Source organism: Podarcis filfolensis, assembly GCF_964270895.1.
Source record: "Podarcis filfolensis genome assembly, chromosome: 1".
NCBI classification, from domain to species: Eukaryota; Metazoa; Chordata; class Lepidosauria; order Squamata; family Lacertidae; genus Podarcis; species Podarcis filfolensis.
The window spans coordinates 114,910,350-114,981,982 of NC_139604.1; the positions used below are offsets into that span (position 1 = coordinate 114,910,350).

General features: G+C 44.3%; 3 protein-coding genes across 9 annotated transcripts in view; 2 read left to right on the forward strand and 1 right to left on the reverse strand.

The window, feature by feature from the left end:
* The first annotated feature begins 10,666 nt into the window (after nucleotides 1-10,666).
* On the forward strand, nucleotides 10,667-14,280 carry FAM181A (family with sequence similarity 181 member A). 2 transcript variants are annotated; one of them, XM_083619527.1, is made up of 2 exons: nucleotides 10,667-10,802; nucleotides 12,750-14,280. In XM_083619527.1, the coding sequence occupies exon 2, from the start codon at nucleotides 12,936-12,938 to the stop codon at nucleotides 13,842-13,844; it is 909 nt and encodes a 302-aa protein (XP_083475653.1). In that variant the 5' UTR covers nucleotides 10,667-10,802; nucleotides 12,750-12,935; the 3' UTR covers nucleotides 13,845-14,280. The 2 variants fall into 2 exon arrangements, with proteins under 2 accessions (XP_083475653.1, XP_083475654.1); XM_083619528.1 differs by lacking the exon at nucleotides 10,667-10,802 and adding an exon at nucleotides 10,816-11,437.
* A 3,611-nt stretch (nucleotides 14,281-17,891) lies between these two features.
* ASB2 (ankyrin repeat and SOCS box containing 2) lies at nucleotides 17,892-47,598 on the reverse strand. 2 transcript variants are annotated; one of them, XM_083614579.1, is made up of 10 exons: nucleotides 47,256-47,598; nucleotides 41,266-41,523; nucleotides 37,979-38,059; nucleotides 37,064-37,230; nucleotides 36,207-36,362; nucleotides 34,393-34,638; nucleotides 29,588-29,759; nucleotides 25,355-25,916; nucleotides 21,383-21,536; nucleotides 17,892-21,086 (listed from the first exon to the last, which is right to left on the reverse strand). In XM_083614579.1, exons 2-10 carry the CDS (start codon nucleotides 41,484-41,486, stop codon nucleotides 20,950-20,952), a joined length of 1,896 nt encoding a protein of 631 aa, XP_083470705.1. In that variant the 5' UTR covers nucleotides 41,487-41,523; nucleotides 47,256-47,598; the 3' UTR covers nucleotides 17,892-20,949. The 2 variants fall into 2 exon arrangements, with proteins under 2 accessions (XP_083470705.1, XP_083470706.1); XM_083614580.1 differs by lacking the exon at nucleotides 37,979-38,059 and having other exon boundaries at nucleotides 47,256-47,517.
* Nucleotides 47,599-61,346: 13,748 nt separating this feature from the next.
* CCDC197 (coiled-coil domain containing 197) overlaps nucleotides 61,347-71,633 on the forward strand; it is a 19,878-nt gene continuing 9,591 nt past the window's right edge. The window contains exons 1-2 of one of the 5 annotated variants that reach the window (XM_083618029.1): nucleotides 69,644-69,719; nucleotides 70,085-70,163. In XM_083618029.1, the coding sequence (XP_083474155.1) occupies nucleotides 69,659-69,719; nucleotides 70,085-70,163 (140 nt within the window). In that variant the 5' untranslated portion in view covers nucleotides 69,644-69,658. Of the gene's footprint in view, nucleotides 61,785-69,580; nucleotides 69,818-70,084; nucleotides 70,164-71,633 lie in introns of those variants that run through there. The other 4 variants (XM_083618032.1, XM_083618030.1, XM_083618031.1 and 1 more) reach the window with 4 other exon arrangements.

Sequence of the window (71,633 nt, forward strand, 5' to 3'; positions counted from 1 at the left end):
TTCATTCATTCATTTACTGCCTACTGCCCATCAACAAAAGTTTCCAAGGTCATCCAGAGCACAGTAACATTTTTAATGATTATGAATATAAAACCAGCCACGGTAGTTGTTCTAGACTAATGAATCTGAGCTGTGATCCTGTGCATCTGTGATTTATTTGCTTTGGGACAAGTCTTTGGACCATCATTAAACAGAGGCATCGTTAAACATGATGAATTGTGCTAATGATGCTACTTGCACGTGCAAAAGTTCCAAGGCAGACACACTGCTTCATTTCCAATCAGTGCGTGTCCTATAACTTCCTGCTGAAATCATGTAGCTTTTCAGATTACAAATGTTCCCAAGATTGGTGGGATTTTCTTGCTTTTGTTGTGTTACAGTGCAAGAGCATCCCTCCAGGTGTCTGGGACAGGGACATTGGGGAAACATCACAGAACTAATAAAGCAGAATGAAGTGTGGATAGCCCAGTATAAATGTACCACTAATGCACTATTATTGTATCAGTGACAAATTGCAGAACAGCCCTGCAAACAAATTTCTTCATGTCTTCATTGAAAATAAGTGAAGGTATGCTTACTCGATCAAGTCACTAGAGGGAGTCATATATATATTTAGCTGGTCCTCAACAGCTAAACTTTGCTACTATGGATATGCCATCTCCCGTTACAGACAATTGCTCTAGTTTATATGTAATAACTCTGTGGTGCACCCACATCTGAAATATGGTGTGATGTCTTGGTTGCCCCATTTTTCTTCTTTTAATATATCTGATATTCAGTGAAGTATGATTGTGCTTTGGTAAACTGGTTTGCTGTCATTATTTCATTCTGCAACTCTGTTATTTTTATTTCTTTTTCAGTGTCGGTATGTTTTTGTATGCAACAAGCATTTTTTGGGGGGGGGGGGTAATTTAATGCAGACCTGAAGATAATAAGGTATATAAAAAGAATAATTAATATTATAAGAGGTTTGCTCATGAGAAAGCTAATATGGAGAACCTCTACTGCAACCCGCTGTATCTCTCCCCATACCAGAACTTGGGATTATCAATTTAGGAGGAAAAAAAGTTTTTTCACACAAGAACAAGAGAAAAATAACATGATGACAGCCACCAGCTTAGATGTAATGGAGAAGAGTTCTAATTCTAATCAACAGTTATTAGCTTTATTAGCTATATTAGGTAGGACCTGAAACATGCCTGGTGGAATGCTCCTGTTCAGTGTTCTAGCTAACTAGTCAGGCCCCCATGGATCTGTTGCTGAGACCGAAAGTTCCCACAGCTATCTAAGTCCTCTCCTCTCCTCTTTTTCTAAGCAATGCCTGCGTGAAGCCAACCTCTGCTCTGCCCTTTTCATGCATCTTCCGGTTCTGGGAGACAAGGGGGAAGGGGAGTTTGTCACTGTACAAAAGCACCTTGTCCAGATGCTGAATATTTGCAAAATGTCCAAAGCAAAGGCTGATTCCCGCCGCTGTAAGTTGCATGTTAACTGGGTTCATCAGGTCCTGGATGGACGGAGACTGTTGAGGGCTGTCCATTGGAGCAAGTTGACTTCTATAGTCACATCTGATATTCTCTGACTTACAAATTATTGCTTTAAAGGTGCTTTATTTTTTAAACAATTCATTGCATTCATGGCATTGCATTCCTATTCTATGCTTGCATATGGTTATATCATATTAAGGGAAAGCAATTAAACTTCTTTTTGCGATCAGGTAAATGCTTGCTGAATTTAGTATTGAGTTTTGGTATTGTAGTCTCATTTTGCTGGGGTTGCATTAAATCCATACAAGTGTGACCAGCTGGTTGTGTATAATCAGAATCAAGAACAGGACAAGATTTTCCTGCATACTACTGTTAAAGTACAGGAATTCCTAGCCCACAAATGCCAGCTTTCTACAGAAAGACCTTGCCCCACCAGGCTCCCAGTTCAGCTCCCAGAATCTCTATAGCAGACCTTCGGCTTCTTTCTCACATTGTGTGCCAAGGCAGACATCGCAATACCTTCATGTAAGCAATGCTCTCCCACGTAACTAGGATAAAATAAACTTCAACGTGTCTGCATTCAGCTTAGGGCCAATGCCGAACAGAACCAAAGATTTAACATCTGTACCACTGGCAAGTTCTGGGCACAGAGCTGGAGGTGAAGTCCCGAGGGACAGTGCCCAGAAGGGAGGACAATGGTATATGTAGTATGGATGAAAACTGTAACCGGTGTCACTTCACGGAAACTGTGTTGCATTGATTTGACAGTGTTCTCACATTTGCTCCTACGTAGGAAAGGGAAAAAAACCCCAGGGAAATTCAGAGGCCTTGGGAAAGAGGCACAATGATCTTTGCTATTTAAAGCCCACTAGTGCAATGTATGTCATTCTGATGGATGAAGGAAAGGCCTGCCCATTGCATGCACTTGGCACACAGATCGCTCACTGCACCATCCTGTGTATGCATCTTGTTTAAAAATATTTATATTCTCCCTTTGCAGCTTTAGGATCAATAACATGGCTTACAGGAATAAAAACAATATACTTAAAGCTGTTAAAAACAGCTGTTAAAAACCTTGGAGGCAACAGGGAAAAAAGCAAATGTGATGGAGCCCTGAATAGGACACTGGATCATTAATAGCAAGGATCAAATTATGGGGGCGAGGAAACCACCTCCTATCTTCTGTGATTACCCCTATAGCTGCTGTTTATAGAAGGCATTTCAGGTGGGAGCATAGAATCATAGCATGGTAGAGTTGGAAAAGGCAACAGGGGTCATCTAGCTCAACCCCCTGAAATGCAGGAATCTTTCACCCACTATAGGGCTTGAACCCAGAACCCTGGGATTAAGAGTCTCATGTTCTACTGTATGTTCTAGCTAAGACTGGGGGTGGGGCTGCAGAGTTGAAGAACTGGGTTTGAGGGTTCTTGCTCACTTCTTTGCAGTCTTGAGTTGCTCCTGAACTAACTACATCTTAGGACCAAACTAGAATAGACACCACTCACTCATTGCATGAATGATATTTCAATAGTAAAGCCCAGGCACAGGGAGATCAATTTCAGGTGCCTGGCAGGCAACAAGGGGGTTTAACACATTGCTCTCTGCTGTAGCCCCAGTCAAGGGGCCTTTGTCTGCTACTTGCATTACCTGGGTTCACCATCCATTGGTTCAAAAGGTTTTGGTGAAAATGTCCAGGAAAAAGCAGAGAATTAACCCAGGAAAAGTATTTAAACAGTTGACAGGAGAATCCACTTCTCTTGTTGCGGATTAATATCTATCCATACAACCACAAGCCTTACTTCCATTGGCCAAGGTATTGCATCTAGATGCAATGTTTTTGATGTCTTTAGCTCAGGTATGCAATATTTAATATACAGATAAAAAAGCTTGTAATGGGAAAGGAAGCTAGGACTGTGGGCTGGGTGGGTTGTTTTAATTCTTTGTCCCTCATGGTCCTAGTTCAAACCAGGGTGCAATCGGCTGGCCATTTGCAATGGGAAGGCAGTACCTATTGGCGTCATTACCTGAAAGTCAACTAACAGATGCCAGATTAGTAAACAGGAGAAGGGACAGAAAAAGAGTACAGTCAAACCTTGGTTTTTGAACATCTTGGCTGCCAAATGTTTCGAAAGCCGAACGCCGAAAAACCGGAAGTGAATGCTTCAATTTTTGAATGTGCGTCAGAAGTCGAATGGCTTCTGAGGCGCGTTTCTTAATTTTCCCCATTGAACCTGCTGACAGTCCTTTGATCCTCGGTTTTTGAATATTTCGGAAGTCGAACGGACTTCCAGAACAGATTACGTTCAAAAACCGAGGTTCCACTGTAGCAAGGTTGCAGAGAGCAATGGCCCAATTTTTTTATAAAGCAGACATTGCGGAATTGTAAGGGGAGAACATAGGAAATCTGCCTTATATTGTGTTAGACCATTGATCCATCTAGATCAGCAGTGGCTACACAGCATCTCTCCAGAGTTTCAGACAAAGGTCTCTCCCAGCCCTTCCTGGAGATGATGGGGATTGAACTTGTGACCTTCTACATGCAGGGCAGATGCTCTACCACTGAGTTTTGGTCCTCCCCCAGGACCTGGCTTGCTGTCTCACCCACTTTAACAGTGTCCAACTCTCTGTGTGTTTTAACAGCCCAAACGTTGTTTCTCATGCAGAATGTTAGGTGGGAGATTTAGTGGCTTAAGATTGCAAAGCTAAAAAAGGGGAACAAGCTTCAACCTCAGATCAGAGACTCTCTCCATTCTACACACACACACACACACACACACACACACACCTCCATGCTTTCAAGAAGAAAAAGAGTTGGTTACAGCCACGATTATGGGATTTGGTTAGCTCTCATTATGTAAGCGCAGTGTTGGCCGCCGTGCATTTCCTCCAATGATTTAGCCATAAATTTTCTGTCCATTAGTGAAACCAGTTTCTTTCTTAAAGAAACAGCTGTGTCCTGCCTGCAGCCTGCAAAAGAATGGCGTTAGTCACATGCCGTCCAACGCAAAGCACAATTGAAAAGTTCGCTGTATGAGACTGACAGCGGCTATTCATATCAAATCATTCCACCATCTGCCTGAATGGCAGGCTTCTGGGTAGAAGCAACTCCTCCCCTCCCTCTGCATGCCGTCCTCATGGGCCTCAAAATTTAGCTCATAATGTAAATCTCCAGAGTAGAAGAGACAGAGAGGCAAAGAGGAGACGTGCAAGACTGTGAACTCAGCTCTGCACCCAGCCCCAGAAAAGCAATGGAGCTGATTGCACTAAATATATGTAACTATATGTGTGTCTATGTATAATCTATCTATTCATCCATCCATCTATGTAACTGTCTGTTAGTTTCTCCATCCATCCAGTTTTATGGACACAAGCTTACTTTGGATCAACTGAGTGCTCTAGTGTCAATTTAGCTTCCCACTCACTCATAAGGATGGGAGAGAAGTTGGTCGAGTTTGCATTTTACACTTCCCAAATCTATGCACAAAAATGCACATATTACATATTACTAAAAATGCATCTGATGAAAATGCATACATGAGGCAAAATTGGGTACAAAAATGCACTTATTAGAAAAAGTGCGTGAGAAGACACATACAATTTTTGTGCAAACTTTTAAGCGGGGAAAGCAAATGGATGGGATTACCTGAAATTAGGACTGGAGAAATGAGAAGCTGAGAAAAAGCAAATATTGACATCCCACCTCATGAACACCCCTTCACCCTTGAGAGGCCTTCTGCCTGGTTCCCTGTAGTTTCACTTCTGCAGTGAAGGAACTGCCAGAAGGCCCTTGGTGCTGGACCTCCGTGTCTGGGCTGAGCAATAGGGGTGGAGACACTCCTTCAGGTATACAGGGCTGAAGCTGGGAAAGGAAGAGGCAAGCTTTGGAGCAACTGCCCCTTCAGTAGCTGGCAGATGGATATATTAAGCACACAGCCCTGATGCTACTCTCATGTTGTGGCATTCTTACTGTTTTCTCTCTTTACAGCTTTAGACAGTCATTGGAGACATGTCTCTTTTCCGTGGGCTTTTGAACTCTTATTGTTAGGGCACTTAACCCACTCCAGGACCTTACAGTGAAGATCAGGTAACAAATATAATAAATACTACTATTAGTAGTTGTAGTAGTAGTAGTAGTAGTAATAATACCAATCTTCCTTAGACAGAGATACTGTGGTTTCCAGGTCTCATAATTTGGGGGTTTGAGTGTCCTTGATGGGGTTGCACTTCCTCTGAAAGTACAAGCATGCTGTTTATGAGTGCTCTTGGAACCACCTTTGTCCATCAAGGCCCAGGTGACTTCCGTGGCAAAGGGTGCTTATCATCTGCTTTAGCTGGTGAGTCAACTGCACCCTTTCCTGAACAGGAAGAAGATTCTGCACTTTTGGATTGGTGCATGAGAACTGGACAAAGGAAGACAGGATGCTCAAGCTGGGCTCTTACCTCTCAAAAGTGGAATGTTCTGCAGTGCAGGTCTCTAACTTCAAACCTCAGCTAGCTGGTACCAATCAGCCTGGTTTGAATTTCAAGCAGGATATGATAATGTGTCTCTGCGAGCCCCAAAAATTAAATGTTATTTATCCATCCTTGAAGAAAAAAGAGGGTATCAAAGAAGCTTACATATAGCTTGCAGGCAGCTTATAGGGTCCTGACCCTGCTAAGCTTCAGCAGCCAAACTGCATGCCACATGGCTTTAGAGTCTTGACCATCCTTTGAGATGTCCTCTTTTAACTTATGATGCTTAGTTTCTGTTTCTTTTTGATATAATTTACCTACTGTGAGCCACATGATTAATATGAGGCTAGTAAGAAAGTGGTGTAGTTCAGTGATCAGGGGACAGATCCCCATGAAAACTGGGAAAGGCATTTGCCCCACTTCACCCCTGCAGATTGATTTGGGGTACAGATGAAGGAAATAATGGGTGTCTGGGCCAGCCCTACCACTAGACAGAATGAGGCAGTCATCCCAGGCAGCTGATCTTGAGTGACATGAAAAGGCAACAGATTGTTAGTTATTTCATTTATTATTAGTATTTATTATTATGCAGTTCGAAAGCACGTCAAAGTGCAAGTAGATAAATAGGTACCGCTCCGGTGGGAAGGTAAACGGCGTTTCCATGTGCTGCTCTGGTTTGCCAGAAACAGCTTAGTCATGCTGGCCACATGACCCAGAAGCTGTACACCGGCTCCCTCGGCCAATAAAGCGAGATGTGCGCCGCAACCCCAGAGTCGTCCACGACTGGACCTAACAGTCAGGGGTCCCTTTACCTTTATTATTATGCACTGCTCTGCTCTCCAAGTGTCAAGATGTTCCTGTGCTTAGCCAGGGGTTGATTTCATTAGAATGAAGGTCAATGGAGATTACAGGATGCATGGTTTTAGTTACATGTATTTAGTTAACACTCCCAACAGATTTTGCTTCTCCATCTCTAGGCACTGTGATCATCCGCAAGGATTTCCATATGGTGGGGTTAGTGTTGCCAGCCTCCATGTCATGTTTGCACACATCTTTGTAATGCAGAGTTGTTCTTCCAATGGGCCTGGTGCCTGAAGCCAGCTCCCCATAGAGCATGTCCTGTGGACACGACCAAGCCAGTTGTAGACATTGCTGAGACAGGAGTGTGAACATGGTGGGAATGTGGGCTTGGGAGAGTACATCTTTATTCGAGACTCTGTCCTGCCATGTGATGCCCAAAATTGTGGAATACACCCCTATGACTCTACCAACAGAGGCATTTTATGACTCTATGTGGTTCTCCATTAGTGGAGCCATCCATTTTATACCCACTGAAATTTTGTCCACAAGTACAGGCATTATTTCCCTCAAAGAAGTTAATAGCAGTCACTGAGTGCACTGGGGTACCTGGAAGGTAGTGAATAAACCCGGCCACATTCTGTGGTGACCCTCTTGCACCAACTGAGAACATGGGGTGAATAGTTTCTCATCTCTAGCAAAGAGTACACAACTATGACTTCTTACTAAGTCTTACATCTGTCTGTCTGTCTGTCTGTCTGTCTGTCTGTATACATACGTTTTCTGTATTTAATTTGGAGATGGCCAAACTCAAGACGTCATCTTAAGTAGTTTTTTTAAAAAAACACACAAAAAACCACAAACCCAACCTTTTCCTCTTTTGAGAAAAAGAAAGAGGTTTTGAAAGGTAGGAAGGTTTGCCGCATTTTAAATGCATTTGCTCTTGTGAAATATTCCCCACCCCTTTCAAACCTTCGCATACGAGAACACTCAGGAAGCCAGCTGTCAACAGAGTGACATGTCAGATATGAAGTGGCTCTACAGCTGGTCCCTGTCTGCATGCTGGGAAGGCATGTGGAGGCATTTTTTTCAACTGCTGTATAACTTTGACAGTCTCACAGTTAAAATGATGTATCATTCTTATGCCTTTCCTCAGTGGGCACTTCAAAGTGCATTAGAAACTCCAAGAGGAGTGCCCTATTGTTAATTGTTTCTTTCAGATGTACATTGGGACGTACATGGCTAAAGGAGAGAGGAACAAAAGGGTTCCGGTGGCCTCTTTGGAAAACCCCTGTGCAGCTCAACCTGAGTCTGACCTTGAAAGGGTTTCCTTTATTCAGAAAACCGTGCTCTTCACTCCATTGCCCTATTGTCATCCAGCGGCAGGGGAACGGGGTCTCTAAAGGAGGGAATGTCGGCACATCAAGAACAACTTTCTGCAGCAGCATGGAGTATTTAGCTGGGGGTCTTAAAACATTAAATACATCAGGTCCTAAATAATAATGCAAAAGGGAATGTGATGTTAAGATATAGCATGGGATTGCATCCCTACTGGTGTTTTTTCATACATGTTGCTACTAATAATCACTCAGGATCTGGCATAAGTTTGCTGCGATCTGTAAAACTTGTACCTCATTAAACTTTCTTGCAATGACTCTGGGCAGGAGCTCATTCAGCCAAAAGCATTCACGGTTTTTCGCCCCCCCCCCCCCCAGCAGAACTGAATGGTGCTCCAGATTTTTCAGTGATTGCTTGAGAAGTATATGTAATGAATGTATGAATCCAGAAAAAAACATCACAGAAGCAGGGCAAAAATGACACTAAAGAAGCAGCAAACAGGGGAAGCGATAGCAAAGAGCGGGATTTCAAAAAGGTGATTTAGCAGGACGTATTTCTGCCTACTGAAAAGTTTGACCTGGAAGTCAAAATGAGGTAACATTCTTTGCAACTCTAGCCTGACCACAGATTTTATACCACCTCTCTTCCAATGTACATAGCATGTCCCTCCTCTGATTTCCAGCAACTGCTATTCAGAAGCAAATTGCCTCTGACTGTGGAGGCAGAGTAAAAAAAGTAAAAGGTAAAGGACCCATGGACAGTTAAGTCCAGTCAAAGGCAACTATGGGGTTTGGCAGCCATCTCGCTTCAGGCTGAGGGAGCTGGCGTTTGTCCACAGACAGCTTTCTGGGTCATGTGGCCAGCATGACTAAACTGCTTCTGGTGCAACGGAACACTGTGATGAAAGCCAGAGCGCACAGAAACACCATTTACCTTCCCACTGCAGTGATACCTATTTATCTACTTGCACTGGTGTGCTTTCAAACTGCTAGGTTGGCAGGAGCTAGGAAGAGCAATGGGAGCTCACCCCATCATGCAGGTTCGAACTGCCAACCTTCTGATCAGCAAGTCCAAGAGGCTCAGTGGTTTAGACCGCAGCGCCACCCGCTCCCTATAGGAGGCAGAGTATAGCCATTGTGAACATAAAGATAGGAATTATTGACTTTTTTTCTTCAGTGTGAACAGCAAGAGGCTTTGGCATAGCATTCCCGTTATTAGGCATCTCAGATGTTCGGCCCCTTGCATAAGCCAAGACAGAAGCAATGAGCAGCTGGTGTGTCTATTGCTGTTCAAATTGGGAGGCAGAATGTTATCAAATCTATTGCCTATCCGGTGGTGTAGACTAGCTTCCAGACACTGTTGAGAAGAACTGCTCTAAGCAAGCTCACAAAAATAGAAACCTCTTGTCTGTACTGCAGCTTCCAGCTAAGGGTCACTGCTGTTGAAATAAATGCTGGAAAAGGAATTAGAACATTAAAATAACAATTGGCATAATTTGAAATTATTCAAGTTAACTTTTCTTTTTCCATGGTGAGAGAAAGATTAAATGCTTCACCAACAGTTTGGGGTCGGTATGCAATTGCACAACCTACTTCTTGACATTCCAAAAAGGTTATGTGAGTTTATCCTTAATTTGTGGTATTTAACTCCAATCCAAACTACACAAATTGCCAACCAATTCACAGTTACACAGTGCTCTAAGGGGACAAATATCAAAATAAATAAACAGTTTTGACTCAAAGGGAGATGATAAATTTTAATTATCCAAAATCTAGGTATATTATCTAGAACTTTTATAAATGTTCACAAAATAGAACACTACAGTCCTATGTACTTCATTAGGAGTAAGCTAATTAGGAGTATGCTCCATTTATATCAATGAAATTTGCTTCTGAAAAAATAAGGTTAGGATCTGTATGTTAGTTTAACTTATTATTTCTAAAGCTCTTCTTATATTTCAGCTTCAAGTCAATCATATAGAGCTGTTGTTGTTTTTTTAAAACATTGGTTGACAAGCTAGTGCCCTGGTGGGGTACAGCTTTTGCTGCCCTGATCAGCATCAGTATTTGAGTGTTCATATAGAATTTTATATAACATGAAGTCCACAGTGTGTGTGCTAAGACTGAAAAACACTTGGACTCCTGTCTGCTCCAGTCTCAGTTGTGAGTGGACGTACCACATTGCAAGCTGGCTTTATTCCTGAATGTCTAGCATTTCTGAAATTCATTCAGGGTAACTTCACTCTCCCCCCACTGCTATTCTTAAAGATCTCTGTGGGGATAGCACACAGTGTGGGACTCCCAGGTTTAGCATGCTATTAAGTTATTGCCACCCCTAAGGACAATCCTGCAAGGAGGATGAGGACTCACATAACTCTGAATCAATAAAGGAAGCAGCTCAATTAGCATTTCACATGCTTTTCTTCCCTCTCTTCTTACCTTCCCTGCAGTGGGCATGCTTTCCCCTTAAAGGATTGTCCTGTTTCTGCTCCTTGCCAGCGTTGGCAGGGTGACAGTAGTCGAGTGTGCAAACTTGTGCTATTGTCCCTGGGCCAGGGGGAGTCATGGAGACCCACTAATATGACACAGGAAAATGTTTGCTGATGGCAATTCTATGGGCTTTGTCTAACTCTTTCTCCATCATGACGACTCGATTTAAGTCTCTAACTGTTTGACTACAGATGCAAGAGTACTATCCAACTCCATCCTTTTGTCCCGGTGGTTTGAATGGGTAATTCAGCTTTTGTGTGGCTCAATTGAGGGGGCAAACATAAAGACAAGATTCTTGAGCGCTCAAGCTCCTTTTCCATGGATATCTGCACATCTCTTTAGAGATTTGTTCCATTCCTACCTTTTTCTGACATCACCCTCCCTTTGGTGGATTTTTTATTGGGGGGGGGGAGCAGAGGCCCCGATCAAGAACAGTTTAAAAAGTAGGCTAGCCAGGTCTTCGAAACTAGCATTGTCTAGTGTTACTCAAGCATGGCTACTGCCAGCCTTCAGACAGCTTTGGAGTAGTTTAGAGAAAAGGGCCTCAGCAAACTTGCTTTACTCATCCTCAGCATATCATGTTTGATTGTGTTTAAGAAAAGGGGGGCAGGGGGGCTGGAAAGGGGGGGGAATGGTAGGCATCACAGGGAAATGATCGTATTTATTAGCTGTCTTTCTGTGGCTGTCCCCATGGTGACAATTTGTGATGGCAAAGAATGTGAGAACGGGGAGCCTAATGCCTGATTGGGATGCTTTGTATTTGGCAAAGTGGCTTCTGATTGGCCTGAGAAAGCCTCCTAACTAGAAGGACTTGATATTCATTCAGTTTACTCAAGTGCCGCAAAACACTCACAGGGTCCGGCTGCTTCTCTAAAGGTTGGTAGTGTCTAACCTATGTAACAAGATTAGCTGGTGAGCTTCTTCTCTACCACAGTTACAGTAACACTCAATATTTAAGAGACAATCTAGTTGGGAGGGTGTGTGTGTTTGACTTATCGAGTGCCAAGAAAATGATGCATAGATTTCTAATCAGTGGTTAAATGCTACCTGTCTAACAAGATTGACGAGTGGGGCCATAGTAGTAGAAAATGATGACTGTAAGACTGGGAGAGAGGGGAAGGAATATGTCAGATAGGGTATGAGTGTATGCATCAGTGGCGAGTTTGTAAAAGGGTTGCAAAGAAATGTGTGTTTAGTACAGCAGCACCTTGGTCCTGAGTCTATCTGGGAAGAAACAAGCATGTGAGACAATACTTATATTTGGCTAGTTATTGGGACCAAATGCATGTTTATCTAAAGTTATTGTCTCAAGTGCCGCTTTTGTATTTTGCATAGAGTAACCTGAATGTGTGTGCATGAGAGAAAGTGTGCATGACACAATTGTATTTAGGTATTGGAATGAAGCTTTTAACAGCTTTGTGGATAACTATGTGAAGCAGCTATCAATGGCATTAAGAATGTGTGTCCATGCACACACACACAAAAACAGCTGTGTATAATAGATGTGTGAGACGTGGAACATGTCAATATTTTGGGCATTTTCATAAGCGACACTAAAAGCACATCTTAGTCTCTTTTGCCCTAAGTATACATGTAGATATCAGTAAAGCAGCACTACAGCAAAATGGGGAAGAGAGTGTTTTTTTTTCTTTTTAACACTGTACGTAACATAGGCAGAACCTTTTGTGGGAAACGATAAAAAGGTCTTTAATGTACATGCAACAGACCTGCAGCACAAACCCATGCCACTTCTTAACATCAAACTAAACGCATCTCCACTTTGCATGTGGCTAAAAACAAAAGGGATGCCGCCTTCTACTTTCACACGTTATAGGAGACACACACATGTCCTGAATCCCATCCCACCACACGCGTTTGCAGATGCTCCAAATGCATGGTGTGTGCAAAAGGGAAATGTGAAAATGGTGCGTGTCGGGTATTTTATCTTTGCAAAAGTTCTCTAGCGTGTCTGCCTTTGTCCCTTCCCTCAGGGGTTTATGCCAAGGGCGACTTGTCATCCCCCTTTAGCCCAGCCTAGTAGTTCCCAAACTTTTCCTCCCACAGACCACTTGAAAATTGCAGTGTCTTGGAGGGGCCGCTTTATTTATTTATTTATATTATTAGCTTGTTGTATCTATTGCAATGATCCTCGCTCGATGCTGCATGATTTTTAATTGCCTTTTCACAGACACTCTGCAGACCACTGGGGGTGGTCCATGGACCCCAGTTTGGGAACCACTGGCCTAGCCTGAGCAATCATCATCACCTGCCGTGTAACTCGGGGGTTGCCGAGCCGCGCTGGCCGGGGAGCGCGGGGGCCGAATCCCTCCTCTTCATGGACGGGCCTTCCTCCCCGGTCCCGGAGCTGTGAGAGATGGCCTCGGCCGACAGCGAGGTGAAGACTCTCCTCAACTTCGTCAACTTGGCCTCGAGCGACATCAAGGCGGCCCTGGACAAGTCGGCTCCGTGCCGGCGCTCCGTCGACCATAGGAAGTACCTACAGAAGCAGCTCAAGCGCTTCTCCCAGAAATACTCCCGCCTGCCTCGCTGCCACCATCACCACCACCACCTGCAGCAGCAGCCGCCGCCTCAGCCCGCCAGAGAGCGGAAGGCGCCTGAGGAGAGAGCGCGAGGAGGCCTCGAGGCTCCTGTCGGCCGGGGCGACAGAGACAACAAGGCCTGCAAGGCCGCAGAGCCCGGCGAGCAGCAGCAGGGCGTCTCTGAGGCGACCGCTAGGCCCGATCAAGTGCCCATGAGGAAAAGGCAGCTGCCCGCCTCATTTTGGGAAGAGCCCCGGCCGGCTCCGGGCCCTCTGGGCGGGAACGGCGTTGCCTTCCCGGCGGGAGCCGCTTCCAACTCCTCGTCACCGTCGTCGTCGTCCTCCTCCTCCAAGGACTTGCCCGTCCTTGAGGCAAAGAAAAGTAAAAAAAGCCCGGATGGCGGGACGGTTAGCGCTGCCGAGAGCCCGCCGGGAAGCAGGCCGGACGCTGAGGCCGCGCAGGTGCTGAGCGCCTGGAGCTGCTGTCCATTTCAGTACCACGGACCGCAAGCCTCTCCCGGCGTCTACCCGCCGCCGCTCGCCGCCTCCCTTCCGCCGGTAGGCCCCTTCCCGGGCCTGGGCCTGTGGAGGAAAAACGCGGCCTCGCCGGCGGAGGGAGAGCCCTTCCGCAAGGCGGGCGGCGGCGGGGCAGGCCCGAAAGTGCACCGGCCGGTGGTGTGGAAGCCCATCCCCACCAAGCCCGCCGCGCCGCCCCCCATCTTCGGCGTCTTTGGGTACATCTAGGCCTGGCGGGCCTGTAGTCGCCGCCGCCTTGCGAGGGCCTCTTCTCTCGCTGGACCGTCCGCAGCGCCGCCTCGCCGGCGATGGAGGGAGCGGGGACAAAGGCCTGAAAGAATGGCCGGCCTGATTCTGCTCTCCCTCTCTTGTGTGGGGCGAGAATCCGGACCCTCGCAAGGACGGACCACCCGCGTTCTCCCCCTGGCTGGGTTGGCCAAGGAGGCATCAGGAACAAAAATCATGATGGTGAATTTATTCAGGAGTTGGCTACCTTTTTTCCCCCCTCCTCCCCCCGTACAGTTGCAGAAGAGGATGTGCAAGGAAAGTGCAAAGCTTCACTGCCACTAATATGGGCTTCTGCAAACGAGAACTGCGTTCCTCCTGGCATGTAAATACCAAGGGCACTAAAGCAAATAAAAAGCCAATGAGTTGTTTTCTTTGAGTTTCCACCCTTCAAATGCTTTCAGATGGGGAAGTATTTGCCTTCCTGTCCGCAAAAGAAAGATGAAAGGGAGCTGCTTTGCTTCTCCTGCATGTATGGCAATTGCTCTTTCCACCTGTAGTTGTTGAGTCTGATCTCTAGGCCAGGGATGGGGATGTTTGGGGCTGAATATGGCCTACAAGGATGTAGTTTGGGGCTGAATATGTTTGGTGCTGAATATGGCCTACCAGAATATGTCTGACCCTGGAGGTTCTCCTTAGCCCACTCTGCTCACCACAGCCCTACTCTGTGCTTCCCTCCAGGGTTTCAGCTAATCTGGAATGTGTCATTGAATGTAATGATGCCTCTCGCTTGCCTGGATGGAGATCCATGCATGTGTCTTTTGTACATGAGGCTTTTGTATTGCTGGAATGCAGCCAACTGGCATATCCAACTGGTATGCAGCCCCCAAAAGGTTGCTCATAAGAGAATGTGGCCCTCCAGCTGAAAAAGGTCCCCCACTCCTGTTCTAGGGGTGATTCCCAGCTCTGCATGATTCTCTCTGGGTGTTTTTGTCAGCTTGAAGCATGTGGTCTTGCACTGCTCTCACCAGGCATCCATTACACACTTTGGGATGAGAGACTTTCCATCACAATATGCGTTAAAATCTTTTTATCACTGACAAGTAACGTATGCCTTTGGAAACACACGTTTGTCACGGTGGGAAGGGGGCAGACTAGAGGCAGAGGATGTGCTTTGTATACAAAAACCTAAGACTTAGGATCAGTCCCTACAACTTACAAGTAGAAGGATCTCATATAGCAGGTATAAAAAAAGATCTCCAGATGGTTGAAACCTTACAGACTGTTGCCAGTCCACGCAGAACATACTTGGCTAGACCAAATAAAGCTGCTTCATATTTGCAAATAAATGTTTGGGGGAGCAGGGAGGTGGGGAGAAAGAAGTGATTTATGTAATGTTGCATTGCACGTTATTGCAGAAAGTGCCATGTATACAACCACTCAATTCTTTTGCTGGATATAATGGCAGTGGCAGTGTTGGTTCTGAGTGAGGTTACAACCAGGTCCCGCTTGCAGGCTTCCACTAGGCATCTGGGTGGCCACAGTGAGAAGAGAATGTTGGACTTTGAGTTGGTCCACTGGAGCTTTTATGTTCCCTGTCTACCTTTTAAAAGCAAGAGTTGCATGGACCTCTGGGACACGTGTGGTGCTGTGGGTTAAACCACAGAGCCTAGGACTTGCTGATCAGAAGGTCGGCGGTTAGAATCCCCACGACGGAATGAGCTCCTGTTGCTCAGTCCCAGCTCCTGCCCACCTAGCAGTTCGAAAGCACATCAAAAGTGCAAGTAGATTAATAGGTACCGCTCCAGCGGGAAGGTAAACGGTGTTTCCGTGTGCTGCTCTGGTTCACCGGAAGTGGCTTAGTCATGCTGGCCACATGACCCGGAAGCTGTACACTGGCTCCCTCGGCCAATAAAGCAAGATTAGTGCCACAACCCCAGAGTTGGCCATGACTGGACCTAATGGTCAGGGGTCCCTTTACTAGCTTACTAGCAAAAGAGCCCTAAATTTTATTGATTTGGTTTTGCTCACTAATTCAGTGATATGAACCAGTTCTCATCAAAACTAGACTAGCTTAAACAGATTGGGAAACATGGGACAGATGTGAGTGCCCTATGAAGGAGGAATATATTTAAATGGGGGGAAATCATGGTGGATAGATCTGTCAATGGCTACCAGAAATAATGGCTAAATAGAATTCCATGTTTAGAGGCAGCAAGTAACTGGATACTAGTTGCCACAGAGCAGCAGTTGGAGAGAGCTGCTGTCTTCATGTGCTGCTTGTGAGCTGCCCGGAGCCATCTGGTTGGCAACTGGGAAAAACAGGGTGATGTTAGATGCATTTTTGGTTTGAACTAGGAGGTCTCTTCTTACATTTGAAAGATTATATGGCTCTTGCAGATACATGACCTAGTGCCTAGAGGGCTTTTTCTAAGGTGTTCTCTTAGAGCAGGTTTGTAAACAGGAACTTTCTTAATCACCTGTTGCGAGTCAGAATTGGCTATAGGTGACCAAGCAGGGAAACTATATAAATTGAAACATAGTCTGCATACTCCACTGCTACACTGTTTAATGTTGAATAAAATAATGGGGTCAAGAGAAATAGCACAGGCGCCATTTAGGAAGGGTGATAGGCAGTCCCTTCCCTTTTCATATTTCAGACCACATGTGATTATTCCTCAGTATCATTTACATGTTTCTGGTTTATTATGCAGTATTTTAAAAATGTTAATAACCACAACCTGTGTTCTTGAAGCACACCGTATTTTTGCAATTTAATCTTTAACATATCCTAGACTCTCCATTTAAGCCTGGTTATCAATCTTGCTTTTGAAATACCAGAATCATAAAATGTCTTGCAAATCTTTAATGCTCTTGTGTGTGAAGGTAGCTTGAAACTTTCCAGGGACTCTTTTTGAGAGCATATGCTCTTTAATTAGTTAATTGTTATCTTCTAGATATTAACTATAGCAAAAGTAAATAATAAGAGTCGTGCCTTCACTGACACGAGGAATGTAGACTTTACTAGAATGTCATGTATTTACAGAAACAGGACAGTCGAACTGTGACTGTAAGCCAGCCAGCACTGTTTGCAAGCTGTTATCCATTCAGAGTAGACTTTAATCACTTGCTGCATGCCTCAATGACTGCACAGGTGTCAAATTGTGTGCCCTCAAAAAGCAGCAGTGAGGGTCAAAATCTGTCTTTTATATTATTCTTCCTGCACCCTTTTTGAAGTTACTTAGCAGGACAAAGCAAGTGTAAGAGCTGGCTTGTAAACAGCCACTTACCTCATCACCTGTGATGAGACAGAATTGAATATAGGTAACCAGGCAGAGAAGCTTTTGTAAACTGAAACATTTCTCTTTCTTTCAGTCTGGCAATGTGCCACAAATGGCTAATGTACGTATATGTGGGCAGGCTAGTAAACATTTGTGGACTGATAACTTTGGGGAATTTATTTCCCAGGCTGTTCCAGTGTGCAAGAAGAATTATATTTCATGCCATTGTATTTTGACTTACCATTGCATCATATAAAAAAATATTTTGCCAGCATGGGGGGTGGACATGTGTTTTGAGGAGGAAGAGACTGAGGAACAAGTGTAGGAGGCTTATGCATATCATTGTGATTCTGGCTTCTGATACCAGCTTCAATAAGCTTACCATGACACTTCTTATCTACCCAGAGCCCACAATGACTACGTGTAACCTCATGTACTCACTTCAGTGAAGGAAGCGACTCCTCCTGCTCATTGGTTTGTGCATGTGTGCAGCTATGCCCACTCCAGTGAAGTGATTAGGAATGTTTACTCATGCCAGAGCTCTGTATCAAACACACATAAAACTCCAGATCAGCCTACAATGCCTCATAAGTTCATGGTGTGAGGAAAAACAGCAGCACATCACATTTGAAAATGCAGTTTTCTCTGCAGCAATTATTATGGTTTAGACTGGCTCAGATTTCTTCAGTCTAAACTAATTTAGGCCGTTCCATGTGCACCGCCTAACACTGAAATTCCTTATTTAGGTGATTAATAATAATAATAATAGTTTTAAAAATAGTCACAGCAGGTACTTTTACTCATATTTAATGCAGGCAATAAAACCTAAAAATATAACACTTTTATCAATACTGCACACACCCATCCCTCCCAACCAAACCCCACAGTTTATAAAAGCTATAGTAACAAAACTAAAGGCTTCAAAAGTGCATTATGACACAATCATTGCACACATGCCTATGGAAATAATACATCAATCAGGTCACAGAATGCTAGAATGTTCGGGGGCGGGGGCTTTGGCTATTCCTTGCATGTTAAATATATATGCTGACTAGGATTTTTTGACCATCTGTTAATGCATTCTACCATTCTATATCCTGGAATTGCAGGACTTGTTATATAAAGTAGTAAATATTCTACCTTTCAAATTTACAACCATTTCTATACATCTCCATTGAATTTTATAAAAGGCAGTTGAGTTTGTACAAATTTGGTATAACTAGTGAAATGTGTGTTGTGAAAATTCAGTTCCCCAGATCCAGGAATTCACTGGTGCAGCAGAAAGACTGGGCCTATATTTCCCCAGCACAGATTGCTGCATGAGGATTTAAGTGGGGTAACTTGTGCCGATTTGCATTCATTAACCCAGTGTTCAAACAGTCTTGTCCTCATCCAGTAGCCTTTTCCAAATCCAGTCCAGCTAACCTGTGCATGAAAACCTTTCTGTAAATGGCTTTCTGTTGCTAAATTGGAGGGGGGGGGGAGAGTTGGAGAGGTAGCATGCATGCACTATGTGCAAATAAATGTAAACCAACCATGTAGAAAAGATGGTGAAAAAAATCCAGTGAAAGTACAATTGTCAGGGGAGCTTTTAAGCAGACTATTCCCCACCTCCCACCCCAATTTATGCGCATAGCTAGCGACACCTTTATCTCCTGAGGTTTCTGCTAACTTTTTGCACTATGGATCCAATCGGCTCAACTAGGGTTGTTCCTAGTATATGTGCATGTGAATGGGGAAGTCTGATCTCCAGGCTACGCATTCATGTATGATGGGAGAAAAACCTGGGAGAGTATTGTCTCTGCTTCTTTTTCTTCAATATCTTGGATAAAAGAGTTTCTTTAAAAAAAATAAATAAGGAGCTGACCACACTCCTATATGTTATAAACACTGGACTGTTAGTTCAAGAATTAGTACTGTTGTTCCATTCACAACCAGTTAGAACATTTCAAGCTATAAACAAAACTGAAGCCTTGTTACTATACTGTACATGGGAATTGTATTTTTTTTTTACTCAGTAGTCAAACCTGGGCTATGTGTTCCTTATTACACCCTACCCCTGCTTTCAAATGTGAAAATCTGAGACCATTCTCTCTGCAAAAAGTGTCATGCATTCTATTTTGGGCATCTCCACCAAGCTCTTTTGAGATGCATGTAATGATGTGCTTGATTCTGCTGTGGTGCCTCAGCTTCAGAGTCACTAGGGTTGTTCCTGTTGTCACTCTTCTCAAACAATAACTAACGGCTGTAACCTTGAACTACAGCAAGTGGAGGACAGATTGTATTTACCTGAGAGATCTATTTCACTGGTATGCGTTGGTAAAGAAATGGCTGGTAAAGAAAGGGTTAAAACCATGACACTTCTTCATGAAAGGGTTCAACATGAAGAGAATGCCAATGGAAGATAATCACAGGCATCAGTGAAAGTGGGTGGACAATTTGCCTCACAATGGCCTATTTAGCTCATTTAAATGCATCTCAGCCAAGTCATGGTTCCACTTTGAAGGAATTGTTCTAAGGTTTAACAGCAAACTTAGTTACTGTTTCATACATACAAACTGTAAGTCATTCAGTGTTAAAAATACTCTGCTTGGATTGTTGCTTAGGCATCATCCAGCTAAGCATCTGAGTTCCCAAATCACAACCCAAGTTATGCCAGAGTATTTGAACTGAAGCTGATTCAATTGTTTTTCTGAAGCCCTGCAAATAACTGCCAGTGTTTTCCAGCAACAATACATCCATCATTTTCTTCTTTCCAAAGCAATGCAAGTGCTGAATCAGCTCTTTCCTTCATTACTGCTTTAACAGAAGGGTTAAATACCATTGGCTTCAGTGACATAAGAATTGAAGGTTGATGTAGTATAATAAACTAAAACATAATTCCACCTCGTTCCTTTGCCTATTTAATATAATACACATAATTATTGTGGGTTAAATCCTTCAGCTCACACACTTTGTTAAGTCTTTGTTTAATTTTAATTGGGGGTCACAATTTTTTTTACGAGATTCAGTATTTACTAAATGACTAACGTGGGAACAAAAATATTGTCAAAGACTTTGATCACCAAGGAAGAAAGTCAACTATATATCCAGAAAGGCCAACTAAACTAGACAAAAATGTAAGGTGGTATCAAATGAGACACAAATAGCAGCCAGAAGGTTTGATCAATCCTGCAAACTAAACTAAACTGCAGCTCAACCAATTGGTAATTGAAATGTAACTATTACTGGGGAATTTTAGATCTTTGCATTAGAGTGAGATGCTTTTGAATATAGGACCATTCCAGAAATACATTTGCTGTCCATGTGAGCAATCCTGATTGCTTCTGGTGTACAACCAGTTATGCAGACAAATACAATGTGTGAACTGGCAGATGATGAATATAGTTGACAATAATTCATGTGATTGCCACAGGTGCAAAAACAAAATAAAATGCCACTACATTTATTAAAATTGTGTGGGATCATCTGGTTTATACATTACATTTGTCTGTGTGAGAGCATACTTAAAGATTGGTTGTGTCTTGTGAACTCTTCCAAATTCTCCTTAACATGTGATACTGAGGTGTTTAGAACTTTTAATGTTTCTCTCTACAAAATAGCATAGCACTTTCTTGCCATGTGCTACCAGTGTCTTTAATCCCAACTTCTTCACTTATTTTCTATACTCTAAATACTGTTGGATTTGCCTTTTCTGCAATTCTGATTTTCAGATATCCTTTTTCCTTCTTACATAGCAAAGCCGGCCTTTCCTTCCATTATCTCAGTCTGTCTCCAGCTTGTAGCTGTCACTCTAGCAAATGATTGACTGCCAAGTTCACCTTAGGTCAGCGAGTATAATCATATTGTAAATAGCGCATCAGTCTCCCTGGAAGAGGCAAAGTGTCAATAAGAGAAATACGGCTCTTCCCAATCAGACTTCGAATTTTGATCCGGCAGAGGTGAGCAAGTGGCCTTGGTGGCTCTGGAAAAGAGAATATATGGTAGGGTAAGTGAGTGAGTAAGCAAAAAAACAATTTTATGCCGCTTTTGGGGGCCTGAAATAGTCACCAGAGAACGTTATGAATTTTTTTTACAGAAGCAAATGTCTTCACTAATTAGTTTTTGAAGTTTCCAAACTTAAACCCTTCAATAAAAAAATCCCAGGGTGGTTTGCATAGTTTAGTCTCAGGCTCTCACTTCCCCCTGCCTCTTCTGGTGAAGGAGGAGTTTGAAAACTTTAGTTTCTATTTTAGATTACTCAGAATTATTTTAACTAACCTGCTTTGTATTTAATGTCAGCCCAGTCTTCATAACTGTCAATGTGCTCCTTGAGCCTGGAACAAAGTTGCACATTGCCCACATAATCCAGAAGAACATCGATAATAGGCCCAGCCCAACGACTCATCTCCGGAGTTGATACCATTTCACAAAACTGGGGGCAAAAACGAGATATACAAAATTTGTTATTGTAGGAGAACAGCAACAGACACCCCCGCCCACCCTTTCCCCAAATCCAAAGTAGACCGCTAGCAGGCAACCTGCAATAGAGGTGGTAGAAGGTCATGAACTTTACAGGGAGAGCTCTGATTTACAACAGATTCACCTGGTTGCCTTACAATCAAGATGCGGGAAAGCAGGTCTACATGTCATACAGAAGGATATCGCAGAATCCTTGACCCTATCATTTAAAGTTAGAGGTGGGGAGCATGCATTCTGAATGCTTGCATTTAGCATAAAGCTACAGGGCCTACAGGCAGAGGGCCTTCTCAGTAGTGGTGCCCCCCTGTGGAATGCCCTCCCATCAGATGTCAAGGAGATAAACAACTATCTGACTTTTAGAAGACATCTGAAGGCAGCCCTGTTCGGGGAAGTTTTTAATGTTTGATGTTTTGTTGCTTTTTTATATATTCTGTTGGGAGCCACCCAGAGTGGCTGGGGGAACCCAGGCAGATGAGTGGGGCATAAATAAATAAATTATTATTATTATTATTATTATTATTATTATTATTATTATTATTATTACCCATTCCTGCATGTAGCAAGCAAGTATACCGGGGAGAAATATTTAACTTGGCCCACTCTCTGATGTGTTTGTTTACATCATGATCAGAGCTTTCAAAACTATGACCACATATATCCTGAAGTGGCAAAATCTAGAATTCTATTTTTTTATATATATATAAATTTTTATTAATTTTCCAACATATATTAAAACACAATACAACTGACAATACATAAACAAACAAACATATAAACACGTATAATTTCATAACCTCTTTTCCTTAAACCTTGTTTCAACGACTTCCCCATACCTCCCTTTTCTGCATCCCTGTTTTAAACTTTTCCAGCAACCCCTAATTTCAATTACTTATAATTCACTTTCTTTAATCCTTTTTCTCTTACCCAATTATTTGTCGCTGCAATTCTGTTTTACATTACCCATGACATTTTAGCACTCATTAATTTTACAACAGTTCTTAAGATAAACTTTAAATTTCTTCCAATCTTCTTCCACCGTCTCTTTTCCTTGGTCGCGGATTCTGTCAGTCATCTCGGCCAGTCCCCAAAATCTAGAATTCTATTACCTCAATTTGTGTGCTGTGCAGATCAACTCTAAAATGTGGCCCTTCGTGGGCGGCCTTTGACAGTGGCTGTAAGTTCCTGTATTGTGTGTCTGGTCATAGGAAACTCTGAAATGCATAGCCTAAATAACTTTTTGTTCCTCGTCCTTCACTCCATTCAGGAATGAGGAACTTGTGTCCCTCCACATGTTGTTTGATCCCAACCCACATCAGCCCTAGCCAGCAGGGCCAAAGGGAGCTGTAGTCCACCCACCTGGAATGCCTCAGGTTTCCCCATCCCTGTTTCTGCTGCATAGTGCTGACTCTATGATTTGCCCACATGCATTCATAATGGATTCATAATGGAAAATGCAAGGCTGCAGAAAATCTGAACATTGCAGCTATGCCTGGCACATTGCAGCACCCAACTCCAAACAAACCAGCATCATCATGAGAAAATATTGTTCTAGATATTAAATTCCATATTAACAGAAGCATCTCCCAATAAGATTGCCCTGAAAGTAAAATAAGTATTCTGCAGATGTATGAAGTGTGATTCTGGAAGAAAACAAGAACAAATTGCGCTGCTGCTGCTAACAGCTCTTATTTCACGCTCTGTGAAATAGTTTAAATGCCCTCTAGTGGCGTTCAGATAAATTACTTCTCAAGGTTACATCATATATATATATATATATATATATATATATATATATATATATATATACACACACACACACACACACACACACACACACATACATACATACAGTGGTACCTCGGGTTAAGAACTTTACAGTGGTACCTCAGGTTTAGAGCTTAATTCGTTCTGGAGGTCTGTTCTTAACCTGAAACTGTTCTTAACCTGAGGTACCACTTTAGCTAATGGGGCCTCCTGCTGCCGCCGTGCGATTTCTGTTCTCATCCTGAAGCAAAGTTCTTAACCTGAGGTACTATTTCTGGGTTAGCGGAGTCTGTAACCTGAAGCGTCTGTAACCTGAAGTGTCTGTAACCCGAGGTACCACTGTACTAAGAGAGCAAACCTACCCTCCAAATGCCTATTTTACTTTAGCCCAAAACAGCAGGATTTATGCACCAGAGGGAAGTATCGGCAAGCTTCGGTAAGCCCCAGTGTTTGCAGAGGTACAAACAACTTCAGAAAATAGTGTCCTGGAAGAGGGCATGGCTAGCTGGTTGGAACTCTGAACAGTAATATTCCACACTGCAACATTCTGCTGCAGGCCCCACTTCTAAGACAGGCAACGTCTGATTTGGGTGTGTCCGAATGATGCACAATTGCACACCTGCAGATGGTGCCAAACCTGGAAGTAGCCCCAAAGTCACAAAAATGTCACAAAAAGGGATGGGGCGGGCACGGTGGAGTGGGCTGGGCTTACATGCTCTCCACCAATGTGCCCAGGGGTCTGGAACAGGACCTCCACACAAAACGAGGGTTGCCTGTATGCTATTAACATTACCCATTTCTCTTTCATTCATTCATTCATTCATTCATTCATTCATTCATTCATTCATTGAATTTGTATGCTGCCCTTCTTCCTGAAGGAGTCGAGGGCAGCAAACCGTCCACATTTTTTATAGAAAGAAAAATATATCTAAAACAGTTAAAACTTTATAAAAACAGTTCCAATTCAAAACATTTCAGCCACTGATCTCAGATTTTCCCCTGAACTTCAGCTACCAAATACCTAGGTAAGCAGGAATAGTTTCTGCTTCCACCTCCCTGGGCATGTGATTATTTCAAGATGTTTTGGTCTTAGAAATTTCTTTACACTGCTTGGGACCTCACTTATCTCCATCGTAATCCTGTGAAGTTGGTAAGATTATTATTATTTATTAAATTCATTATACAGGGGGACCTCGGTTTAAGTACATAATTCGTTCCGGAAACTGTTCTTAACCTGAAGCACCACTTTAGCTAATGGGGCCTCCTGCTGCCGCTGTGCTGCTGCTGCATGATTTCTATTCTCATCCTGAAGCAAAGTTCTTAACCCGAAGCACTATTTCTGGGTTAGCGGAGTCTGTAACCTGAAGCGTATGTAACCTGAGGTACCACTGTACCACCCTTCATCCAGACATCACAGGGTGGATTACAACATAAAAGCACAAAATGCACAAGATGGACGGATGTTGCATTCATTAAACAGAATTTCTTATTCAATAAGAAATATTGGTGGCTGACTCGAGAAATATATATATGAGCTATCTAATATGAGCCCATAAGAAGTTTCAAAAACGTCTGACATCCAGTAGTTTGGGAGTTTTACCAAGTATCATTAACCTTTCCATGTTGCCTTTTTTCCATAGGATTATGCTGTTCAGCCAATTACTCAGCTAGCTCTCTGCTGTATTGTTACCCAGACTGGTAATGGTTCTCTCGAATTTCAGAATGAGGCATTTCCCAGACCAACTTTACATACTTCAAACCAGCCTTCCCCATTCTACTGCCCTCCATATGTTTTGGACTACAATTCCCATCATCCCTAACCATTACCCATGCAGGCTGGCGCTAATGGGAAATATAGTCCCAAACATGCAGAGGGCACTGGATTGAAGAAGGCTGCTTTAGAATGAAAAAGCTGGTGACTGGACCTGAAGCCTTTCCTAAGGAAAGGCCATAACCACAGCTCCTCCAAATGTCACAGAAAATACGAGCTAGTAAGGGTAGACTCACCTGTACAATGCTCTGCTCTTTATTCACCTGGGGATCATGATACCTGTCTCTCTTAGCTTCAATGGGAGGATGTGGGCCACACCCATACTGACATTTAAAGCAAGAGATGGCATCGCAGCCTAGATCCATCAGAAATTTCAGCAGAGAAAGATACTTCATCGAGAACATGATGGTAGCAGGGAAGGTCGTTGGATGGGAAGCGACATAGGCATCAATATTGGCTCCATAGTCAATAAGCAGCTTTATCATCTTCAAGCAGCCATGGCGGATGGAGATGAGCAGGGGGTTGATGAGGTCGACGTTGGGATTGGCCCCAGCCTCAAGCAGCAGCTGAGCAGCTTCAACGTTGTTGTTAAAAACGGAGAAGTAGAGGACAGTGGTGCGCCTGTCCTCGTAGAGCCGCGAGCGCTCAGGAGAGAGAGTGAAGTTCACGTCAAAGCCAGCCTCAACCAGCTCTTCCAAGACATCATCGCGGTTGCATTCAGCTGCCAAATGCAGAGGGCTGATGCCACTGCGTTTGGTTCTAGTGCGGCTGGTGACCGGGAGCAGCATTTTCACAATCCTAGCAAGAAATGAATCAAGGGCCAGACGTGAGCTTAAGCTTGCTTTTCCAGCAAAGTTATTGCTTCTATAGCAGTATCTGGCTGTCCTGTTACGACAGGCGCTGCAGGCATATATAACAGCAGTGAAATCACCTTCCCTCAGATTGCTTAAGATTTATTAAGGCAAGGGGAGAGAGAGGGGGCCACAGCACCTGAGGAATGATCTTGAATGCTAAGGCTGGGTACGGGTGGTGTTTTTCTTTAGCCTTGAATACAAGGCTAAAATACATACGGATAAAAGCAACCAAGAGCCCAAAACTGTACAATGAAAAATTCTTATCATGCTCATCCAACACCACAACGTATTTCTCTGCGCCACTGAAAGATTAGCACCACAGCAGAGGCCAACTTAACTACCAAAGGCCTGGGTAAATAAGCAATGATAGCCTGGTCCTTTAAAGATCAACAGTGGAGGTCTACACGAGGTGCATTTCCAAGAGGAGATCGCTGCACAAATCAGGGCTACCACCGAAAAGGCCTGTTCTTGTGTAGCCAAACTCCATACCAACCTCGGATAACTTTACTGAATAAAACTAAGCTGTTCCATCCCAGCTTGCAACTCCCCTTTCTTCTGTTTTCAGTCCTTATATCCTGTGCTGTTCTTAAAGTGGCACTCTTTTTAAATGAGATCTATAAACTATATTGATATAGGCTGCCGTAGTGAATGGTTTCCCCCTGATATTTCTCCTTACATTGCATGAGCATCGTCATTGGTTTTTATGGGGGGTGAGGCATGTAATTTCACAATGTGGACTGAAACAGGTAAGCACCCAGTGCTCAAGAGTGGGATGGGCAGACAGGCAGCATGAGTGGTTCTATCAGAAACATTATTGAGCAAATCCATTTGAGACAGGCCTATGGCATGAAGAAGTTCAACATGTACAGTTAAAGTAGGGGAAAGGTCTAGGCAACAGCTGGAACAGGAACACTAGTGGAAAAGTCTTCGGAACAACAGCTACCAGCCTGCCTTGCATTATCCATGCTCTCGAGACATTATGCCCTCATCAGAAGAAAATAATCAAAGCCACAGGAGGAAATTCATGTGCAGATCATTTCTCAAAGCAGAAAGGCTGACCTCACCCAGCAGTGATGCTCCCTGGAAGGCGGGAAGCCTGGGTGCTGTTTAGCTGGCAAACATCCACCACTAACAAATGCTTTGTAATAGCCATAATAGCTGAAAAGTCACACACAGTGCCGAAATGAGAGTTTGCCAAGCACTAGCATTAGTCATCCTGGATTCTACTGGGATTTATTAACATTTAAGGGTTGAGATTATTCTGCTGCTCAAGCAAGCTTCTTAGAGCTGAGTTAAAGAGGAACTGCAGGCTTTTTTTTTTTTCCAGTTAGGGACCGATACCTTGTTGGACATAAAGAAGCATAACCTTTATGGGTATTAAAGAACCTAGTCAAATGCATCTCTGAAACAGAGCAAGCCATGTTCTTCTGGATGTAAATCTAAACTAAATTATGGCAGGCAACTAGATGGGGTAGGATGGAAGGGTCAACTTCAAAGAACCTTCAGATTACCACCAATATGTATCCACCTGGTTTGTGAAGAAAGGTGCTTGTAAGGGGAAGTTGTTTTAATTAGTTGCTCCTTGTGCTGCTGTGGTGCAATTTTTTAAAGGAATGATCTAGTTCAGGGATGGGGAACCTGTGGCTCTCCAGATGTTGTTGGACTCCATCTCCCATTTACCTTCGCCAGCATGGCCAGTGGTTAGAGATGATGGGAGCTGAGGTCCAGCAACATCTGGACTTCATCCCTTGATCTGAAAGGAAATTCATGCAACTCTAAGAATAACAAGAGTATTACACCAACAAAGTCTAAGGAGAATCATTCCAGCATGACTGTCGCTGCTATGTAAAGAATATACATAAGTTGCTTCTCAGTTGCTGGATGTTGGAGAGACAGATGGTTCAGTACATATCTTAAAAGCCAACACTATGCAAAAGCTTGGCCTACGGTATAGGTCAACCCCTTCCCCAAGACTTGCAGTGGATAATTATGAAATTAGAAAGCTAATCTATAGCCCTGAATAATGCCAAAACAAAATACAGTTTAAAAGGCATTTGTCAAGTGGACTATGCAAACACATCTTCCTCTGTAAACAGGCATGGCACTAGAAGTTGCAAACTTACATTCTCTTATTCAGGACTAATTCATACAGCTCTTCTCCCAAACTAGATTGCACTTTGTGTATGATTCCTAAATCAGGGTTATCTGGCTCATCCTTACAAACCATGGCTTGGCATGAATTTAGCAGTGGCAATTTGTGCTTGTGAGGAAGTGCTATTCAGGCAATCGATTCAGCACTGCACAACACCAGCACAGAGTGATCATGTGAATAATCCCTTAGGAATTCCTAGTTATCATGACTGCCCGCCTGCTCCTTTTTAGTGTGATCCTGCTGTCGGATTTGCTTTTTAATATTCTTCTTCTCTCCCAGCTACATTGATAGGTTCATCATACTGTTCATCAGGTCCCACTCTTCTGAGTCTCATACTGCTAATAAAGAACGTAATAAATACTATATCTATTAATACTATATCTAGAAAGGAATAAATTCCAATCACTTCACAGCTACAAATATTCATGATTGTATGAGTTAAAGAATATGTGCCTAAGGTCATGGATTTGACAAGATACAGTTTCACATTAGCCTTCCAAACAGGGTGAGAGCATTAAGTACAATAAACAAACGTCAAGCAACAAGAGTTAAAAAAAATAGAAACGATCCCCTTGGCTTTTTTCATATTATGGAGGCTTCGTGTCCTGGCAGTGAGTCTGAATGCAGAATTCCTGCAGAATTATGTATTAAATCCACATGCTTACAAAGAGAGGTCACTGTGAAGAGTGTTGTTATTCAGAATACCAAAGGGATTAAAATGACTGGCCATGCGGGGGCAAAGTTTGCCACTTGGATAAATATTTTGTCCAAGCAGCTAAAGATGGGAAGCTCTTTAATACTTTCACCTCGAAACCTTTTAACAAGTGCTTGATCCTTAACTATCCAGAAACATTGGGTCTTCAACCTAATTCTGATCTCATGTATCAATGCAGTTTTACATTGACAGAGCTTTGCAAAGTAAAATAATCTACTTTTATTTTGGGCAGAGCGAAGTCCAATAACTTACTTGCAACGATTATGTTTGGTTATTACATTTCAACCAGCATCTCAACCACACATCAACCTGTGTGATTTTAGCAAGTGAAGTCTATGGATCTATTTATTTTGGATCATACATGACAGATAGCCACCCAACCTCTAGTTAAAACTTTCCATGGCAGCTTAGAAATATTTCAAACAAACAAACAAATAAAATAATAACCCCTCCAATAACAGAGGATAAACTTTGCATTAGATGTGAGATTACTGGAAAGAAGATGATGGCAGAGAAAATGCCTTCTTAGAAGGCAACATGTCCCCAGTGCAAACTGAGACTATTCTAAACAGAACAACTTGTTTTGGATCTTGTCTGTAGTACATTCATTGCTACCCCAATCCCCATAGTAACTGTGGATTCATATACACAAACTTATATGGTGTTGGGTTTTTTTAAAGAACCCCTGTTAACCTTTATGCAGACATGCTCAAATCTGTCAACAACCCTCAGGAATAAAGTAACTTACTCATAATAGCCTCTTTTGGAGGCCACGTGAATAGGCAAGAGGCCATTCTTGTTGGTTTTGTTAGCATCAGCTCCTTGGGACAAGAGAAACTCCACAATCTCCTCATGTCCATTTTTACAAGCTTCAAAAAGGGCAGACGCTTTGTCACTGGCCTGGGTATTGATGTCAGCACCTGCAAATGAAAGAAATATAAAGCAAGGCTCACTTTCGGAACATCTGGAAATCAACAGCATATGTCTCTATGCAGTGCCGGATTTATGTATAAGCTAAACAAGCTATAGCTTAGGGCCCCACTCTCTTGGGGCCCAAAAAAAATTTAAAGGAAAAAACACCTGGATGTACATTTGCAAACTATAAAATAAAAAAAATTGTAGCTCACTATTAATATACTTCTTCTTAATTGTATTTCAGTTCAACAATTACTTTGATAAAATACATATTTTGTTAGATACCTATTAGGTCAATAAATTACCATATAGCCTATATTCAACAAAAAAACCAGTGACAATTTGTTGTTGACAAATGACAGCTGGACATATAAAGGGCCCCCCTTACCTTCAGTAGCTTAAGGCCCCATCAAACCTAAATCCGGCCCTGTCTCTATGCCTGAAATTTAGGTAACAAAAGAGGGCCTTAAGACGTGTATATGCCAATGAAGTGGCACAAACCACATAAGTGCTGGGTTTTCAACACACACAGGATTCTTGTATTCAGGCATCATGCTTATCGCAATGAAGGCTGCAATGACATGCCCTTGCCATGACATGCCCTTTGGAGGAGGGGGCCCAGACACAATGAATTTAGCAGCCATTATGATCAGGGCTTCATATCTTCATCAGAAGTAGGTTTGTATTGGTGTGCATTCTAAAACAAACTAGAGAAAAGAGTCTTGCTCATTTCCCCTTACGTACTTATAAAAATGAATGGGAATTCAAACAAATGAGATCTGAATGGGGCGGGGGGGGGGCGGGGGACATTTGGTTCGTATTAGCTTCAGTTGTTTCTATTGGGATGAAAAATGGAAACTGTCTGGGACAGCCTGTCCAGGTCAGAGAAAGATTACAGGGAGAAAAAGCAGTGAAAAATATACAGTGGTTTTTATAAAATCATGAGTTTTTGTACTATTTCTCTGAAATTTGTCAGGTCAGATCCTTTTAGCTACATCTCCTATTCGAAGCAATGGTCAGCTTAAAGGATGTGTGCCCTTTTAAATTAAGCATCAACCCCTTTCCCCACCTGTCTGAAATGTGGCAAGGGTGATGCTTTGAATGAATAGTAGAATTCCTGAAGAGGATATGTTATTTGGATGAAAAGCACCAGTGTCTTTCTGGCAACAAAAGACTCACTAGGTTTGGGAAATTCTGGAGCAAGAAGGTGACAAATTGAAGTTGCGGAGTTTTGAGAAACTAAAAGATAAAGTGCGAGATTGGCTTCATTACTATCAAATAAGAGAGGCCTATAATTTGGATAAAAAAATTGGTTTCCAGGTGGAAAAATCAAAGTTGGAAATAGAATTGCTAGAACCGAAAATTAAGATCTTGTCAAGAATGTATAACTTGCTGTTAAAATGGAATACACAGGATGAAACGGTCAAATCAGCTATGATCAAATGGGCGCAAGACGTAGGTCATAATATTATGTTTGCTGACTGGGAACAGTTGTGGACCACCGGTATGAAGTTTACGGCATGTAATGCCTTAAAGGAGAATATTATGAAAATGATTTACAGGTGGTACATGACCCCAGTTAAGCTTGCAAAAATTTATCACCTGCCTGATAACAAGTGTTGGAAATGTAAAGAAGCTGAGGGAACATTCTTTCATCTTTGGTGGACGTGCCCAAAGGTTAAGGCTTACTGGGAAACGATCTATAATGAACTGAAGAAGGTATTTAAATTTACCTTTCCTAAGAAACCAGAGGCCTTCCTTTTGGGCATAGTCGGCCAATTGGTGCCAAAGAAAGACAGAACATTTTTTATGTACGCAACAACAGCAGCAAGAATACTTCTCGCTAAATATTGGAAGACACAAGATTTGCCCACCGTGGAAGAATGGCAGATGCAAGTGATAGACTATATGGAGATGGCAGAAATGACCGGCAGAATTCGAGACCTGGGAGAAGAGTTGATGGAAGAGGACTGGAAAAAGTTCAAGGATTATCTACAGAAATATAGTAAATTGTTTGAATGTTAAAATGATGTGGGACGTAAAGGTAACACGGCATTTGGGATATGGTTAAAAGAGGTATTAAAAAAAGGATCTAAAAAAGAGGGGAAATTAGAGATATAACAAGTGGGAGTACATAATTATAAATTAGATGTGAAAGAGGGTTAGAATTTGCTGAATTTGACGGAATAAAGAGGAAAACAAAAAAGGGAGATGTGAGGAGGTCAGGAAAGAGGGATATAGAACCTTGAAATTTAGAAGTGGATTCTTTTTCTTTTTCTTGTTTTTTACTAAGTGTGTATTTTTTGTTTTTTGTGTTGATATGTATTTGTTTGATTTTTATGTGTTGTAAAATCCTAATAAACATTTATTTAAAAAACAAAACAAAAGACTCACTAGGTTTTGCCTTGAAATAAATTGTGGAATCATGAATGGAAATAATTCAGAGTAACCTGAATTAGTTATGAAAACAAATGAAAAGCAAATGAATGAATAGCAGAACAAATGGAACTTCTGAGAACAAAATATAGTGGAGTAATTAAAAGTTTAAAAACTTGCACACCTTCTACAAATTACTGGATCTATACCTTCACACTCAGTGTAAAATGAGACTGGATGTACCCACTGCTTCCCTTTGCTACACAATTTCCCTCTTTGTTATGTGTATTAGATGAATACACATAAAACGAATAAGCCATTCTATAATGTCTATTCAGACATATGTGTCTCTGACTTCAGTAGGGCTTACTCCTTGGGCTGCCATAAGTCAGGAATTTCCTGGACATATCTGGGAAGTGTTGATTCTTTGGTGAATTTCAAAAAGAAAAATAGCTGCAAAACTTTGGCCGAAAAAAAAGAGAGAAAAGCTCAACAACTGTTGTGTCTGGATTTTCACTTTTTAGAAATATGGCAACTCTACTTACTCCTAGGTAAGTGTTTGCGGAATTTCAACCTTAGTCCCGTACTAGGAAATTCTATTGTGCCAGAATTCTATTTGCTTGATTACAAAAAATATCCACACTTAGTTTGGGAGTAAGCTCCCCTGAACAGGGTGAGCTTTGCTTCCAAACAGACATGTGTAGAAATTGGTTGCACAAGTGTCTGCCGAAGAAAAACTTGCTCCTTTGTGGCAAAGTCTTTCCATTGCATTTGAAGCTTTAATGTACTTACAACTGTAACTAGCAACACAACTGCAAAGCCCACCATGGGGATACAACTAAATGAGGGAGAGAAACGGAATCTTTATTTTATGACAAGCACTGTGCATTGTACAGATGCAATAAAGTTATTATAGGGGTTCTCAGAGGGGCTTTAAAAGCTTGGAATAGTAGTGCAGTTTATTCTTGTTCCGATTATTATTTTTTGTTCATAATTGTCCATGGGAAATGAAAACCAAGCTCAGACACTCTTCAATTTCCCCTTGACCATTCAGATACTGAACTTGCGATTCGTCAATGACAACGTTCAGTCCCATATGCTCCAACTGCCCCTCTTTACCAGGGACAACCCCCTCATTGTTGTCCCTGTCTCTGGTAAAGCACTGTTTTTATTCTGTCCCCTTTTTTTTGCCTCTTGGAGAAATGCTAAGTCTCTGTAAGATACATCTGAGAGGAGGACAAGTAGGACCTGAATCAAAAGTTGGCCATGCATTTTCATATACGTAGAGTCCTCCTGTTCAGGGTCCCTGCCAGCCAGCAAGCCATGGATAAATACTGTACTATACTATACTATACTATACTATACTATACTATACTATACTATACTATACTGCACTATACTATACTATACTATACTATACTATACTATACTATAAGCTCTAAGGAGCTTAGGTAAAGCACCACACAGAGAGTTTTTCATTTTTCTTTGCCAACAGACACTAAACATTCCATGGTTAATGAGTATAATAAATCCCAATTTGTTGTTTTATCCCTTTAAGGCTTAAAATATCAAAGCGATAAACAACTACCTGACATTCAGAAGACATCTTAAGGCAGCCCTGTTCAGGGAAGTTTTTAACGTGTGATATTTTACTGTATTTTTGGTTTCTATGGAAGCCGCCCAGAGTGGCTGGGGAGGCCCAGCCAGATGGGCGGGGTATATATAATAAATTATTATTATTATTATTATTATTATTATTATTATTATTATTATTAAATAAATTCCTGTACTTCTGTATCCTCGGGGGTTGGACTAGAATTTGGAGATCAAGGTTCAAATCCCTACTGATCCAGGAAGCTCACTGGGTGAAGAGCTTGACACGTGTGGGGAATTGTGTGCACTCCTTTGAACACCTGAGAAAGGTAGGATATAAATGTGAATCATCATCTTTGAGTAGATTCAATTATGAGTCTTTCAATCACCTCAGAATCTCCCACTTGAAATCTGGAAAAGGTTCTGCCTTCTTTGTACTATAGTTTATGAAAGTGTGGGAAACCAATGCACAATAAGCTACCTTCGACAAGAACTTGTAGAAATTAGAATTTCTGTCTTCCTTTGCAAGACTGCCGTATAGGATGAATAAAAAGCAAATCCAAAATTATGAACTGGCCACTGAAAAACCCAACACACAAAATCAATAGATGGTTTTGCATATCTCAGCCGCTGCACATGAAATGCTCCTGCTTCTGCAATACTGCTTACCGCACTTGGCAAGGTATCGCAAGGCTTCTAAGTGGCCACTCTCAGCTGCCACGAAAAAGGAAGTGAGCCCGTAGGAATTTGTGCTTTCGACCTTGGCACCTCCTTTGACCAAAAGGTCTATTATTTCCAAGTCATTCCGAGCCACAGCTTCGTGGAGGGCAGTCCACCCCCGATTGCAGCGATGGTTCACGTCAGCATTGTACTCCAATAGCACCTGTACAGCTTCGGCATTCCTGTGTTCACAGGCTGTGGTGACAAAAAAGAAAAGAAAGTTTAGGTTTCCGTATCTGAGCCTCAAAAACAAGTTTCATTTCGGACAATTTCACCAAGACGTTGCTCATTGTCCAAGAAAGGCCTCGTTTTATCCCACGTATATTTTCTCCTGCATTTTTAAAATGAATTCATAGATTTCTGTTTGCTTTTTGGGGTACAAGAGGATTGTTTTCCAAATGTTTTCCCCCACAAACATGCAAAATAAACATTCAAGATTGTGGCATTGCTTCAGATACTCACACAAAAACAAGTCCTTATTTATCTGTTTATAAAAAAATATGTACACACCACTTTCAGCCCCTCCCAAAGTGATGAACTTGCAACTCTGATGAATATCCATATATCCAGGATATAAAATGACTCCCTCTCCCATTGATTTCATTATCTCAAATCTCTGTTGTATAGAGTTTCCCTATCTTCTTTCCTGCTCTGAAAATGGCAGCAGCCTACTAACCACATGGCAGGGATGGTATATTTAGCCTCTTCCTCATCACAAGGCAATTTCAGGGAAGGGTACAATTAAAACACAGAAAGGATAAAGCAAATTACAATAATAAAAAAGATTAACAAAGCAGCAACCAGTAGAATAGCAACCATAACAAACCCAGACAAGGCACAAATACCTTGCAAAAGTCTGAGCAAACAAATAGAGAGGCTACATTAAGCAATATGTTTGAACACTGAATATCTGAGTTTATGTCTAAAGTCAATGGTGAGAACGAACACCATTATATGTACTGCTGGATAAGTGTTTAATGGTTCTTGTATTTGTAAAAATAAAAATTAAAAATGTTGAAAAAAGAGAATAGCTCATATAACTGGATCAAGTTAATCAGTTTTGTTGACTTAATTGAGCTAAATAATTTTAATTGAATTTTGAATAAATGTACAATTAATTTTTACTGTTTAGAATTTTGTTGTGTTATTATCTTCCTTAGTGTGTCGTGCAAACCACTATTCTGAATAATAATAGTTTATTATATTATTATAATTTATTATTGTTATTATAATATTACTACTACTACTACTACTAACTAATGCTTTTTATAAGGTTGGGGACACTAGGGATGAGTTTATGCCACCAAGTGGGAAGAGGCCCAAAATGTTTCGAAACCACTGAACAACTTAGACTTTGGGCCTGATCCAGCAGGACTCCTTTTATCTTCTTATTTCAAGAGCAGCTTGAAATAAGAGCATTGCCACCCTGGCCAGATATGCCCACCAGCACCCACTAACAGAGGAGAAGAATCCCTAGGGGACACTTTGCCCAGTGCCTTCTCAAACCTGGAACCAGCCCTGATTTCTGAACTACCGCGGGCTGGGGTAGCAGTGGCGGGCAGTGGCCCAGTTTTTTTATGGAGCTGTCACATGCCTGTGGACACTGCAACAGCATGAAGTCATATGACGTCACAACGTTGTGCACGGCGCGCTGGGCACCCACAGTTGGGGGTCCAAGTTGGTGGCCCTGGCACACACTGTTTCCAACTAGAAAAGTAGTCTACTTGTGGGCACTCAAGACCTATGAGAATCAAGCAGCTTACCTTTATAAAGTGGGGTCTCCCTCGCTTTGTTTGCAATATCAGGTTCTGCTCCAGCCTGCAGCAATAAACGCACACACTCAAGATTCCCTCTATTTGTTGCTAAGTAGAGCGCCGTTTCCTCCTGAAGCGTACGCTGATCAAGTAACCCAGGATAAGCTGTGGAGAAAGCGTTGATCCATATTTAGTGAGGCGTGTAATGTACACGAATAATCCTCACATCAGACACTGTGCTCAATAGTGTCAAACTTTTATGTGATAGCTAACCACCCACATACAACTTGCAAGTCTCATTCTTTCGTCAGGGTTAAAAAAATTCTTGCTCCAATTGTGCTAGAAGACATTTTCAGAGTAAGTTTAGGAAGTCTGATCGCCTGAGTTCACCACCCTCTCCTGCCATTGTTATCGGCGACGTTTTTGGTACATTTAAGTGAGATCACAGTATTCCCATTAAAAGCGACCACAAGAGCTTATTGCCATGCAAACTGGGGCGGGGCAGGAAGTGTTTAGAGGACATGCAGAAAGAAACCTCCAGCACTTGCCAAGAGAACTCTCCATAAAACAGCTACCAGGATGTTTAATTGGGGTAACATGCGCTCCTGCTTGCTATGCATGATCCACTGGGATGGGGGTGAGGGGCAGAAGATATGGTGAAAATGCTATTTATAATCAATACATTAGCCTTTAACCTTTTTGGGAGGGGGGGATGTGTATAATCATGAAATTCCTTGCATGTACAAAAATAGGCTGAATAAGCAAGCTTGCATCTTTCAGGGAGTGATATGACTCAATGGGTTACTCTATACCCTGTGATGGTTTTGTGGTTTGATCTGATCAGTTCTTTTTTTCCTGATACTTGCATTTATACAGCAGCTTCAAGCAGCGCTCTTGTCCATAGTAAGCAGCCTCGTGGAGGGGCAACCATCCGTCTTTGTTAGGCTGTGCAAGGTTTTTCCCCGACTGCATCATTTTAAGAAGTGCGTTTTCATCTCCTCTCTGGATTGCTGACACCACAGGATCCAGCACTCTTTTAAAACAAAGTTGAAAACTTGTCACTTTTTGCAGGATTGCTTCTGACATTTGCAATGGCATGGCAGCACTATCCATGCCCTGGCTGTGAAACCATCCACTATGGTGGTTGAACTTATAGGGCTGTTCCCCCACCCCCTTGAAGTCACTCATATTTTATGTGGCTGAATAAACTACACAGAGGCCCAAACAAACTCTCCCACCCACCTGCAAGCCAGCAAACACAGAGGGCTATATATTCCAAAAGCAACTGAGAACAGATCCCTGTGTCCCTATTTTCATGCTCTTTAGTGCATTGGCTCTCCCATTTTGCACACTGAAGGCACGCATGGCAACACAGCTAAAAATAATCGCAGTCAGCTTTGTTTACTATTTTGACATGGGAACTGGTTGATCTAACTAAATCGCTAGACAAGGATCCTGTTTCCGCTGAGTCAGTCACTCCAGTGCAACGGAGAGAGTCCTAAAAGATGGGGTTAGAAAGGGACGCTTTCAAGATCAGCAGGCCTCCGGGATGGGTGGAAGAGGTGGGAGGGAGAAGGGCAGGCAGGGAGAGGGAATGGGGAAAGTCAGTCCCTTTTCCCTCGGCCAGTTATGCAAACTCCTTAGAAGACGTAAAATGATGCTACAATTGTCACCGCACGCCTCCCCCCCCCCTTCTAGCTGTCTAGTCAAGCCAAGCACACGACAACAAATGTAGCCTAATAATGAAAAAAAGAACAGGAAAGAAGGTAAGGAGAACTTACTCTGGCTGAGGTGTTTTGAACAGGCTGCCATCGTACCTCCGTCTGACCCCTGAACTGGCCGCTTGATTCTGTGATGATCGCCTAGAGTGATGACGGCACGAATGAAATAATGAAAAATACTCCGAATAAGAAAAACAGGTCATGTCTCGGGTTGCTTAGCGGTGGGCCTGGGGGCTGAGAAAGCCACTGAAGGAGACAGTATCCAGTGGACCTGCAGCCCCCTCTGGGTCTTTAAACAAAGGCAGGCTTGTTCTGGCTCAGCTGCTCTCTCGGTTCTGGATTATTTTTGGCCTTCAGAGTGTCAGGGGATTCAAATGACCATATAAGACAACAGGGGAGATGAATCCCTCTATCACCACACAACAGGCAGAGAAAGAGTTTGAGGGCCTTCTTCGCTTCAGGGAGAAGGATGGCTGGATAGTTTTTGTTGTGAAACAGCTGTGGGAATGAAAGCTTTGCAAGAAACTTTCAGATCAAGACCAAGAAGAGATCGCTGGGGGTTGCCTAGTCCAAACAAGATGGCCTGCTATATCTTTCAGAATTGCAGAATTACATTGAAGACAGAATTTCACCAGATGCGTAAGTGTGTGAAGTGAGCTTCATGGCTGAGTGGGGATTTGAACCCTAGACTCCACTCTAACCACTAGAGGTTGTGCTTGGTGGAGCTCTGTTTTAAAAGCCTTTTAAAAAAGTGGTTTTCCTTTCCAATCATATAAAAGGCAGGACATAATCAACAGAGGAACAGGAATCTTAAAATATAACTTGATAAAATATGAAACACAGTGGGAGGCACTAGTTAGCCTTTTCCTAGGTTATTAGATAAAAACATCAGACAAGAGAAAAGATGAAAGAGAGTTTGTGCCCTCCTCCAAAAACTTGTAATACATGATTTTAATACGGTCTGATGAAGTCTTTCTTTTAAGAAGGAGGGGTAAATGCATATTGCTTTGAATTTATTAGATCTTAGCATGACATTGATCTCTATCAGCATAATATATTATGAATATATCAAGCACTTCCTAAGCCATATGCAACTCAAGAATGGACTTGCATTGAACTTTGCAAATCTGGAAAACAGAGTACCCCCCATAACTGCTCAAATGACTTTGCTACACTTTCCTGGGTCATGCTGCTCCTAATTTTGCAACTGCCAAGTTAGCTAATTTTAAAATAATCGTGTTTACTGTGGTCAGTGGGGATTTCCCCGAAGGGTGATTTCATACATCTATGCAATTGCTACTATGAGCCAGTCATCTGACCCAGTTTGTAAACTAACACGGTGAAGTAACACATAAACATAAAGTATTGCACAAGAAAAACTAAAGTGCCCTATTTATTCTGATGATCACTAGGATGGCTCAAGTCAGCAAGATATATGTTTTGTTTAAAAAAAAGTTCCAGAGTTGGGTCAAATATACTTTTTGGCAGTGGAAACAGACATATGTAACAGTTTTAAGCAGCACTGACATAAGGATGTTCAGACACACATGGAAAAAACTATTCTCAAATGTGACATTTTCTGTTAGATGTCACCCAAAGTTTAATTGAGAGGACAGGACTAGGTCCAAATGTTAGTTTCACTAATTTCATCTTAACCAATAGCTGCTGTTGTATGCTCATTGCATACATGTAAGTTCTAACAAAAAAATTTTTCCCCCTTCCAGTAGCACCTTAAAGACCAACTAAGTTAGTTCTTGGTATGAGCTTTCGTGTGCATGCGCACTTCTTCAGGAAAAATTTTTTTTTTTGTTTTGATTATGGCAGACCAACACGGCTATCTATCTGTAAATGTAAGTTCTAGTTGCACTTTCGTTTTACTCTGTAATGCTAAGATGAATAAGTTCTACTGTCTGAAGGGTCATATTGCATACAGTGGTACCTCAGGTTACATACGCTTCAGTTTACATATGCTTCATGTTACAGATGCCGCTAACCCAGAAATAGTGCTTCAGGTTAAGAACTTTGCTTCAGGATGAGAACAGAAATCGTGCTCCAGCGGTGCGGCGGCAGCAGGAGGCCCCATTAGCTAAAGTGGTGCTTCAGGTTAAGAACAGCTTCAGGTTAAATACGGACCTCCGGAACGAATTAAGTACTTAACCTGAGGTACCACTGTACTTCTAAGCTCCAACCGAACCATCTCAGGCTGCAATTTGTCTATTCCATTCTGAAGGAAAAGCAGCTGTGGAGAGCTTCAATCTGGATCATGCTTGAAAGTGTGATCCAGACAGCAGGTTCATGCACTGCTTTTCCTTGAAAATAAAGTGGCACTCTAAAGGCACACTTTTTAAAAAAAAATGTGTTTAATGTAATGTGGTTTAATCCTGTGTATTCAGTCAAATATTTTTTTTACCAGAAGATTTAAATAGCAATTTGAGGGCTTGGCAGATAATCAGTATTTTGCTCATCCCAAAATCTGACATTTAAAACACCACCAACACATTTCTGCCCTTCTCTTCCTCCAAGGATTTCAGACAAATATAAGACGTATCCTGCTGCATCAGGAAAATGCTCCATCTAGTCTAGCATCCTATTTTCAACGACCCACCAGGTGCCTGTAGAAAACCCTCAAGTAGGAGATGAGAAGAGCCCTCTCCCCTCCTGTGGTTTCCAGCAACTGATATTCAGAAGCATTATTGCTTCCAACTGTGGAGGCAGAATATAACCATTGTGGTTCATAGCCATTAATAGCATTATCCTCCATAAATTTATCTAATGCTCTTTCAAGGCCATCTAAGTTGGTGGCCATCACTTCTTCTTGCAGGAGCAAATTCCAGAGTTTAACTAGGTACCGTGTGAAATATTTTCTTTTGCCTGTTCTGAATTTTCCAGTATGCAGCTTCACTGGATATGTCCCTGAGTCCTCGTGTTTTGCAAGAGAGAGAAAACCTGTTTCCCTGCCAACCTTCTCCAGATGCATCATTGTATAAACTTCCATGGTGTCCCCTGTTACTCCCCTTTCCTCATAGGGGGCTTGCTCCACCCCTTGATAATTTTGGTTCTCATTTTCTGGAACTTTCCCAACTATAGAATGTGCTATCTGGGGATATTGTGAGGTGTCTTTCTGGACTATCTCCAGCCCAGTTACTAGTCAGGGCAGGGCTTGTGTAGCCTCAGAACGGCAACCATATCAGGCAACAGAGCCAGAGTTAACATCTAACCTACCTATAACAGAGTAATCACAGAAGCACTAACACAAATGTTTAGGGCTGGGGTGCAGGACATGCAGTGAATTTACAGTAGGAAGAGGTGGGGTGTTTTGTGTTTGCTTTCTTTCCTTGCTTCTTTACCTTTGCCAAGGGTAAAGGTAGAAATTCTGGCAGTAAGGGTCATTGTGGGTCGGCGTGGTTGTCTTCTGTGTAGCTGTTTGCTCTGCAGGGTCTTCCGTCAGGCTTTGCTGGATGGCCAACTCAATGAGCTCATCTTCACTCATACTGCTATAGAGGCTGTAGTCCTCATGTCCTAGAGCTCCCGTCTGCGAATTCCTGGCCACTGTGACTTGTGTCGCCATCTTCCCTGTTAAGTCGGAAAGAGACGGCTCCAAACACCTGGAATGCACAGAAATGAGACTCAGGCTGTGTCCAGATGGGGGCGGCAAACAGGCCATGTGGACCTGATATTCCTGTGCACATGACTGACAGGAGATTGATTGCACACTGTCTCTCCCCTCCCCCCCACAGTCGTGGTTGTCCATTGAAGCTCCACCACTTGACATCCACACCAGTGGGTGGAGCTTCACAAAATGTTTCTGAGCTGCATGATGCTGTTGCTTTGTCCCACCCTTCTGCCACTCCTCCCTTTCCTTTAAAAAAAACACAATTAATTAATTAATTAATTAATTAATTTTACGGTTTTCCTTTTTGTACATTTCAATAATTTTATAATCATTTTTACATTTCAAAACTTGACTTCCTTCCCCCCTCTTTCTGCAGTTCCTTAAATTTATTTTTAGTATTTTCTGCATATCCAAATTAACTTAATTTACTCATTTATTCATCTACTTTAAATATAAACTTATAAAACTGCAGGTTATTACAATAAACCTGCCAATGTTCTTATCTGTTTACAATTTATTTGTAAATATTCAATAAACCATTTCCATTCTTTTATTAAAAGTTTGATATCTTGACTTTGTTATTTTTCCGGTGTGTTTTGCCATTTCTGCATATTCCACAAGTTTTTGTATCCATTCTTCTTTTGCTGGGACTTCTTTCCATTTTGGGGCAAGTAACATTCTTGCCACTGTAGTCTCATACAAGAATAAATTTCTATATAGTTTGGGTAGTACTGTCCCTATAATTCCCTCTCATTTTCCATTCCGGGCACCCATGCAGGTACAATAAGTTTGCAAGAGCATAAGAGCAAAGGTTATAAAAATTGTCCACAAGGGAGGAAATGGAGGGTTGTGCTGGCTGCTTTCCTTCAACGTAACCCCACTTTCCACACACACACGGAAGTCTGTTCATATATAAATTGGGGTTGGAGAGGTGATGCCTTATAGAATCACATTGTAGAGTTGGAAGGGACCCTATGGGTCATCTAGCTCAACCCCCTGCAATGCAGAAATATGCAGCTGTCCCATGTGGGGATCGAACCTGCAACCTTGGCGTTATGAGTACCACACTCTGACCAACTGAGCTTTAATAAAGCAGCCTTTCAAGGAGCAACTCTCCTTCGTCTTCACTCACAAAGCTTTGCCGTTTTGCGCAAATTTCTTTCTGCCCTCACTTCTAGGAGCAAAATAAAACTGAGGGTGAGGTAGGATTTTTTTTTTATCACAGAAAGCTGATTATTCCCAGTAGTTGGTGTTAAGTTTCAGGCCACTACATTCTTTTTTGCAAAACCAAAAAGAGACTCTTGCTAGAGTTGTCACGTACCAGCTCTCCCCTCCTACCTCCCAGGTCCTCCTTTCCTGAGTTGTGTCACCCTTTAAAAATACTCCATTAGAGATCAGGTTGCAACTTGACATTTGCCAAGTATTTCATATGACACATAAAGGAAAATAAACAGCTCACAGGAGGTCACTGTGTGAGGAGGAGCATTGCAGGGAAGAACATTTCCTTCAGGAGGGCACTGCGTAAATCACAGTGGGTGTTTGTGACAGTACTAAGACAATTGTCTGAATATGCTGGAAGAGGGTTCAAAGTCCTGTACATACATACACACACACAATGGCAGCCATTTTGTTTTCTAAGCTTCTGAGGTCAATATACTGACTGTTCACAATGAGGTAAAGCTGAACTCACGCTGAATTTTTAAGTCAACTCCCGTTGCCTGAGGTGCTGTCCAAATTTCACCCTCTCTGCTCTTAGCATATAAGCCAGGCTTCCTCAACCTCGGCCCTCCAGATGTTTTTGGCCTACAACTCCCATGATCCCTAGCTAGCAGGATCAGTGGTCAGGGATGATGGGAATTGTAGTCTCAAAACATCTGGAGGGCCGAAGTTGAGGAAGCCTGATATAAACCAGCTAACCAGTTTGATACAAACTGGCACACAGACAGAAAGAAGCAATTGCTAGGAACAGTTCCACCATGGAGCTGCCAGATTCCGGGAGGCTCTTACCTTCCACCTGACGGCCATTTCACACATTACCCCGAGGGAAACCTGAGTATACCCAAGAGAGAGCTGTCGCCGTCATGGTTCCCCTGTGGAGTGTATGCGTATGGCACACGCGTCTGCCACATTAGACACGGCATTTTCATCTAAAGATGTACTGTAGCGTGTAAGGCAACCCCAAGGCAGACATTGGTGTAACAACTTCAGGGAAGTTTGCCAGAGCTGCATTTTCACACTTGCATTTGCCTATCTTTGAACACGTATCTAGACTTCCCCAATCCCATGTCTTGCTGTGGTACAGCAGAGAGAGGAATCAGTCAAATTATTGGGATTCGCTTCCTCAACGCAGCAACCTGCCTCACGGCCACATGCTAAGTGCAAAGCCTTACTGGTGCTTCTATCAGCTGTAGGGTTGCCATGTGTCCAGGATTTCCCAGAAATGTTTGAGGGGACAGCACCCCCATCCAGGAGGATTTTTGCATTTTGGATTAAATATCTGGGTTATGGGTTTTTATTTTATTATTATTATTTTAATGTTTTTGGTTTTTAAAATATTTTTTGTGGGGAACGCGCGTGCTCAGAAGGCGCTGTGCCCCAGAACAGAAAACACATATCGGGTAGCCTGGAGCAGCCTGCCGGGGGTCGTGCTAGGTCTGGTGTTGTTCCTGGCTGCCACCAGGCCTTGCACAGCCATCCCAGGGCCATGTTAGGCCTCGTGGTGCTCCTGGCGGTCGCCAGGCCTTGCAGGGCTTTCCCAGGGCTACTCAGCCTCCCATCATGAGCAGGAGTAAGACAACAAAAGTAAGAGAGGGGAGGGAAGACATGGGGAGCAGGTGGACGAGGAAGGGGTTAGCGGCAGGGAGTGGGTGAGCGAAGGAGATGTGAGATGGCAGGGTGCCCCAATAGCGGGGGGGGGGGGGCGGTTTGATAGCCAGAATATGGCAACCCTAATCTGGTGATCTATATCAGATTCCCCCAACCTGGTGCCCTCAGGATGTTTTGGATGCTCCTCATCCCTGACCATTGGCCAGGCTTGCTGGGGCTAATGGGAGTTGTAGTCCAAAACATCTAGAGGGCACCAGGTTGGGGAAGTCTGATCTAAATGTGATGACAAGAGCCCAACATAAACAAAACAAAAATACAGCTGTGTCATTCTGTGAAAAAGGAACCTGGGAACTGAAAAGGAGAAGTCCTTCAGTGAATGGTTTTTTCCCCTAACTGAACTCGCAGGAACCTGAGGACAAAGGAGTCAGGGCCAGACTCTTGACCTTTCTTGATCTGCAGAAGGGCTAAGGGTATCCTGCCCATTAAATCAGATTTCAAATCGGCTTTTAACTAGGTTATTGGCAGAATCCCTCTTTTTAGCGTTAACCCACATCAGAGAGGTCTCCTGGTGGCTACTGGTGACTACAGCCCTTTTTGATATTCTCCAGGCCACATGCTCAATTTCATGGGAAGAGAGGCTGGATTATAGCTACTAGCCATGCCCTTTATCAGCATGTGGCTGCTGGTCCTTCCTATGTACAATAGTACCTCGGGTTATGTACTTAATTCGTTCCGGAGGTCCGTTCTTAACCTGAAACTGTTCTTAACCTGAAGCACCACTTTAGCTAATGGGGCCTCCTGCTGCTGCTGCGCTGCCAGAGCACGATTTCTGTTCTCATCCTGAAGCAAAGTTCTTAACCCGAGGTAATATTTCTGAGTTAGTGGAGTCTGTAACCTGAAGCATATGTAACCTGAAGCGTATGTAACCCGAGGTACCACTGTACATCAAGTGGAATGTGAGAAGGGTCTCTCCACATTAGCAGCTGTAGACATGTAAGGCTCAGGAAACCTGGGTTCTGATTAGTAGTACAAAGCCTACATCAGCCTTCATCAACCTGGTGCTCTCTTGGACTGCAACTCACATCAGCTCCAGGCAGCATGGAGAATGGTCAAGGGTGACCAACAGTCCAGTAATCATCTTCGGATCATGGGTGCTCCAATGCATTGCATGGACACACACACACACACACACACACACACACACAGAGCTACCACAACTAGAATGTCTTCTGTGTCCACATACCCTCCAATATGTAGCATCTCAAAACCAGGACACATGTCTTCCTGTCTGTACATGAGTCACTTGACCCATGAGTGATAATGGAGCCCCCAAGACACACTTTGGAGGGGGCGTGTTCTCATGGCATCCAAAAACATGTGTCTTGGGATGTCACACAAGATTGTGGCCCTGCAAAAAGTGCTTTTCGGGGTGAGATCTCGGTGCAAAAATCTCACGAGAACACCATGCCCAAAATGGCCACCGTGCGCTCATGGGGGAGGATATGATGGCCTTTTCTTCTGGTATGCTTGCAGGGTATGTGTTCATTTCATCCAAAGGATTAAATGTGCAAATATATTTACAATAATGAAATGCACACACATTCCTTTCAGAGGCAGGGGGTGCAGATTGGCCACCTTTAAATTCTGCCTCCTTGCCCTGTTGTTGTTGTTGTTGTTTAAATGTTTTCCTTGGTTTAGCTCACCAGCTGCTTTTGTACAGTGGGAATCTTCTGGTTTGTTGACCACAATTGCCTGTTGCAAGATCTGTATATTTCCAGCCACCCGAATCCTAAACACGTAAGATGGAACTTGTGGACCTTGAGACTTAATATTTTTAGATCAGCTACATAGGATGTAGGTCAGGCAAATATATTTTTGCCACAACGATTACTGCAGTCTGCTAAAGCACAGGGAACCAAGTTTCCAGATGATGAAACATTTCTGAGTAAATGGATCCCACCAGTCCCCAGCTGTCTAGATACATCAAACTGTTTATGAAGTTGCCTTGGCACATCTTGGATGCCAACAACAACACTTCCATGCAATCGGTCCACTCACCCACCCCCATATCTGTTATACTTTAGTCCTTACCATAAGTACCTGGATCTGGCCAGTCAGCCAACTAGCCCACCATCCTGTTCTAACAGTTGCCAACCACATGCTTATATGGGAACCCACAAGCAAGATGTGAGCAAAGAAGCACTCATTCCTCCTGCAGTTTCCAGCAACTGGTATTCAGGAGCATAATGCCTCCAACTGTGAAGAGCAAAGCCATGATCCCTAACAGCCATTGATAGTCTTTTCCTCCATGACTTTGTCTAATCCAAAAGTGATAGCCATCACTGCCTCCTGTTCCATCATTTAACTATGTGCTGCAGAAAGAAGTGTTTTTTTTTATCTGTCCTGAATCTCCCAACATTCAACATTCATACCACTTGGCATCCATCATCACAATTGTTGTATCTTGCCATAGCCATGGAAACAACAGAAACAATCTGACTGAAAGAAACAGTAACTTAAGATGGCTTTAGCATTTCCCTGTAGGGTCTGTTGAAAGATCAGGCACTACAGACATCCAGATTCCTCTTCTAATATCAATCACCTCTGCATATAATATTTCAGAAGTAAAGACATCAAAACATTCCTTTTGAATGGATGCATAGGCTATGGTAGAGGAGTGATAAATTACATATTTACATTTTAGTGAACCACTTAGGATGCAAAGTAAATTCTGTTTAAAAAGTCCTTTGTCTTCCAAGATTAAATATGTGTAAGTCATTTCCCATAGTTAATTTAATGCATTCCTACATTTGGAGAAAGGAACGGTTATGCACATTGTAAGCAAATTACAGGTTCTGCACCCAACCAATGCATTCAAAGCATGCATAACTGCATTACCTTATAGCTGCTGTAGCTAACAAAGTTTACCCCGAAGTGATTTTCCTTGGTGAACTCTTAATTCAGAAAATCCCCTTTCGGGTGCATCTCTCTCCCGTCTCTGTGTGTTGATAAACTGCAGAGCAGCTCTGAACTCTCTCCCTCTTTGAAGTGCGGAGTTTATTTCTGGATCACCCCATGATCGACGATTACAAGCCAAAATATAAGTTGCTCTGAATCTCAGATTTCCTGTGTGAAGTCTGTGGCAAAGTGACTTGTTCCCCTCTCAAGTTTTCTCCCTGCAGCATTATAATCTGTAGAACTTCGCTTTCTGCAACATCCCTTTCCGAAATGACATAAGCCTGACCTTTTTGTTACATCATTATTTATTTATTGCCCTGTACAAGTAAACCATATATGGCCATGTTGCTGAAAGTTGGAAAGGAGTTTACAATGGCCATGCAATCTTCAAATGACTATGGCCGGACTGATATTTTTCAAGGGTTGTTTTTAGCACATGTAATCTCAGCTTTTTATCCCATACTTCCTGAGGTGTTCAGGGTTACACACACACGGTTACACACACATCACATACATACACACAGAGAGAGTTTTTAAACCCCCAAAACAACATTGCAAAGTAAGCCATTCTGGGAGACACTGGCTTGGTTTTGCAGCATGGTAAACCAAACTATGGCTTACCAGGATTGTGCAACCAGCATGCTGAGTCAAGTGATGGTTTGGTTTTGTGTGATGTACAAACCCAGGCTTATCGGAGAGCTTCCTACTCACTAACTATGAACTATAGTAACCCCCCCCCCACAAAAAAAACCTTTACCACAAACCTGGGTTCAGACCACTCACTAAGCCATGGGAGCAAAAAACAAACAAGCAAAAAACTTAGGGAATGAGCAAAGTTTACACATTTGCATAGTCCCAGTAAACTATGGTTTGGCTTGAGTATTATACAAACCAGACCAGTGGAAGGCCAAAAGGTACCCAATGTGTTTCATGTCCAGGCAAGGATTTGAACCTGAGTTTACCCACTTTAAGTCCGAGTGTCTGTATACTATGCCATAGTTTAGCAGCTAACTTTTGTCACAAGTAAGGGAAATCCAAACAGGTCAACCTATTAGGCTGCAAAACTGGACAGGCTACTGAGATGCTACATTCATTCTTTAGACATCAAAAGATGTAGGGTAGATACTTGTGCCTGAACTGACTTCTTCCAGGGAGAGAATTAGGGTTCTGAGGGCAAACAGATGTGTTACCTTGGCTTCTTTCCTGTCTTCAGTTAGAAAGCCTGAGTCTCAGAGCGTTACGTATTTTGAAGATCAGCAATTTCACATTTGAGTTCTTTACAGTTGTGTACATACCACACCTTTAAAGCACATTTGAAGCACATTCTTTCCATCAAAGAATTCTGGGCAATGCAGTTTGTCAAGGGTTGCCAAGAATTATAACTATGTGAGGGTAAAACTACGATGCCCAGAATTCTTTGAGGGACAGAATGCGTTTCAAATATGCTTTGAAGGTATACACAGCCTAAGAATAGCCAAGCTGGTGACTTATTGATACTATCTAGTGCTTTTTTCCTATAAAAAAAATGTTTAGGGATAGGTACACTCATTTCCTACTCTGCCCCCTCAGTGAGGCCAAACTTAGATTCACAAAATGTTTAGGGGTATGCGTCCCCCTGCATCCCCCCCCAGAAAAAAGCACTGCTGCTATCAAAGGGTATTTGTCATGGTGGCTGCGAGCTACGATCCAGGATAGGGGCAGCATCCCTCAAAAGATCAGCTGCTGGGAAACACGAGGAGGAAAGTGCTATCACATGTTCTGTTTGTGGGCTTCCCATGGGCATTTGGTCAGCCACTATGGGAATAAAGGTAAAGGTAAAGGGACCCCTGACCATTAGGTCCAGTCGTGGATGACTCTGGGGTTGCAGCGCTCATCTCACTTTATTGGCTGAGGGAGCCGGCATAAGCTTCCGGGTCATGTGGCCAGCATGACTAAGCCGCTTCTGGCGAACCAGAGCAGCGCACGGAAACACTGTTTACCTTCCTGCCGGAGCGGTACCTATTTATCTACTTGCACTTTGACGTGCTTTCGAACTGCTAGGTTGGCAGGAGCTGGGACCAAGCAACGGGCGCTCACCCCGTCGCGGGGATCCGAACCACCGACCTTCTGATCGGCAAGTCCTAGGCTCTGTGGTTTAACCCACAGTGCCACCCGCGTCCCTACTATGGGAATAAGGAAATGCCTAATACTGCCTTCAAACAGAGAGAGAAGATGGATAACTTGTTCTAAGTCAAAAGCAGAAGGTAATTGAGCTGCGTGACAGCCTCAGGCTGCAGGAAGCACACCAAGCTGCCACACCTATGGTCTGTGATTTTCTAAAGAACCTTTGGACCACATCAGCGAAGCTGAGACGGGGATCTTGTCATCTGGGCAGCCCAGGGCCTCTATACACACTGCCCAGGATTGCATCCCAGGGAGGTCATTTCAGTGCTGCTAATGCAGCATTTTGAATTCACCGCTGAAGGAGCCCTCCATTGTCTCTCAGGACAGATGGATGCCAACAATGGGAAACAGGTAGTTGGACTAGCTGAGCCTTTGCTCTGATCCACAAGGATCTTCTAAAGTACTGGTGACTTGTTAATTATTACATTGTCAAGAAACCCAAGAGCATCTCTTGTCAGACGGGGACTCTGGTGGGACAAGGAGGGGACTTTAACCCTTTGTCCCCCTCTGTAATCCCAATCCTGATTAAAACATAGGAAACTTAACACGGAACTCGGAAAGATTGCAGTCTAAAGCTGCAATCTTTTAACCCCAGAGTAGAGGAGTGGAACCTCTGACCCTGCAAATATTCCTGAACTACTACTCCCATCAGCCTCATCAAGCTGTGTCAATGAGCAGGGATGATGGGAGAACATAAGAAGCTGCTGCTGGATCAGGCCAATGGCCCATCTAGTTCAGAGTCCTGGGCTAGATTTACACTGACCTGTTTTAACGTTATTTCCCCCTATTAGAATATTAGATATGTCGTTCTAAAATGTCACAGGTCATACCTGTTAGTTAAAATGTCTTTTACCTTGTTTCCCCCCATCCAATGTAAGTAATACCACACCGTTTTCCAAAATGGTTTCTTTTCCTGCTGCTGGTTGCTCTGCTCTGCCCTCTGGTGCCACAGTTTAATTCTCTCCTTACCATATGCACTTACAGGGGAGTAAGAACCTTCAAATTCATTGACACTTACTTCAGAGTGGGTGTGCACAAGATTGTACTGCTGGGTTGCAATGTTATTGTACAAACTTACCTGGAAGTACATTCAGCTGACCTCAGCTGGATGTACCGGTACCTTTGAATTAACATGTATAGGATTGCACAGTAAATTGATGAGGTTCTTTCAGGTGCTGTCCCAGGTGTCCTAGGTCCACCTCTACTTCGTTTAACACTCAGTTCGATGAAGCATTTTGTAGAACTTGAAAGCTCACTCAGTAATTTGCGACATTTTGGTTGGTCCTAATAAAGTTTTTGTAGTCAAGTAAAAACACCTCTTCTGTTGTTTTATGTACTGTGTTTATCAAAATTGCTGTTTAAAAAATTCCACACAATGTGGAGAAACAGTACATAAAACAAAGGAAAGGATATTTGTTAACACTCTTGTCCATGTTAATTTTGTTGTTGTTAAGTCTTCTGCAAACCTTGAGAAGACTAACTGCAATGCAGTGTCTTAGACATGACATTTCCTGCCATTCCTAGAACAAAATATAGGTCATCATTTCTGCATTCAAGGCATGCATCTATCAAGGAGAGCATCTGTTTGTGCTATTCTTTGACCTCTGCAGGCTGCGAAGACATCATTGGTTGTATCAAGGAACGCAAGGACATTGCTTTCCTTAGAAATATCAGATGCAGCTGACCATCGTCCATGGTGAGACTTCATACTATGGGAATTATTTGTCACTGCTAAGACAAGACCTTTAGGCGGTGATAAAGAACATTATTCTGACTGATCTACACCAACAAACATTATAAAAATCTGGCCTCTTGTTTTGAAGGTTCGCTGTAATAAATAGAGAGACAGAGAGACAATGCCTAAAGTAGAACTTTAAAACAATGTTTCAGGTTGTCCATATGACTTTTGTCCAATTTTGTTTTCTGGCTTCAGCTATCTGATTGCCATCCATTTGGTATCTGCTGACATTAAGGAAAGAAAACCTGAAAAGAGGGACATTTACGGAGCAATCTGAACCCCAGATCCACTAGGATGAGGTGTCAGGCATGGAGAGTCCTCCCCTCCCTTTGGTAACTTCACAGATAAGAATTAACAAGCAGTTGATAGATTTATAGTCCTTTTATTACAGCATCATGTTGCGAGCACAAATACACAGCTCTCTGCAGCTGGCTAGTCTAATCCTCCTTCCGACTTCTGTAGCCTTTTGGGCGCCAATGGGAAGTTCCTCCCTCTGACTCCTTTACTCTCTGATACATTTGGACCTCCAGGTCTGTGGTGAGGGGGGTCCCCCACGCTCTCAGCTAGCTGCCCCCTCCCTTCTGGTTCTGTTGTCATTATCTCGTAACTGGGTAACTCCCCCCTAAGATGTTCAGCTCCTGTCTCTCTCTCTGCTTCTGAACACGCTGTGGACAAGGGAGGCGACTCTTCCCCCTCCAGATCTCCATCCGAGAGAAGCTGGTCTGCCATAGAATGCATTCTCCAGTTCTCGTCTTCAGACCATTCCCGGACATGAGGGGAGGTTTGGGAGAGGGGGGTCTTGGGTGAAACCCAGCTGGCTCAGCCAGGGCACTGCTAGCTGAAATCCCCCTCCACCGAAGGCAGAGATACACAGGCAAAAGTTCTACACATCCCAGCTCTGCTGAGTATCAGCTGGCTCAGCCCAGGCTGCGATAACTCCTGGAACAAGGGTGTTCTGGGATGCAGTGAGGCAGAGGCCAGCTAACCTCTATTCCAAACTCCTTTCAGCTCAGCTACATAACCTAGCAACCCAGAGGCATATGCACTGGCAAAGATGGTTCAAGTCAAACTCTATTTCAAAGGCTTATTTTTGCCTCGGTCAGGCTTGGGCTGGCTCAGAGAGCAGTCAGCCTTACTCCTGAATGGAGTTTGGAATGGGGGTAAGTTATATCAGCCTAACTGTAAATTACGCTAACTTTCTATAATTTGGAATGCTGTGCCCAACCAACCATTAGCTTTGAACCTCTCTATCTTGTGTTCACAGCTCCATTACACTAATGCAGGGATCAGCAAACTTTTTCAGCAGGGGGCCATTCCACTATCCCTGAGACCTTGTGGGGGCCCGGACTATATTTTTTTTGGGTGGAATGAATGATTTTTGCCCGCCCGCAAAGAGGCCTGAAGATGCTTCGCTTTACGTGTCCCAGTTGTCGTCCCAATAGCCACAGTTGGGCTTCTCCAGCCAGCCAGGCGCTATTGTGGGGTAGGAGGCTGTGTTGGCTGGCGAAGACAGAAACAGCAGCCCTGGTGGAGGAGCCGTGGATGGAGGTAGGGGAACTGAGGCATCGCCGGAGATTTTACCCACCACCTGCACGACAGAGAAGAAGACAGAGCCGCCAAAAAAAAAAAGAAGAAGAAGAAGAAGAAGACAGAGCTGCCCACCAACCTGCAAGTGGCGGCCGCAGCCACTGCAATGACCCGCCTGAACGCCATGGGAGGAATGAAGGAGGGAGGGAGGCAGGCAGGCGACGACGAAGAAAGCATGCGAGGAAGCGGCACAGAAAAGGGGCACACAGAAGGAAGAACAAACTGAAGGAGAGGGAGGAGGAGCAGGAGGAAAACACAACAGCAGCTGGCGTCACATGCCCCCTTCACAGCACCGCCCTGCTGAGGCGGGCAGGTGGGTGAGCCAACTCCTGCCTGGCATGGGACAAGATTGCTCCATCCCTGAAGAGAAAAGCGCTGCCATGTGAGGAAGAAGGAGGGAGAGGGAAAGAACGTGTGTGCTGGAGATCCACGTGCTGGCGATCCACGCAGTGATTCCCCGACCGTCCACTGGCCGGATCTAGAAGGCAGTTGGGTGGGTTTGCGCACCCATGCACTAATGCAAAGAAACCCAGATTGTGAGAAAGAAAAATGTAAAGAAGTCTTTATAGCAATACTGGTAGCATTATTTTGTTTTGGCTCTCCATTTTTGTACAATTCCCCTCGCTGTATCCCTAAAAGCCACTTACAATGAGATTTTGGTAATATGGAGTGTTAAGTAATTGATTAATCAGTTGCAAGACAGATGATTAATCAGCTAAAAATTCTCCAAACATTTGACACCCTTGCTTTATAGTGAAGGTGAATTATTTTGGACTGGATGATTTTGCTGAATCTTTCAGGGGATACAGTGCTAGTACTTTCATTCTCTTATGTTTATTTTGAGGGCAAAGCCCTCAAGTCACCCTGTTTTTTGCATGTTTGAATTTAACAGACAATGGAAAATAAGCTCAAAGTTTCAACTGAACAAATTGGGAATGTCTCAAAACAGTAATTAGGCTTTATTAGTAGTGTAAAGGCTGCAATAATACGTTCCTCTAGGAATTCTTAATTTAGCAGTCAGTCTCAAAGCATTTGTAAAAGATTATAACTTGTCGCCTGCAAAATTAAATCCATGAGCTCTTGTCACTTCAAGACTGGCAAAAGCAGAAGACAACAGAGGATGTGAAAGTAGCGGTGTGAAATGAGAAGTGCAAGTTCTGAAAACTTGTTTCTGCTTTCTGGCCCAAAAGAGCCAGCAGTGACTGCTAAAACAAGTCTTGCTAACCTCTCCTTCAACTCTAGACTAACTCATAACAGGTTGGTTTATGAACTCCTTTGATGGCTCAGTTGTGCCTTGGTTTGGATACAACAAATGTGATTTCTTATTAGAGAGTAGTGCAGGGGAAAAAATTGATTTAGTTCACTTTTAAAGGCAAATTTACCCAATTTGCACTTTTCCAATGCACCTGCCTTTGAAATTTGCACTTCTCTGACTACTCCAGTGCTGCTCTCTAGCCATGGGGTGGGGAGAGAAATAGCAATACGCATTATATTATGGGAAATGGCTATGCAAAAATGGCATATAAATGTGTCTATTTTAAGAGAAATTTACACAAAAATGCTGATGAGGCTTCATAAACACTTTTTTGGGGAAACACAGTTCGCAAACTGACATGGCAAGGTGGGTGAACTGAACTGAAGATTGTGAAATTAGATTCTGAGTAAAACAAATCAACAGATTCATGCATTCCTGGCAGAGAGTATCTCTGTAATGGTGGCTGGTGTGCTGTAATAATTTCTAATGGGAAATGGGAAAGACTGGTTTGTAATTCGGAGAACCCATAACTCAGGTCTTCCTTGACCCTTCCCACCATGCCTAGCTGAAACAGAAAAATTACGCATTGACCACATGCTTGCCAATATGCTTGTTTTGCATTATTTAATCTGGAGGCCAGATTAGACATCACGTGAGAGATCCGTGCAGAAGACCTATTGGTTTGTTCGCTTTTTAAGAGTTAGGAACAGCCACCTAGGTCCTCAGTTTGGATGATGATTATGGGGTGTGTGGGTGTGATCCCCCTCCCACAAATTTTCTGTTAAAATCCTTCCCCAGGCAATTATTTGCCCCTCCAGTGAAAATAAGTACTTGCCATTTCTCTACAAGGATTAAATGTTTTCTTTGTACCTTTCATGTATACACTCAGACATTAATGTTTGCATTATATTAATGCAAATTTAGTCAATGTGCACTGAAGGAAGAGAGAGAAAGAGAGAGAGAGACACAGACAGACAGACAGAGAGATGGCTACTTATTATATGGCCAATATGGAAAAAACACAAAATACTGTTACTCCTTTACAGCTGGGAAAATCAGGTCATGTAAATGGGTCATGCAAATTTAGCTCAGTGGCTGAACTCCGGTTGACTTTGCTCAGTCCAGCTGTGCAGAGGCAAACGCTGGTTCTTCACTTGAGTATTTTTCCATTCCTTTGCTGCTGCTCCACAGTTTCCTGCTTCCTGGGGATGTACATGTGAAGAAAAGGAGGGACGCACCTTCTTCGTAAGTGACAGTGCCCACCTTTTTGTACTTCCCCCAAAGCCCAAACACAGGGGGGATATCTTTGTAGGAAAACAGACTCTTGTGTGAAGAGCCCTTTCTTTACGATTGACATGGAACCATACCCTGAGGAAGCAATATTGTTATCCGAGCTCCTCAACACCATTTTAGCTGATTGCTGACTCAGGCTGACAAGTTAAACCTTAGGGGAACTCACTGTTGTGAGTCTCAGGCTCTCTCTGTGTAAATATCACCAGAAGGTCATGTACACAGATTTGAAATGGAGGGGGATCAACCAATGGAGGGGTAGTGCGTAAAATTGCAAATGCAACAGGAACTTAAGCAAAACGAAGGTGAATCTAAACAAGCACACACTGCCTTGGTGAGTAAACACCACTGTTTAGCCGTTGTTTGCTTGGCAAATATCACTGATATTTCACCATGAGGATTAACGGGAATTTTTAATTAAAGCGTTCCTGAATTTTAGGAAATGTGGGGAAAGGTCCGGTCCTCTAATTAGCAAAAACAAAAGTGGGCGGGGGGGGGGGGGAGATAAACATGACAATAGAATGGCAAGCGCTTCCCTACTGTGTAGAAAAGAACTAACCTGAATTTGGGTTCAAAAGGACTCTTGTTTTCAGCCCTAGGATTCAGCCCAGGTGTGAGAATCTTTTAAGCATGTGCAAAGTGCCACTGAATAGCCACAAACCAACCCCACACAACCTTGGCCACATCCCCAGCATACATGCAAAGCACTGTGGTACCACTTTAAGAGAGCCATGGCTTCCTCCGGAGAATTCCAGGAACTATAATATAGTTGGTTAAGGGGACTGTAAAGGTAAAGGTAATGGGACCCCTGACCATTAGGTCCAGTCGTGACCGACTCTGGGGTTGCGGCGCTCATCTCGCTTTATTGACTGAGGGAGCCGGCGTACAGCTTCCGGGTCATGTGGCCAGCATGACTAAGCCACTTCTGGCAAACCAGAGCAGTGTACAGAAACGCCATTTACCTTCCCACCGGAGCGGTACCTATTTATCTACTTGCACTTTGACGTGCTTTCGAACTGCTAGGTTGGCAGGAGCAGGGACCGAGCAATGGGAGCTAACCCCATTGCGGGGATTCGAACTGCCGACCTTCTGATTGGCAAGTCCTAGGCTCTGTGGTTTAAGACCCCTATTCCCCACATAGAGCTGTAGTTCCCTGGGAAGAGGGACTCGTTGTTAAACAAAGGTGCCAGCTTGCGAGGGAGACTGGGGAGGTGTGACATCAGGACGTAGGGATGACCCAGGGGGCAGAGCCAAATGCGGCAGTAGCGCTGCTTCAATGGCTGGCAGCTCCTTCTCTCTGGCACTCAGCCGCCTTCTCCACCAGCTGCTGGCCGTGGGTTGCTCCTCCCATCTTTCCCTCACACAGCCGGAAGAGGAGCTGCCGGCCAATGGAGCCATGCTGTGCTATGCCCAGTTCCACATTCGGCCTCCTCTTGCCGCCGCCACTGGGTGGGGGCTACTTTCCCCTCCTTCCCCTCCATGTCAGGAGGAGGAGAAGAAGGAGCCGACCACTAAAGCCATTTCACGCTCGGCCTCCTCTGCCCCTATTTTTTTCAACACAGGGGCACCTCCAAAAAAATTATGGAGGAGCCAAAACAGCTGGGACACTACGAATTGGCGCCTATGTTGTTAAACCATACTGGGCATTTTAGCTCAGTGAGGGGAATAGCAGTCCCCTAACAACTCACAGCCCCCTTAGCAAACTACAGTTCCCATGTGTCAGGGACCGTGCTGAGGAGGGCTGCACTGAGGAGGAATGGGGGGAGCCTCCATCTCCCCCTCCCCTTGCTCCTGATCCGGATCCTGAATCTTCCCAGGAGGACAGTATAGATTTGGAACGGTGGTTTGAGGAGGGACATTGTTCAGAAGGCAGAAGCTGGGAAATACCAGATGGGGAGCAGCTAGGAGAAGAAACATGGAGAGAGAGGGTTAACCGATTCACTGTCTCTGGAAAGCATTCACCCGCTCTCCTGAAAGTCAAGAAGAGCTGAGAAAGTGGCGGTACAGAAAGCACACAAAGCACAGAGGGTACCAGCTCAAGATTACAAGACATAGGAGTGACGTGGATTAATGGGGACGTCAGGGGGTGGGATTCTTAACTGGGAGCACCGCCATTCCTAGGAGATGGGTTCTTTGTTCTCTCGCTATGATTATTAAAGTTTCTAACGGGTAAGATGATTCCTTTTCCTTTGTTCTGCTTATCTACTGCCACAGGGGCAGGAAGGCGATTCCCTGAAGCCTGACACCATGATTCTTTGGGAGGTTCATAAGGGTGTGTAGGCAGCGCTCCAAATAATTTTGTGATGCTCCTGTAAATTACCAAAACATGGCTTACCTTGCTGACTTTCCTGGAACACATGTCATTTAGGGCCAGTTTCCCCATTGCAAAAGCACGTGGAAGTCAACTGATCGTATCAAGCAGTTTACTCATCTGGAGATTCTTTGTGCAACTGACAGCGGCTGCTGTTGTTTGGAATGCTAGGCAGTGGTATAAAGATTCTCAATGTGTTGCCAGCAATCTTTGGTATATATTCTTGTATAATTTATTTGCTTTTATGGATGTTTGTGAGCAGGGCTGCAAACGCTTTCCCACTTCAACCTCAAAGGTGAATGAGGACCCCATTCAAAAGGTTAGGTTCCCCATGAAACATCCATATTATTAATTTATTCTTATTTATTAAACATACATCAACAAATATTCTCTGGTTGCCTTTACAGAGCACAAAAGCAAAATCCAATCCAATGCAGTATTAAAAATGCAGCACGCAATGATTGAAACAGCTATTAGTTCTTTGACGTTTCTCTTCAAGAAATCAAACCCTCCCATGCCACAATCTTGTTTCGAAAAACTGACATTTATTCATTTGTCTTGCATCCCTCCTGAGAAGCTAAATTTAGCACAAGTGTCTGGGCAAAATGTCAGATGACACGAGAGGATATCTGTTGCACAACATACCATAAGAGTGTGTAGCATTTAACTCGGTTAAAAATAGCCATATACTTGACAAATGTGGCAGGCTCCTGCATTATATCAAATAGTGTGATAAACAAACTTTTCGGCAATAATAGAGGTCAAAGGTATGCGGGGAAGACTGAACAGAGACAATCCAACAAACGAGTAGAACAAGTTATCTTATGCTTGATGCGTTTTTGGATGATCTCTCTCTATTTCTAGCAACTAGTACAGATCATTTTAAGCAATTTTAACTAAAGGACAAAAAAGCACCTGCCGTTAACAAATAAAATAAAGCCTACACAAAATTTTGAAGGAGATGGGGGTATTATGTAATTTTTTACATGTTGTAAGCCGCCTTGAGCATGCTTTTGATTATGGAAAGGTGACATACAAATAAAATGATGATGACGACTGATAAATAAACTATTATATGGCCATTATATATGTACACACACATAAACATTTCAGTATTTTTCCAAGCAGCAGACAACAGCCAAATTTTTGAACTGCAGAAGTCCTAAAATCAGTGATCGAAAAAATATATATGCAAAAGTATCTATTATCTATTTCAGATCATGAAATGAAAGCCAACCAATACTCAAAATAAGTTTCTTTGCTTCCTCCTAACCTTGGGGCAAGGCCTTTTCCATGGTGGCACCTTAACTTCAGAATACCCTCCCTGGGACCCTTGCCTGAGCTTTCTATTTTAAGCCTGTGATTCAATGGAGAATGACACGGGATCTGTTCTAAATTTGCTCCAGACCAGTTGGTAACCCTATCCTGAAAACAGTAGTCTGAAACAGGAGCTGCTTCCACACTGCACATTTACTGTAGAATAACCACAGTTTGCTCACTCACTTTTTAACAGGGCATCTGCGTGATATCATGAACATAACATCCCGCTCCCATATTTTCTTTGTTCAGATTCCAACCCCATCCCCATCTGAACTCAGAAAATGTTGTTTTTCCCCCCTTAACACAATAGAACAACTGCACAATTTCTCCAGGTGTAGGTGACCCATTGCACAACTATTCAGATTGTTTGGCCAGTTATGTCAGAAATATCCTCCTGATGTTTAGCCAAACTCTCCTTTCTTGTAACTTGAATCCGTTGGTTCGAGTCCTACCCTCCAGAGCAGCAGAAAACAAGCTTGCTCCATCTTCCATGTGACAGCCCTTGAGATATTTGAAGATAGTTATCATAGCTCCTCTTAGACTCCTCTTTCCCAAGCTAAACAGACCCAGTTCCTTCAACTGTTACTCATAAAGCTTGGTTTCCAGACCCTTGGTCATCTTGGTTGCCCTCCTCTGCACATGTTCCAGTTTGTCAACATCCTTCTTAAATTGTGGTGCCCAGAAGCGGACACGGTACTCAAGGTGTGGTCTGACTGAGGCAGTGTAGAGTGGTACTATTACTTCCCTTGATCTGGGCTGGATCTAGACACATCAAAAAAATGTTTTAGGAAAACGCGTTGTAAATCTCATACAGTCAAGACTCAGTTCCCGAACGCCTCTGTTTTGGAATGTTTCAGCTCCCAAACGCCGAAAACCCGGAAGTAAATGCTCCGGTTTCTGAATGTTTTTCGGAAACTGGATGTCCAACACGGCTTCTGCTTGCGTGCAGGAAATTCCTGCAACCAATAGGAAGCTGTACCTCAGTTGTCGAACATTTCGGAAGCCGAATGGGCTTTTGTTTACAACAGGAACAGATTATGTTCGACAAGTGAGGTTTCACTGTACAGTAATGCAAAATCACATTGCCAAAGATCGAACTCTACAGTACCATCATGTGTCACAATGTTATTTATGCATTTATGCTTCTTTTTCTTTTTTACTAATGTAGCTGAGTCCCTGGACACTATACTTTTGTTGATGCAGCCTAGAATAGCATTAGCTTTTTTCGTTGCTGCATCACACTGTGGACTCATGTTAAGCTTCTGGTCCACCAAGACCCCTAGATCCTTTTCACATGTGCTGCTATCATCTATCTATCTATCTATCTATCATCTATCATCTATCTATCATCTATCTATTTGAATTTATATACTGCCCTATACCCAGAGGACTATCATCATCCCTAACTAGCAAGACGAATGGTCAGGGATGATGGGAACTGTAGTCCAAAAACAAATGGCAACACAAATATTGGAAAACACTGTTCTAAATGAACAAACAAATACTATGCCTTGTTTCATGCTATACTTGTGAGCAGGCAGACAAAAAATATCTTCATCCAAAGCGATTTAGCAAAGAGGCTGCTGCAGTGTTATGTACTGAGCTGAATAGGATCCAAAATGCAGCAGTCTGATTGGTCCTAGAACAATAGGATCCAAAAGGCAGCAGTCTGATTGGTCCTAGAACAATAGGATTCAGAATGCAGCAGTCTGATAGGTCCTAGAACAATGCAGCAGTATGACTGGTCCACAGGAGCCACCCAATCCAGCTCCAGGTGGAAGTGAATCCACAACCTGATTGGCCTACAGGAGAATCCTGGAATTAGCCAATCACATGCAGCCCATTGTGCAAATGCAGTGGTACCTCAGGTTAAGTACTTAATTCGTTCCGGAGGTCTGTTCTTAACCTGAAACTGTTCTGTTCTGAAGCACCACTTTAGCCAATGGGGCCTCCCGCTGCCGCTGCACCGCCGGAGCACGATTTCTGTTCTCATCCTGAAGCAAAGTTCTTAACCCGAGGTAATATTTCTGGGTTAGCGGAGTCTGTAACCTGAAGCGTATGTAACCTGAAGCGTACCACTATAATGTATATAAAGCAGATATTCTGGGGGAACATTCATTCCTCCTCACCACTATGAGCTGAATAAAGAGCATGAAATCCACTCTCGACTCCGAGTATATTTCATGCAGTGTTTGCGCTGTTCTGTTTACAGCTGTGCTGGGGAGAGGGGGGGAGAGGGGCGGAGAGAGAGAGAGAGAGAGAGAGAGAGAGAGAGAGAGAGATATCACTCCCCAGGGAAACACAAGGACAGTTCTCCCTGGGCACTCGAGGCCTTGATCCGCACTGTGTGCTGGGGTTGCCAGGGGGACACTGGAAGCAGCAGCAGGCGGAAAGGTAACTGAAGTAGCAACCCAGAAAGCTCACCTGCCACGCTGAGCCCTGCGCTTCCAGCTTTGCAATTAGATCTGGGTTTGCTGCTCACACACGTCTGTCTCTGTCGATGCAGCGAAAGCAGCACCATCGGGCTCATTTGGTCGTGTCGAGATAAGCTTTAGACAAACAGAGGCAAACTGGACACTTCTTTCTCCTCTTGACCAATTTCCCAGGGGGTGAAACTGCTGCGCATGACAGTACACAGGATTCCTGCAGAAAAGTGGAGGGGGAAGCATTTCCACAACCCCCCTCCCTTCCTTCCTAAAGAAACATGACTTTTCTGATGATGACAAGGGACCATGATCCCAAATACTTTCTGCAGCTGGAAAACGGGCCAGGAAATGTTTTCGTGACCCAGCTAGGAGAACACAGGTAAGGTGGCCCTTGATGTGTGTGATGCATTCCTTAAAACGGGTGTGGGGGAACTTTTATTCAGTTTGAGGGCCGCACTGTCAGCTGGGAAACCATCTGGGGGCCACATGCCAAGCTGAGTGGGGTCAGGGGATGCTGCTCTAACCCCCTTGTAGAGTGGGTTACATTCTAGCCATGGAAAAGATAGATGTACCTACAGGCAGGCTACTGATTTGTATACATGTTAGATGGGCATACCTATTTTCTGGCAGGCTGGTCGCATTTTCATTCTTATTATTTAATTAGCACATTTATGCCCATCCCTTTCCTCCAAGGAGCTCAAGGTGAAGCAAACACTTATCTCTCTCTCGATTTATTCCTCACAACAACCCTGTGAGGTAGGTCAGGCTTGAGAGACAAAGGCTGGCTCAAAGCCACGCAGTAGGCCTCAAGGCTGAGTGAGGATTTGAACCCTGGTCTCCCAAGACCCTAGCCACTACTCCACACTCACTGTCTGCCATCATTGGGACTGCTTGCTCAAGGAAATTATCGTTTCCAGGTTACACACCAAAAGCTTCCAACAGGATACAGAAAAACCTAACAAACCCATTCTTATTCCGATCAAATCACTTGGTGGTACGGCTCAAGTGGATCTCATCAAACTGCACGGCTGGCGCCAGGGATGATGTCACTGCTGCCTCTTTCCGCAGCGTTAAAATGTCAGACCAACAGTAACATGGCATATAAAACAGTTCCCACAGTCAACCCTGCATTTGGTGTTTGCGCTGCATGGGGCAAAGAAGATTTCATGCTGTAGAAACACACCATGGAATTTGTTTAAGCTGTTGACATCATTTAAGATCTCCCCACATTTACTCGTGAGAAAACAAAGCGAGAACTTTGCAGAGAGCAGCAAAACACGTGGGCCCTGAATTTGTGGCGATCATAGGGAGGTCTGACTAACCCCCATGCATCCTCATAAACTTAGATGCTCAGCTGGCAGAGACAGCTTTGAAAAGGCCTGGGTGGATGTTATGTACTGAGTTGAATAGGATCCAAACTGCTGCAGTCTGGTTGGTCCTAGAACAATAGGATCCAAAAGGCAGCAGTCTGATTGGTCCTAGAACAATAGGATTCAGAATGCAGCAGTCTGATTGGTCCTAGAACAAGGCAGCAGTATGATTGGTTGGCAGGAACCACCCAATCATGCTCCAGATAGAAGTGAATCCACAACCTGATTGGCTTACAGTAGAATTCCGGAATTAGCCAATCATCTGCAGCCCATTGTGTAAATAATGTATATAAAGCAGATACTTTGAGGGGACTTTCATTCATTCCTCCTCACCACTATGAGCTGAATAAAGAGCATGAAATCACTTTGCGACTCTGAGTATATTTCACTGGCGACGAAGGTGGGATCCCGCTGAGCTGACTGCCACACACAGCACCGCAGCACCGCCACCTGCTGCACCGCTGCCTCGCACCGTGTATCCAGGCTTCAGCTCCGGGACACAAGGAACTCAGAATGGCAACCGACAGCAACTTCTCGCCGTTCAACCCAGCATCTGGAGACTGGGAAGCGTACGCCTCCCGTCTCACCTTCCTCCTAGAAGCCAAAGGGGTCACCGATGAAGAAGACGCCAAGAAGAGGGCAATATTCTTCAGCGTCTGCGGAGAGGAGACGTTTGAAATCGCCCGGGCTCTCCTTGTGCCTGAAGACGTTGCTACTGTTCCATACAAAACAATAATGGAACAGCTGAAGGGGCACTTTTCGCCACAGCCCTCAGTGGTAGCTCGTCGAAATGCCTTCTACGCAAAGCGGCAAGCCCCTGGGGAAACCATAACTGGGTTTGTGACCTCTCTCCGCCAAGCTTCCCGGTTCTGCAACTTCTCAGAGCTGGAGAACATGCTTCGTGACCGCCTCGTCGGTGGCCTGAAGGATGAGAAGCTGCAACGACGCCTGGAGGAGGCCCTGGCAACGGAAGCTGCCGAGACGTCGACGCAAGAGGCACGGCCGAGCCAGCCGTCCCAACCGAGGGTCCACCACGAAGACCTCACCGACGACTCAGGATCCAACAGGGAGGAGGTGCACCGAGAACAGCAGCGCACTCAAGCAGCCCACATACCACAGCTGCCTCGACGAGAAGGAGGGAACTGCGCAAGCTGTGGAGAAAGTCATGAGAGGAGGACCTGCCGTTTCCGCAACGCAGAGTGCAGGCAGTGCAGAAAATTGGGACACATCGTCTGGGTGTGTCGGGCTCGGCCCACCCGACGCCAGGCATCAGATGACCAATCCAAGAGCCCCAGGTCCCGGGGCCCAACACACCAAGGCAACTCGACGGAGCTCACGGACTTCCAGGTATACCAGTTGCCCCACCCCAACGTAGAGAAAATTTATGTAGAGGTACAGATAGAGGGGGCCCCATGCCGCATGGAGCTTGACACGGGTTCAACTCTATCCATAATCTCGGCAAGGACCTTAAGGAAACTGTGTCCTACTGGGGGTCCCAAACTCAGGCCGGCCCCATTCACCCTCCGGGACTTCCAGAAACGTAAGGTCCCCACAATGGGGGTGGGGACCTTCAGGGTGCAATACCGAGGCCGAACGCGGCAACTGGACTTGCTTGTGGTCAAGGGCCCCTACATTAGCTTACTGGGATTGGCATGGTTTGGACCACTGGGGCTAGCCGTCACCGGGGTGAACCATACGAGCTTACAAGTGGACGTGGACGCCATATGCAAGGAATTTCCGGGGGTTTTTGATGGGAAATTGGGACAGTATACGGGGCCCCCATTGCTCTACAGCTTGACCCTGCAGTACGACCGGTCAGGCTCAAGGCCCGCCGGGTCCCGTTCGCCCTGCAACCCCGTATAGACGAGGAATTGGACCGACTCGTGGAGCAAGGAGTGCTGGAGCCGGTGCCTAATGCCCCCTGGGAAACCCCAATCGTCACACCCGTCAAGCCTAATGGTTCAGTCCGCATCTGCGCAGACTACAAATGTACCATAAACAAGGCCCTCACGGCCCATGCATACCCAGTGCCAGTGGTCAGCCATGTCCTTGCCACCCTGGCTGGGTCGAAAATTTTTGGCAAGCTGGACTTGGCCCAAGCATATCAACAGCTGCCAGTAGATGAGGCCACAGCAGAGGCACAGACGATTGTGACACACAGAGGAGCGTTCAGGGTAAAGCGGCTGCAATTCGGTGTCAGCGTGGCACCAGGCATATTCCAGAATCTAATGGACTCTCTCCTTAAAGGGATTCCTGGCGTCACCCCCTTCTTCGATGATGTGTTGATTGCCGGGCCCACACCAGAGGAGTTTGAGGACCGCCTCCGCACCGTTCTGCACCGTTTCCAGATGGCGGGTCTCAAGGTGAAGCGGGAAAAATGTCTATTAGGAGTGCCTCCGGTGGACTTTCTGGGATTTATGGTGGACGCAGAAGGGGTCCACCCAACTGGGGACAAGGTATGGGCCATTTGTGATGCCCCAGCGCCCAAGAACAAGACTGAACTTCAGGCCTTCTTGGGACTATTGAACTTTTACCATTCCTTCCTTCCCCACAAGGCGGCGGTAGCGGAGCCCCTACACAGACTCCTGGACAAGCGGGCCCCTTGGGTGTGGGGCCAGCGCCAGGAGGCCGCATTCCAGGCAGTCAAGGACTTGCTTGTCTCAAACTCGGTCTTGGCACACTTTGACGAGAGGCTGCCGGTGGTGCTAGCATGCGACGCCTCACCCTATGGCATTGGTGCTGTCCTGGGACACCAACTCCCGGATGGAAGAGAGGTACTGGTGGCATACTTTTCCCAGACAGTCAACGCAACCGAGCGGAACTACTCGCAAATAGACAAGGAGGGTCTGGCAATCGTGAAGGGTGTAAAAAAATTCCATGATTTCTTGTATGGGCGGCCCTTCACCGTGGTGACTGACCACAAGCCGTTGCTTGGCTTGTTTGCCCCCGAAAAGCAGACCCCCCAAGTGCTGTCTCCTCGCGTCCTCAGGTGGTCAATTTTCCTTGCCAGCTACCAGTATGCACTGATTCACCGCCCGGGGAAGGCGATGGGCCATGCGGACGCCCTCAGCAGGCTACCACTACCGGAAACAGGCCCTGACCCAGCACCTGCACAAGAGGTTATGAGCCTGGAGCTGCTTCCCGACCGCCCCATTCAGGCACAAGAAGTTGCACACCATTCCAAGAAAGATAGGGTCATCTCCCGGGTCCTGGACTGGGTGTGGAGGGGATGGCCCAGCAGCAGCCCCGGGCCAGAATTCGCCGGCTACACAACCCGCAAACATGAACTGTCGGCCCACAAGGGGTGCCTGTTATGGGGAAGCAGGGTCGTTGTTCCCCAGCCCCTCCGCAAAAGGGTCCTCACAGCCCTACACGAGACACACCCAGGGGTAGTAAGAATGAAGGCCCTTGCCAGGAGTTATGTGTGGTGGCCGGGGATCGATGGAGAGATAGAGGCCTGGGTCAAACACTGCCAGGCCTGCCAAGAATCCCGCCCAGATCCCCCAAGGGCCCCAGTCCAGTCCTGGGAGTCCGCCCAAGCACCATGGTCACGCCTGCATGTGGACTTCGCTGGCCCCTTTCAGGGGAAAACATTCTTCATAGTGGTGGACTCCTACACCAAATGGCTGGAAGTCGCACTGGTACCATCCACTTCTACGTCCGCAGCCATCCGGGTACTATGCAGGCTGTTTGCAACCCACGGGCTCCCTGACACTCTCGTCTCAGACAACAGGACTGCATTTACGTCAGGAGAATTCCAAACCTTCACAGCGCAGAACGCCATCCGCCACATCCGTTCGGCGCCATTCCACCCTGCCACCAATGGCCAAGCAGAACGCATGGTGCGGACCACCAAGGACACCCTTCGCCGCATGACGCAAGGGGATTGGGAGTACCGCCTTGCCACATTCCTTCTAGCACAGCACAGCACCCCCAGCTCAACGACTGCCGGAGCCCCACTGAACTACTAATGGGTCGGCGCCTTGCAATCAGATTGGACCGCCTTCACCCCGATAGAGCTCAGGATGAGGTAGTGGTGGGGGAAGGCAGGAACCCCCGGACCTTCGAGGCCCAGGACCCAGTGTACGCAAAGAATGGGTACCCGCCACAGTCACCAGGGTCACTGGCCCCGTGTCGTACGAGGTGCTAACAGATGGGGGGCAATGCTGGCGCCGCCACTGCGACCAGATACGGCGACGATTCCCAGGAGAAAACCAGGAGGAGGAGGACAGGTCAGAGGAGTCCCAAGGCAACAGTGGGGCAGTGAGGCCCATAGAGCAGCAGGGGCAAGCAGGAGAGGCAGAATCAGTAAATACAGAGAGGACCCGTGAGGCCGAAAGGACACCGGAACCAGAACCACGACTGAGCGGGCCGGTTGCGCCAGACCAAACAGCCCCATCACAGCCAGCATCCTTGGAACACAAGCCAGAACCTGAACCCCGGACCAGGGAACACCCCAGGCCGCAATGCACACGTAGGCTGCCAGCGTACCTTGAGGACTATGAATGTGACCTCCCGGGCAGGACTGGAACTTAGAGGGGAGGGGTGTTATGTACTGAGTTGAATAGGATCCAAACTGCAGCAGTCTGATTGGTCCTAGAACAATAGGATCCAAAAGGCAGCAGTATGATTGGTTGGCAGGAACCACCCAATCATGCTCCAGATAGAAGTGAATCCACAACCTGATTGGCTTACAGTAGAATTCCGGAATTAGCCAATCATCTGCAGCCCATTGTGTAAATAATGTATATAAAGCAGATACTTTGAGGGGACTTTCATTCATTCCTCCTCACCACTATGAGCTGAATAAAGAGCATGAAATCACTTTGCGACTCTGAGTATATTTCAGTGGATTTGGAGAATTATTTGCAGCTTCTACATGTGGGCGTCTCTTTAGCTGTCTGCAATATGTCATTGGTCTGCCAGATAATGCTTTACAGTAGACTTGACAGCCCTGGAGATTCTTTCTCCAGGACTTCAGCTGTAAGTGTTACCTGAACATGTGAATGGTGAGAGTGTGGGGTGGGGCAGGGCATTCAGGCTAGCCTTGCCCCCAGTGTCATCATGCCCGCTCCCCACTGAGTCCCCAACACAATATGTGGAAGGTCATGAGGGTTTTTTGACTGAGGGCTTATTCATACTCCCTGCTGCTTTCCACCACTCTTTAGTGCTCAGTTGGAGCAAAGAGCAATTCAGGTTTCACCCAGATTGCCATTTGTTCCGATCTATCACTAAAGAATGGGTTTTCTCTTGGAAAACAATGGGGAAACCACTCAGATACATGCCTAGAATAAATGTGGGTCAAGCAGAAACAAGGATGAGCCCTGAGGATCAGTAGACTCCTGGTGCCATTCTGAACTGGAAAATTTCCGGTGGGAAAATAAAGCATTGGAAAAAGTTACTGCCTCATATTACTGCTGGGTGGTTGAGCAGGGAACAGGGTTCTTCTTACTCCCCACAATATGTAGGAGAATTATTGAAGGTATCACATCGTCTGATGCAGACTGAGGATTAACAACTTGTGCTGAAGAGCTGCCCTGGCTGATTTTTTGCACTTTCTGCTCCAGCACAAGAGCAGGCAAGCACCTGGTTTTTCCTGATCAGGTGGCAACCCAACTTGTTGGTATAGAAAATGATCCCTTGCAAAGCACAGCTGCAGGATTAGAGTATGTGTAATTGCAACTTGGATTTGCATTCCACATTTGGTTGCTCACACTAGGACCTTGATTTGCCATGGGCTTCTTTTCTAGCCATTTAATCCAATTCATTCAGGTATGCTTGCAGCAATTGCCTGCAAAGATGGTCAGGAGAACTCTATGTAGAAAAGGCTTTCCCAACTCCAGCGCCCATCAGCCCCAGCCAGCATGGCCAGTGATCAAGAATGAGGGAATAGGGATCTCCTAACAACCGCATGCACACTTAACAAACTATAGTTCTCAGGATTCTTTGGGGGAAGCCATGAGTTTTATAATATTGCTTTAAATTTATGATGTGGATGTGGTCTTAGGCCCCAACTCCACAATATACATTTAAAGCAACATCATACCACTGTGTGGTTTAACAGTTAATCCCTCTTCTCAATCCCTCTGGGAATTGTAGCTCTCTTAAAGGAACAGGTGTCTCCTAATAACCCTCAGCACTCTTAACAAACTGCAGTTCTCAGGTTACTTTGGGAGACCATGGCTGTAGTATTAAAGGTAAAGGGACCCCTGACCATTAGGTCCAGTTGTGACTGACTTGCTCGTCTCGCTCTATAGGCCAAGGGAGCCGGCGTTTGTCCTCAGACAGCTTCTGGGTCATGTGGCCAGCATGACTAAGCTGCTTCTGGCAAACCAGAGCAGCGCACGGAAACGCCGTTTACCTTCCTGCCAGAGCACTACCTATTTATCTACTTGCACTTTGGCGTGCTTTCGAATTCTAGGTTGGCAGGAGCAGGGACTGAACAACGGGAGCTCACCCCATCGTGGGGATTCGAACCGCTGACCTTCTGATCAGCAAGTCCTAGGCTCTGTGGTTTAACCCATAGCGGCACCTACTTTAAAACTATAGTGCAGATGTGGTCCTTATTTGGATACAACCCAAAGCAGGTTTCCCCCTTTAGAACTATGTAAATTAATGTATATTGATAAATTCATTAATTGGTCAATTAAAACATACATTAAATCAGCTAACAGCCCAATCCCAATGGCTACTCATAAATAAGCCCAATGAGGCTGACTCCTAGAAAACCACATGTGTGAACACAGCCTGAGTTTTCATTGGATGACAAATCTAGTAATATGTGATCAAACCCTAATTTCCTCCCTTTGTCCTGTCATCAGTCCTGGTTCCTCTTCAGCTGTGTTGAACACCTCTCACTGCAGTATGTGCCAACCCAGATTTCATGGACTACAACTCCCATCAGTGGACGGGAGCTGCAGTTCAATACATCTGGATGGCACCAGGTTGGCAAAGACTGCTCTAATGATAGCAGTTGAGTGATAGGACCATGGAACGAACCCAGCAGGTGGCACTACGGCTGTTTTGTCTCCTCCTGAATGGGGTAATGTAAAGGTCCCACCTGGATCTCTTGAGTTGTGACCTTTCAACCTTATGTCGCTAGCGGTACTATTTAGGAAGGAGCCGCTGCCAAACTACTCCCGTTAAGTGTTGCTTCCTTGTGTTGAAAGGGGAGACATCTCCTGTAAACTTAGTATGTTATGGGATTTACCCTGTGTAGGGTAGGTGTAAAGGGTAGGTGCTCAAGGATGAAGCAAGATGCCATAGAGGTGCCATTGTGATGCTTCCGGCTATCTCCCCTAACTCCTAGATACTGCTGTTGTCACTGCTCTCAGTCTCCAAAAGTTCAGCATAGATTTATATCCTGGAGTTTTAAGGAGAATGGACAGGTGAGTGACTTGTAGCCTGGGGGCTTAATGTGGCCCCATTGCCATTTTATGCAACCCCCAAAACCTGCCACCATCCATTTCTTTCTGCAGGGATCCTACATTCCATTTATTTTATCACTATTGTCGCTGGCTTTGCCTCCCTCCATCTTTCTATATAGTTTCTCAATAATTGGAGAAGGCGGGATTTCATTTTTTTAAAAAAATCTACCCCCATTTGAGAAAAAAATCCTGCTGTTTGTAAGACTCCACAGCTTCTACGTTGAAATCTATGGGGCGATCAGGCTCAAGAAGGGCATACAAAAGAACTCATTACATGGTTGTTAGCAGAAGCTAGGACATCTGTTGTACAAAAATGGAAGACATTGCAAGAATTGCAAATTTCCCCATGTGTGGAACATTGTGATGGGGGAGGGATAGGGCATAATTTAAATGTTGGAAGCTCCAGAAGGTTGCCAGGCCATGTGGTGGGATTTCATTTCTTGCAGTACTGCAAATAGCCTCTGGGACTGTATGGCTTTGCCTATATGTGAAATATGGCTTTCTGAAGGATTTGTGAATGTTTTATATATCATTATGTCTCTCCATTTTGATTTTGTATACCCTGAGAAAATTTGTCTGTAGTCCCTGCCCTCCCTACTTGGGTTATATCTCACGGTGTGTATATACAACAGATAATAATAAAATTGTTATGCTTCCATCATGGAAGTATGTGTGTGCATGTCTGAATGTGCAGCACACAAAATTTAGAGAGGAATTACATTTACTTGCTTTCTAAAATGGTAGTTGTTTGGTCTGCTTTACATAAAAAGAAAAGAAAAGAAATCCTCTGTACAGTGGTACCTCGGGTTAAGTACTTAATTCATTCAGGAGGTCTGTTCTTAACCTGAAGCACCACTTTAGCTAATGGGGCCTCCTGCTGCTGCCGCCGCACGATTTCTGTTCTCATCCTGAAGCAAAGTTCTTAACAAAGCACTATTTCTGGGTTAGCGGAGTCTGTAATCTGAAGCGTATGTAACCTGAAGCGTATGTAACCCGAGGTACCACTGTATACTTATTTCAGAGTAACCCCACAAAACCTAGTGGGGGTTACTTCTAAGTAGACCTTCATATCATAGGGGCACAGGGCATGGAGGGAGCCTGCTGCGCCCAGGATCAGGCTTGACCCAGGAGTGGAGCTGCAACTGGGCCCAGGCACAAGAAAGTTGCCTCAGCAGCAACATTGGGTGCCACAATGCAGCCAAGGAGAGGGGCGGCAATGTTGCTGCCAACTCTCCTCTCTCTGCCCCAGGAGTGGAGCTGCAGTTGGCAGTGCTGGTCCCCCATGCAAAAATGCTGCCTGCACAGCTCTTTCACAGCTCCAATTAGGGGACCTGTGGTGGGGGGCCCTCCAAAAAAATGTGCCATGCCACCCCAACCACCCATGCTATGCCACTGCCTGTAATATGCATGCCATTGATCACCCAGACCTTG

What these genes read in the sequence shown, in the direction of transcription:
- ASB2 (XM_083614579.1), bottom strand. Translation starts at nt 41,486, where the DNA reads ATGGCGACACAAGTCACAGTGGCCAGGAATTCGCAGACGGGAGCTCTA. An exon ending in GCGATACCTTGCCAAGTGCG is followed by an intron (nt 29,760 to 34,392) that starts GTAAGCAGTATT and finishes TTTCATTTGCAG; the next exon opens with GTGCTGACATCAATACCCAG. An exon ending in AAGAGCAGAGCATTGTACAG is followed by an intron (nt 21,537 to 25,354) that starts GTGAGTCTACCC and finishes TTTTGCCCCCAG; the next exon opens with TTTTGTGAAATGGTATCAAC.
- FAM181A (XM_083619527.1), top strand. Translation starts at nt 12,936, where the DNA reads ATGGCCTCGGCCGACAGCGAGGTGAAGACTCTCCTCAACTTCGTCAAC.